The sequence below is a fragment of the Triplophysa rosa genome, linkage group LG15, assembly GCF_024868665.1.
Source record: "Triplophysa rosa linkage group LG15, Trosa_1v2, whole genome shotgun sequence".
NCBI lineage: Eukaryota > Metazoa > Chordata > Actinopteri > Cypriniformes > Nemacheilidae > Triplophysa > Triplophysa rosa.
In genome coordinates this window covers 4,426,968-4,499,056 of record NC_079904.1, presented here as the reverse complement: position 1 = coordinate 4,499,056, position 72,089 = coordinate 4,426,968, and the positions used below count along the sequence as shown (strand labels likewise).

At 37.9% G+C, this 72,089-nt stretch overlaps 1 protein-coding gene across 1 annotated transcript; it reads left to right on the top strand.

Annotated features, from left to right (window-relative positions):
- The first annotated feature begins 28,499 nt into the window (after positions 1–28,499).
- On the top strand, positions 28,500–51,144 carry LOC130566446 (uncharacterized). The gene is made up of 4 exons (XM_057353917.1): positions 28,500–28,904; positions 29,198–29,391; positions 40,323–41,193; positions 50,569–51,144. The coding sequence occupies exons 2-3, from the start codon at positions 29,328–29,330 to the stop codon at positions 40,976–40,978; spliced, it is 720 nt and encodes a 239-aa protein (XP_057209900.1). The 5' UTR covers positions 28,500–28,904; positions 29,198–29,327; the 3' UTR covers positions 40,979–41,193; positions 50,569–51,144.
- The last annotated feature ends 20,945 nt before the right edge of the window (positions 51,145–72,089 follow it).

The following is a 72,089-nucleotide window of genomic DNA, read 5'->3' as shown; positions in this document are numbered from 1 at the left end:
TTAGCGGGCTGTGCGTCAGTAATAACAGTCCGTGGGGAAACGCAGTGCTCCGTGTGTACTGTAGTTAAATGGATTAAACGAGGCTTCGAGGCAACAAAAATTGCCTCGATGATTTTTTGTATTCGAATAACTCGAGTTACTCGAGGAATCGTTTCAGCCCTAATGCTGTCCAAAACCCGCAAATGACTCTTTTTCTGTGGAAAACAAAAGAATATATTTTGAGATGTTTCGGGGGTTTTTTGTTCATAAAAGTCATTGGGGGCCAAGGTATTTTAGTTACCAACGTTCTTCTTTTGTGTTCTGCTGAAGGAAGAAAGTCATGGTTTGGAATGACTTGATGGTGAGTAAATGATGAAAGACTAAAAATGATGATTTTTTTATGTTTATGTGGGTTGAACTGGTGGAACATGTCTTTCACCCGCAAAGTTTAGCTGGTAAATCTGGTTAACCATGACCTTTCTGGTAAAGAGGCTTGGTTAAACACGTACACCTGCATTGGTCTGTTTAGCTGAAATTAGATTCCCTCCAAGCTTTGAATCAGCGCCCCTCTTATAATGATGACTTATAACAGAAAAATAACAGATACTGCCGATGATTTAGAGATTTAATATCACCATTGAACGAACGTCTGTAAGACTCAGAGGATGTTATTCACTCTCCATTCTTTAATCCAATGTAAGTGGGAAATGCTATAGTTTGTGATGAACTCATTGTAAGCAATGGCTTTCATCAGTCCTGTTGCATTTCAGCTTGGTTGAATCAAAAGCACAGGGTTTGCCAGATGGCACAGAAACCTGGGTCTGTTCTGCAGTTGTGATTTCACATAAATGACTTTGATATTGTGGGATCTGAACTCAAGCTTGTGAATTACAACCTGTTTCTATGTGCATGTTGAAGCTTAGAAAAATTATTAATGCGCTTAAAAGTAATGGTGAACTCTAGACATCCTTTGGAGGTCAAGGTGAGTCGCAATACCTGTAGAGTGTTGTTGATGATAGATATGGTCTTGTCTGTAGTAAGATGGCTGGCCCTGGTTGAGAAACAAAATCCCCTTTTCATTGTAAATCTACTCTTATTTTATTTCCCGCCAAGCAAAAAATGCTTTATGCTTTTGTCACGTTGAAAGTATATGCCGTAATACAAACTACACAGATATCATAACACGTATGTGTTAAAGAAAGTTGAGGATCGCTGTGTCGTGTTTATCTACCATGTGATCCCAGTGGAATTTTAATGCTTCATCCACGGTGTTCCCGGCACCACATTTAAGACACATCCAATGCAACATGTGGTTATGCCTCCGTACGGGATTCTCAAAGAGGAACACAAAATGTGTAAAAAGAGGAAGTGCCTGGATCTGCAAACTACAAGTAATTGCACGTTCCTGGCAAAATGTGCCACCATGTGCCTGTTTAGTTTTGTGTGTGGTAGGAAAGTGGTTTGCTTGTTTTATACCGACCAGCAGATATGCACACAAGCTTTTAACTTGTGCGCACTTATCAAATTGTAAACACCGGCAGGCAGGCCTGTATTTTCATGTGGCCGGACTGTGGGGAGAGCCGACATGGGAATACAAACTGTCCAACTCGAGATTTCTGTATTGGGATGCGATAATGTTTTGGCATATAGACACTTTAACCAAATTGTGCTTTTGTCTTCGACAATCTTCGACAGTCACAGCTTTGATTATATTTGTAAACATTGCTGTTTTTATAAACATATCTTGTCTTTATTTGGTCACTTGTTTCTTTTAGATATCAGTGAGAATAGATCGATCAGTTAGAGTTGTCCATGTCTGTTCACCCACGGTTAATCTTAAGAGCACTTTAAGGTGCAACTTGTATTTTGAAGTCTTCTTCTGTCTTCATCGGTTTTGTTGCGTCTTCACTACGTTGAATGTGAGACTGCTGCTGAGTTTTGTCTATTTCTTAATAGCCGGTTCCTCTTCGCCAGATCTCCCTGATATGAGCCTTGACTTTCAAAGGGATTTTTTTATTAGTAGTCCAGCAGCGACATAATCACCGGCTCCCAGGGAAAACCACCGAGTTAAATAATCAACTGTAAACAGCCTGGGAATGTTAATTATGCATTTGGCTGCATCTTGAGAGGACAGAGAGGATTTAACTAGTCATTTCGAGCGGCGGAGAACCCCCACACATGGTTGTGTGGGATCACGCTTAATTCCACGTTTGCATTGCATCCCAGTGACATGCTGACCTCCAGACTGTAGCGTCTGTTGAGAAGCGTGTAATTTTAGTGCGACGTCAGACAGAGACCATTGTCTGTTTGTGCAATTAAGATCACGGCTGGTAATCAGAGAAGTTTTGTTGAAATACAGTCACAACTAAGACAGTATTTGTCTTAAATGGTCCATGTTTCTACCCGTCGCGTAAGAAGAATGAGATCTCTTTGAAGGAATACTTCACCGGAAAATGAAAATTCTTTCTTCATTTATGAACCCTCATATAGTATGTCATTTCAAACCTGTATGACTTTATTTTTTCTGCAGAACACAAAAGAAGATATTTTGAAAAACATTGATATCCAAACAACATTGGACCCCATTGACTTCCATTGTATGGACACAAAACCACAGAGACATTTCTCAAAATATCTTCTTTCACGTTCCATAGATAAAAAGAGTGATATAAAGGTTTTAAATGACATGAGCGTGAATAAAAGATGACAGAATTTGTATTTTTTGATGAACTATGCATTTAATATCTCCTTTAATATCTTGTGTTTCTTAAAGGGATCTAAAATCCGCAATCACATTAGACATTTCAATATGAACTCAAATATTTCTTATCAGATTCTTCCAAGACCAGCTGATCTGAGTTATTATCTTATCCAAAATAATTTCTATAGCCCTGTAATCCTTATGTATGTCAACAAAATGTTTGGCAAAAAACATTTTTGTTTTGCCTGTTTGACTTTACTAAGAACACCTGAGAACAAATAGTTAAATGACACATTACTGAGATCTCAGTAAAATCTCCAAAGCTGGCCCTGAAACTGTGGGCTCTCACACGTCGCTTAAATTATCCACAATGCTGACAAAAGCGAAATAGCTTGTATATGGAACCAAAGAGAAAACAACTCTTCAGATTAATGAAACATCAAACAATGCTGTTATAAGATTGCTTCGAATGTCACTCAGAGACGCAGACATCTGGCTTTTGGAGCGTTTGGAGGATCTTGAACGATTTCAGCAGTAAAACATCACCCTTTGATAGCCAGAGGGACAGATGGGGCCTAAAATAGCACGTTCGAGGGGAACACGCAGGTTGTGTTAATATTACGATGCTACAAAACAGCAACGTGATCATAATTCTATCATATCATCTGCTCGCAAATTGAACTAAGCTGTTACTGGAATGTCACTTCGCCCATTTTGTTTCCAAAACGTGTTGTTCGCATACATAACTTTTTGATCGCATATGAGAGCAGTTATGTGAGATTCTGCAAAGACGCGAGATCGCAAAAACATCACGATAGAAACGATCACCTGGTTTCCATTTCTGACATATAATACAGTGTTCTTTATATGAAATGATCCACGAATCGAGCTTTGTGTTCTGAAACAAGCCTGTTTTCTTTCCTTGTTCTGAAGACTGACATGAAGAGGACAAAACTGTGAAACTTCCAGTAGAGGTCCTTCTATTATCAGTTTAATAGTGACAGCTCACCGTGTGTTAGGACAAACCGCTCAAATGTGGTGGAGCGAGTTAGAGGGCGCAACACATGTTTTACCCATCTGCCTTTTATAAGATCTTTGTGCGTTTGAGTGTGTATGTGTTTGTTTCAGATGCACTGCTAATGGAAGACACAAACGCAGAATTCCCATCATGCAACAGTGGCACATGCTTGAGGATGTTGGACTGTGATATTTGTGGTTAATGTTTAGGACTATTAGCCCAACTATTAATTGCTTGCTAATACTTGACATTATCACATCGACCAATATCATTTCAAAACAAGATGGGTATTTATTTTGCACAAAGTTTTCTGGGTGTTTCTTCAGCTATGTTCACTTTTGACCTTGTGTGTTTTTAAACTCCCTTTCAAAATATTTACTTCAGGTGAAATTTATCTTGATATTTCTTTTATCACATGTTGTCTTTACCAACTGTTTATTTTAATAACAATCCACCCCTGGGACATAAAACTGCCCAAAGTTAAAAAAGCCCCACCAGTATATTGTTACCTTTTGTCTCATAATACATCCCACTCTTTTTTCAATATTCAATGCTTAGCAGTGGCGGAATGTCAGGAAAACAATCTTGGAAGGTAAACTCATCAGTGGATGATCCATTCTGATATTCTTCCATGAAGTTGCGACGTACCACAAAATTCTTGACCGCTAGATTCCTGTGGGTACCTGTTTTTTAATTTCCTGTCATGACCTTGCATGGATTCCTTATAAATTCAATAAGAGCAAAATAACCTTGGATGATAAACATCTAAGCTGCCACATTTAAGAAGGAAAGAACACAAGATGAAACCAGAGGGCAGGTTCGCATGGCATTTTTTTCTTGTAATGGATGTTTATAAGTAAATGTATTATTGACTTCCACTGTTGGCAAAGGTTGCGCGGCCCATATGGCGTCATGGAAAGTTCTTTTATATGCATTTATGTGCATTTGCTTTTCTTAAATTTTTGTGCGGATGAACCGAGCGTGTGCTTGTAGGACTAGATCGTGGTCACAGTAGGGTTTTTATATTCCAGATCTCTGCAGTAAAACTGTAACTGTTCGCAAAACAAAAGGTAACAATTGATGATCCCCATTATTTTCCTTCCTCAACAGATTACATTGGAACATGGACCATACAATCAAGTGTAACCTCGTGTATTACACACTAGGTGTCCTGTTGACTGTATCTATCTATTTGATTTCATGTTATAAAGTGAAAAACAGATCAGTCAGATCTTTCGGGTCTGCATGGGTACGTTTTTCTACAGTCCCCTGGCAGGATTTCAACTTCATTAGAGTGGCTTTTTGTCTCAGGTTATATAACGCAAAATCAGTAAATAATGTTTGGACATCTCTAGCACCTTGTGTTCCACATGTTTAATTCATGAAAAGATTCTTGCTGGTAGAATTTTGCAGAGGACAAAGCTGTTGCTAAGCTCAGGCCTTCGTCGGCACAGAAATGCGCTAGCTGTTTTTCGGCCCTCCACTGGAGTCTCTCAACATGCAAGAGAGTATCTCTGGTCTGCCCAACACTATTTTGCCTGTTGCTAGAAACCCATCATGGCGTGTTTTGATGACCAAAGCCTCTGTGGACCGTAGATAAAGAAGCAGAAAGGGGGAGCTGGGTCCAAACTTAAGGAATAAACCCTAATGTTTTGACCCTCTCTTCAATCAAGGTGGTCTGAGTTGGCACAGATGGTCCAGTGTGTCATAGAGACAAAGAGTGCATTCACGCAAACCTTTGTTGTGCACTGTGCCATGTGATGTTCAATGTGAGCGTGCTTGGGTAGAAGTGATGCTAACATGTGATGTAAGCAGAAGTGTCTTGAATCGTATCAGTATGATCATATTATGAAATAAGTGCACATGAATGCAGTAGGATTTAAAAAAGTGTTCAAAGGAAACAGTGAGCCACGTTGTGTATTTTAAAATATTTTGAAAGTAATGTGCCTCACCTGATCACTTTTGGACAAAATGTTTTCTTGCATTTAAAGGGATAGGTCACTCAAAAATAAAAATGTTGTCATCATTTATTCATCCTCATGTCGTTCAAAACATGTATCCCTTTCTTGGTTTCTGTAGAACACAAAAGATGTTTTGAGAAATGTCTCCATACAGTGGTTTTGTGTCCATTCAGTGGAAGTCAGTGGGTACCAATGTTGTTTGGTTCCCAACGTTCTTAAAAATATCTTCTTTTGTGTTTTGCAGAAGAAAGATATATATACAGGTCTGAAATGACATTGTGGTGAGTAAATGATAGATGAATTTTCATTTTTGGTGACCTATCCTTTGAACCTTCTTGTAAAAGTTGGGTAAAACATGTTTTTTTCTATTACAAAGGCTTATTTATTTATCGTTCTTACATGAACCATTGACACAATGAGCTTCTGCTGCATTTCTGATCAGTGTGTGCAAGTGTTGTAAAAAGGTCTGGTGAAAATTCTAGAACCGGTAACATTGTTTACAGAACCTTTAATTCACCAATGATGGGATGTTTTATGTTTTGAATTATTTTAAATCATTACCTGTTTTTCTACAGCATGCATTTATCCCAAAACTAAATTGGGCTTGAGATTTTTGCCTGCAAAGTTTGTCAACAACAGAATTAAAGCGGCCCTAACACACGCGGTTTCTGCCAATCTCATATTAATCTTGAGTACCTATAGAGTAGTATTGCATGCTTCATATCTTCGAAGAGTATTTAGTTTGATCACATTTATAAAAGATAGATACAGCTGTAAGATTTTTTCCGAAAGCATACAGCGAGCGGGGGGAGGAGTAGGCTGAACTAAAGCACGTGCGCACCCATTGCCAACAAAACACAGATATCAGTTTCACTCACCGCATGCGGTTCATGTCCGACATCTCTTAGCGCTGGGACGGCTCCATATGTCAGTTTCAAACGATCTCCAAATCCAGCGTTATATCCACCGTTTATATAACATTCATCACCCAAATGCAGTGAACAAACAAACACCTGAACTTCACAAACGTATGCTCTCTCTCTCTCTCTTGCACACAAGTGTAAGTGACGTCTGCGCATGCTCCTTCTCCTGCTCTCCTTGCTGCCACGTGGGCGTGCTTTTCCGGGAGAATTGTCCAATAAGGGACTAAGAAAAATTGTTACGAAACGTTTTAAATGTTCGAAAAAAACTTTCCAAAACCTGTACGATCGCTGGGAGAGTGTATCGAGCACAGAAATACTACGTAATACGCCCAACTCATTTTTTGACAAGTTGACCATGTTAAGCATGAGAAGACGGCACGTTTAACATTGTAAAGAAGTCAGAATGCATGACACACCGTTGCAGCACCCCTTTAAGTGAAACTGCTGTTGGACTGGTGGGTGTACAGGGACAGCGGGAGTCGGGACAACGTCTTTAAGAAGCTTTTTTTAAAGTTATTTATTTTTGTCTTGTGAATTTGTGAAGCAAGATATTCAGTTACTGTGGTGAAAATCTGACAACAACAATCCTTATGAAGTCAGGCCAAGGGTCTCTGCATTTCCCAACAGTTGGCAAAAACACCCAAGCTTTGGCAGTTGTGGACTGAATGCATTGCCTTTCGGATAAATGATTATTTGATAGAAATAGGTATACGTATGAATCCTTGTTTTGAAGCAAAATCAGATAAGAAACAGACTTGTGACAATACGTTAAGATTCCCAGTCTAGACTGACTAGAATATAAATATTTTTCTGTAGTGGCGCACCTGGTGAATTGTGGGAAGTTATTGCAGAAATCCTTGTTTCCCCCCTTCAATGAGCTAAACCTCACCGATCAGATATCGTGGCCTTGTTTCATAACCAGCAAAATGTAGCGTGTAAGGGCATATAACTCATTCCTTTGATCTGTGTTTTCAAATTGTTTTTTAGCCTTCTGAGATGATGGACAGCGATGATGTGTAATAGCCTTAGACATGTTCGAGTTAAACAAATGGCTTCCAGGGATTTTGATATCCAATGCAGACAGAAGTCTCACGCTAAACTTTACAACAGTGAAACAAGAAACCAGAACAGTAGATGTACGATATGACCTAGGATAATTCTGGTTTAAATTGCCTCATATTTTCCAGACAATCTGTGTGAATTGTATATGTACTCATGTGTTTATCAATTCCATACGGAAGAAAAATCATGACAGATCTCTTTAGTTTCTTCATTATCTCCTAAGCAGCAGTAATATACACGTATTGTCAATAACCGATATTAAAAACCATGATTAGTTTGATAGATAGTGTTAATATAGGGCTGTGCAATTAATTGTAATTGTCTATTCCAGCGATTACACAATAAAATAATCGATGTGAAACGATTATTGTGTGGCATTCTATTTTGGAAAGGATCGACAGTTGTGCACCTTCATAACCGAGTAGCCCTACTACACATATGATAATATTATAAATAACTCAGTAGCCGTTTAAAAATTTTGCCTTAAGAGCTACAAAGGTTACGAACTTTCTCTCAACACAGGTTTCAAACTTTCAACACTCATATTTTGAGTATGATCTTTTGGCCAAAAAATTGAAGATGAATTTGACTGATACACGTAGCATCAGGCATTTTATTTGTAAATAACATTTCATTAGATATTGCGATATATTGTTATCGTGACAGCCTTAACTATCAACTATTGCATCTAATTCTAGAGTTTCATGAGTTTTAGACTTAGTCTCAAACTCTGGAAGAAAAAGTACGAAGTCAAACATTTCTCATGATATTCTAGCCATGTAAAGTAGACATTGCTATACCTTTTGAAGAAGCTCATCTGTGTTTTTCTGTGAAATCACGAAATATATAGCCTAATTACTGTAAATATGCCACGTAACTCGGCTCAAGCTTAGACTTGATCCTAGAATAACTCCCGGCTAGCCACTTAAGTCCTGTAACTCCTTATTCTTGCAGTGAAGTTTGTATACATTTATCTTCTTTGTCTCTATTATATTTCTTCTTAGGAATTTTAAAAGAAACATCTGTGACAAAATTGGTTCCCAAACAAAACATAACTCACAACTCAATAAAATCTCCCGAACTATGAAAGAGCAACCTGTTTGAGTTTCTTCTGGGACGCTCAGCCACATGTTATCCCCTAATGGCAGTTTGTTACTATGAACTTTCATGTTAATGCAGCGGGGAGGCAGGAAACTGCAGCAGAATGCCTCCCTCAAACTGACGCATTGACTCATGGGAAGGTTTATCTCTATTTATTGAGGGTATCATTGGAATTGTATCAGGCCACACAAACAGAACCCTTATACAGGCCCTAGCAAACATCAGGCATGTATTACTGTGGATTCCAAACGATTAACATGGCAGTACTGAGGAGATGGTCTGGGTTTAGTTGGTAACAGGCATCAATCCGCCCCCTGAGAGCGGCCATTTGCCTTCTCCGCCCCAAAGGCATCGCAACAGGTGGTTCGCATTTTATACAGCATATAATTGAATAATAATAATAACACAAATTCTGTATGAAATGGAAAATTCATCCTGGGAACACAAAGCAAAGTTTCCGACACAATTCCATCCTCGACTGAACCTCATGACATTGTGTACATCAGGTGAGCGCTGGAATGAAAGGCCTCGTGGTATCTTCACACTGTTTTATTGCTGATGTGGAATTGTGCTTTTAGTACCCGAGCACTTAAAATGTTCTACTGTTTTTCATATTGTCATTTCTTTACAGTTTAAAGTTTAAAGAAAGTTTAAAGAAAACTAGAAAGACTAGGTAACTTTTTTGCATTTACGTTATTGCTTTAATGTTAAGTTATTAACATTTAAAGACATTCTTACCCTATCAAGTTTCCTTTGTTTTCTTCTGGTAATGTTGTAATGCATGGGGGTCTAAGAAAAGCACGGTTTTACTGGTTCCCATTGCCCGCATGAAATTCTTATATGAAATTATGTATCGCTCAGAGTGCAAACCCGGTATTTTTGGCCTTACATAAAATAAGCAAGGGCTTAATAAAAGAACCCGGTGTTCTCTTGTAAAATTGTGAATAGCTCAATAATTAATCATTGAATCAACTTTATTATACCCTCTGCATTTTACAGCTCAAGAGTCTGGTTATATTTGCGCTTACTGGAATCAAACTTTTACTGCGGAGCCAACATACGGTTCCGGTTCTTTCAAAGAAACACCATAGGACCTTGTAGGCATATACAATAACAGATTAAGAGCAATAGGGAGACAATTACAGGCCCACTTTTTCTTTTTTTAAGAATAGCAATAGAATATCTTCCAGTGAACAACAGCTTTGTTGTTGAAAGCTTCACTAAATAAAGTCAGACTTGGTAAGACCATTCGAGTGAGGAATATGATTTACTAAAGTTATGCCGGGTTTAGGTTTAACAAGTATATATTTTATGCCAGCGGACTGAGAATGATGTGATACAGTACATTCCTTTTTATCTTTTCTGAAAAACTATCTAAAAATGCTGGGTTATTTTTATTTTTGCCCCAGTGTTGAATCCCAGTGTCAAATCCAAGTTTTTTTGAGCCAATCAACCCAGTAAATGCTTTGTATTTGACCCAACAGTGGGTCAAACTTAACTTAAACTTTTTGGGTGGATCCAAATCCAGCATAGTATAATTTTAATAACTTTATAAAATTTCTTTGCAGAATCTGCCATTTGTCTAGAGCTAGTGTTGGAAGCTAGTGTGGAAGTGCACACATAGCATTTGTTAAACCTTTTACAGTTTTTCCTCTTTTACAGCATCAATTTTTTTTATAAATTATAAAAACTTTATAAGTTTCCCTCTTTCATTTCTCAAGCAACAAAGCTCGGAACTCACTTTTCGCTTTGATTTAAATAAGCGTTTAATTTGAGAGGCCCTCTGTGGTTTGGCCGCCCGCTGCTGTTTGTGCAGGGTAGTGGAGATGCTTTACGATGATAGGGCATGAAAAAGCTCGAGTACACTGCATCACCAAATGACTGGTGTTCTGGAGTCAGCCAAGAAATACTATAAAATCGATGCGGTCACCGGTGAAGCTTTGCCGGAGTGCTGAAGGTTTGGCGCTTCACTTAGAGGCGGGCGTAAATAAAAATCCTCAGTGATTCAGTGTGGCTTGTTGTCCAAATGGAAGCGTCAACTCTGCGACCTCTGTAAAACTGCACTGCATGTGCTGCTCGCATCCGACCTTCGCAGCAGGCGGCTGTTCTGTCCCCAGGGCCGTGCACAGAACTTTTGAGGGGCATGTGCTGAAACTGAAAAAGGGCACCCCCCTCCTTTAATGGTCACATCTTAATGACATTAATGACAAAAAAGCTTTAGATTTATTCACTATTAGTAACAGGTATGAAATATACAGAAATTGAATGAAGTTCTCAAACACTTTACAGTCTTTACTGCTAAATTCTAAATTAAATACAGAAGAATACTCAAAACACATTCATTTCTTCTTTTCTTCTGTTCTTAAGATTAACATTAGCGACAGGAGTCACAGCAGCAGGTTTAAGAATGCGGCCCCTTTAAGAACTGACGCGCTGCGCAGATCTGATGTGTTCCCCATTTTGCTTTGTGCTTGCTTACGAAAATAAAAAAAAAGTGCTTTAAGGCATAATCTTGTGTGTTTTTGTTCATTCAAGCACGAAAGAGAACTTAATACTGGTGTGCTGTCTGACACATTCTGACAGAGATTCAGTGACGCAGCTTTAGCCCGTGTACACACCAGACGGGAATTTTTTACGTATTAACGTTACCGGTTTTGATGTCGTATGAAAGCCTTTCCAAATCCAAGTTTTTACAGCATGAACATTAATTAACCATGCGACCATTCAATACGATTGATTCATAAATTAAGTGTATCATCAATTATAAATTAAAAAAGAAATTTCTTAGATGTATTTTACCTAGGTGACGAGGATCACTCAGTCACTTTGTGTCAAACTCACATGCTGTTGAATGACCAGAGAATGTGTGCATTTTGTCCTTCATCATTAAAACGGCGACATCACCGTTTTAATCAACAGGTTACAACGTTGTTGTAGCTATGAGTGCTGTTTTCCTGGTGTAAAATACATTTGGCCAAAATCTAATTTATAAGAGATGAAATGCTACTGTGTGGATATGCTAATAAGTGCAGGCAAATGCTAGCCCTCTCTCCGGTCCCAAATGTCTCAGACCTCAAATACATAAAAATGAACATTTTAGACATAATGTTTCTCGCGTGAAGAAAACGTTGACTTGTTCAAACAACAAGATCTTTATTTAAAGCTAGTTTGTAAAAACCGCCGCTAGAGGGCGCACGATCAAAACAACAACAATGCAGTAGCTTGATGATGCTGTGAAGGAGCGTGGAATGATGGGATCTGTTGTCTTCAACTCCACCTCTGATGGGCATCAATCAGACGGGAACGAGAAATCATGTTAGCGGATGAGGTAAAGTTTTATAAATGTTGCGAATAATTGTGCATAAATAAGTGACTGCTCGAAACAAGCTAGTGGCTTGCTAGACGCTAGACACCACTTCCACGACACTGTTGTCATGCGGTTTCTACGTCAGTAAAGGCAGTAACAAAGGGTAACGCGGATATGACGCCATTGACAGGCGGACTGCACAGCCCCGTGTCACTGTTTAGAATGGCGATTTTCCAACGATTTACAAGTTGTTCGAAACATTTGAGATATTGTAAGTACTAAGCTGAACAAAATGTATAAAGCACTAGCCTAGTGGTTTTCGGATTTTTTTACTGCAAAATTGTTACAAACTGCACCTTTAACGACAACTTTACCATTGAAAGACATTCAGCTGCTGTGTGTGTGGAATGAACTTCAGTAACAGTTCAGTCAAGATAGAAGGGGGTGGAGCCACAAGATTTAGTCACAAGCTCTTTTTAACCTTTCATTGGGTAAATATTTGTTCAACAGGCAGACAGACGTAAAGAGTGACCAATAGCATTGATTTAATGAAGAAGAAGAAAAAACACCACCATAAAAGGGCACTTCAGAGTGTAAGGGCAAAAAGGGCATGTGCTCTGCACAGGTTGAGCCCTATCTGTGCACGTGCCTGCCCGGCCCATTCATATATCAAAGGGCTCGTTGGAGTCGAATAAGGATGGTCAAGCTTTTCCTTACCCTGATTTACAACAGTAAGCTGGTCAAATTTGTAACCCGTGTAAAGATTGTAAAGTGTATTATAAATAATCTGTGATTTTATTTTTCAGGGATGGTAAGAGGCAAAAGTTACGGATTGCAGCTTTAAAAGGTATGTTTTTTTTTTAAGTCTTTGTATTTTCCCTACAATTTTTAGCAAATAAAAATGCCAAATGGTGTAAAATTACTAGACTTCCTAATACACTTTTCTAGTAGTTTTTATAATGTTAGTTACAGTATGTTGTAAAACAGCTGCTTTTCACGAAATCATAAATAAGGATTATGCCAAACTACTTCCATTGCTATAAACTCAGTTTTAAGATTAGTTTTTTCTCTAGACAGTTTTGACATTTTGCACTTAATGCCCCACAAAAATATCACAATTTTAATTCAGAAAACATATTTCTACAGAATGGCTGCAGTCAGGTTAATCTCTTTATGAACTGCATTACTGAAGTATATTTCACAAATTTCATAGGCCCAATGAGAAAAATGGCTGTCACATCACTGACCCTCATCCATTAAAGACCGAAATGGGAACTTTAAAAACTGTGCTGGTGGAACTTTTTCATTTTATAAGGAACTTGTGAATCTGACCCCGAACCAGAACTAACTATAAGAGCGCAATAAAAAATGCTCCATTTTGGCCATATGAAAATCATTCAAGGAACTCGAAATCCTTGAAACGCAAGGAGAAAAAAAATACTAAAACATTTTCCATGACAGAGGATAGAAACTTTCTGCCACACATGCACACAGTTAATCTGGTTTTGAAAAGAGAGAGATGTGGTTTTGGTTATCTTTAAGCTTTGTTGCACATGATGTGTCTGTGTGGACAATTCAACAGCGTTTACCTATTTTAGGGAAATCGGCTTTGGATTCTTTTCACACCTGTGTATTGTTACAAGACAATTGGTGGGTTTGAAATTGCAGGGATAAAAATAAAACTGGGCTAAGGATCACATGGACAAAATAGTTTTGTTCAGACTTTGTTTTTTTAGGCCAATTTAATAATCTTTGAATCTAATCTGTTTATCTTTTTTGTAGTCTGAACAGTAAAACCACATGAAACCAATGTTTACACTATGAAGTTGTTTGGAACGTGGTGCATATGAAATATCACACAAATCTATTGTCTTAAGCTGTGTCTAATTTTTGCTCTCATATATATATATATATATATACAGTATACACACACACACACACACACACATGCAAAAACTGTGATAAAAATCAAGGTTTTCACATGAAAAATAGTTTTAGAAGAGAGCATCTTTTCTGTTATTTTGACCTGCAAATGAATGCAAATGGAAACAATATTTTTATTTGACATTTGGGAAAAAAATGTTAGTAGTTCACAGAAATAAACAAAATTGATAATTTTGCCTAAACACGTACCTATAAATTGTAAATTCAGAAAAACAAATGGTGCTTTGAAATGGTCTTTTAATTTATATGTGTCATATAGTCAGTATGAGTGAATGAGTGCTTTGGGACGCATATGCATGAATGTGTAAAATGCCTCCGTCACTTATTTCTCATGCCCTCTGTAACTTCAGTTTCATCATCACATGGATGGTGGATTGTCAGAGGTGCATGTCTGCGGGTTAAACATTTTAAGCTCTCTCATGTGGGTCAGAAGATAAATGTGGGCGTGACAAGGTCTCTGGAAAGTGTAAACTAGGGTAAATTAGTATTTGGTCTAAAGTAGAAGTTACAGTAGGTGGCATGGCAGCGCTCTTACTGAATGAGTGTTTCTTGTCTTCTGAACCTTCTGGGATGTAAGAGGCCTGTTGACAGTACTGAGATGTAGAACAAAACATTTGTTAAAGGGACAGTTCACCAAAAAATTAAAATAAATTTGTCATCATTTATTTACCCTCATGTCATTCAAAACTTGTATATGACTCTTTCTTAAATGGAACATAAGAGAAGATATTTTGTCAAATGTCTCTGAGGTTTTGTGTCCATACAGTCAATAGGGTCCAGTGTTCTTTGGTTACCAATGTTCTTCAAAAAAGTTTTACAGGATTGGAATAACATGAGGATGAGTAAATGATGAAATAATTTTAGTTTTTGGATGAATTACCCCTTGAAAAGCTCGAGAGATTTTTTTAAAGCCCCACTGCAATGCCTTGGAACGCGCAGCATTATTTGATGTGTTGACGTAATTTCAACTGAAAAATGCTGAGAGCGTGAGACATATCGCGTGGCCCCTCCCCCTTTTAAAATAACCAATAGCGTTTCGTTTTCTGCACAGTTAGCACAGAGCTGCATTTAACAGCGTGATAGCCACAGTGACTGTGGTGTAAGATATATTGAAAAGAATTGGCAGATCAGTAATACCAGTGATGTGTCATTTGAAGCTTCTCATTTATGTCGGCGAGTGACACTTGCGTTTGTCTTCTCCTTAGCTCACCAAGGCTGTGATGTCTGATCTCTTCCATAGAGCCTTAACATTCAATATTCTGTGTAGACTTGAAACGGGTTAGGTGCGTTTTGTTTTCTCAGCGGATTTGCGCGTATGATCGCGCATATGATCAGCTCTGTGCTATGTCTCTTAACCGGGGCACACTCACGTGCAACCGTTCGCGTGACTCTAACGCGAAATTAAGACTTTAATGTAAATGTTTACACTGTCTGGATCATCCCCTAGCTCACATCTAGTGCATTATGCGTCATTCACCATGTAGGACATAAGAAATGTGCGAACAAGTGGCTGATATGAGGCGTTACTTCTGCAGCTCTGCTAGTGAAGGGGGCGGTACTCTTTGGATTCTAAAGCGGATTTGATTGAACAAGAACTTTGATGAGAGGCTGAAGTGTAGCGTGATGTCATGGAATTGTTTGAGCGCACGTGCCAGACTGTCAGTTTTGAACGGTTATATCTGCTAAATGCGAATTTAGTCAGCGCTTAATAGCATATCAATTTATTGACGTCCTTAAGGCTTACTCATTTTTAATAAAAGGAAAAAACTTTCATTTTGATTTCACTGGGTCTTTAAAACGTGTACCTTTAAAATGCTAAAACGTTTTTCTTACTGCTTTGGCTGATTCTTTCACTTGTTTTATATTTAAAATAGTTTTGCTAAAGAAGACAAATTGCATTCAGAATGATTAAAAACAAGATTTTTTGAAGATTCGTCATGTAAATTTGCTCATGGTATTGGAGTTGCTCTGACCACTTTCCCAGGATTTGCTAATGTGTTTTGACTGGTTTCTAGGGTGTTACAAGGGTGTTCTGGTTGGCCCATTGAATGTTATAAGTTGCTAAAGTGTTCCAACTGGTTTTTGGTATTTTTTTGTCAATTTATCCAAGTACACATTTTTAGAAATGTTAACAAGTCAAGTCTATAAATGGCTGATTTATCTGTCTAACTAATTTCATCACACTGAACTGGGATTTTAATTTTCATACTCTTTCACTCCTAAATATTTGGCATGCACCTGCTCCTAAATGTTAGTTTTATACCATTTAAATGCTGTAAAGGTCGTAATATGATTCTGATAAGATCTAATGTGGCACTTCAAATAAAACACGTCAGACAGTCTTGCTTCTAGCATCGTCAGTCTCAATTTTTTTAAACGGACCTCGTCAACGCTGCAGAGGAAGAGAGGAAGTCGACATTGTCAGTCCAGACATGTTTTGTTTCACACGTCCGATTCAATAAACCTCTCTTTCCAAACCAGCCAATAGAACCCTAGCAACAGCAGGATAGCTGCAAACACAGGCTCCGTGCATACAAATGACCTTCTTTCTGATGAGCTGAGGAACAGCTTGTGAGCTCCTCAATGTTCTAACATCAAGGCTAATATTTGGTCCCCACGCAAGTATTTGAGGACAGTGCTGTTTTCGAGCTCTCTGTGGTTCCGACTGACTCTAATTCCTCCCAGACGGCTGAGCCTGTGGACCATGTGTCCTTGCTCCATTTCTCCTTTAATCAGATAATTTGGTCCTTCCTTTTTAATATGGAGCCTGTGTGCACAAACGCAGGCCTCACCGCGTCCCATGTCTCGCTTTTGTTCAGCATCCTCATATGATGGTTTAGTCTTAGTAGAGGGATTCAACCCCAGACGCCACTTATTAATTTTAAAGCACATCCCTTCGCCTGTTACACGGAGGTTTGCTTTAGTGGATAATTGAATGGTGAAGGAATCTGTAATGCTCTGTCTTTCACCAGACCTCTCTGCTTTTTGCATTTTTAGACCTTTTTGACTAACCTTGGGTCTGCTTTACATTATAAGGGTATGACAGAGTATGACATGCTTTGTCAACCCTCACAAATATGTTAAAGGTTACTGTAAGATAAAAAAGTATAAATATAAAATTTATAAATATTCATGTGGCACTTTGAAAGTAGTATGTTTTATCAGTATGCATGTTATCTAAAAGCAAATGCTCACTCCAGACCTGCCTGAAACGCCTCGTGTAGCCACACCCCCACAAATCTACGTCAGTTCGTGGTATGATTGGACTAAGAACGCCCAAATGTATACGCAAGGCAGGTGGGTGTACCTGTCAGTACAATTGCTTTGGAACCTGATGTTCCAAATATGGTAAGAGGCGTTACATTTCCATCACATGCTTGCAGTATTCGACCAATCACTACGCACTGGTTAACTAGCCAATCATAGCACACCTCGCTTTTCAGAGCCATGAGCTTTGTAAAAAATCTACGCGTCTCAGAGAGGCGGGGCAAAGAGGAGATACATGCACGGTATGTGGCAAATACAGCGTTTATGAACCTTAAATTGTGTATACACATTGCATTACCACATTTCAGTCGTGTCATATCACCCCTTTAATTTACTCATGTCATTTCAAACCTGTTTGTTCTTTAAAACACGAAAGAAAATATTTTGAAGAATGTTGGTCACCAAACAGCATTGGCCCTCCATTGACTTCCATTGTATGGACACAAAACCACTGAGACATATCTTCTTTTGTGTTCCACAGAAGAAAGAGTCATATACAGGTTTTGAACGTTGAATTTTTATTTTAGGGTGAACCATCCCTTTGCATTTGAAACGGATAAAACTTACATTAAAGCACAAAGTACTTGCAACAACACTCATGCACATATTTTGGGTGGTGCTATTTAAAGTTGTAATGGCTTAAATGCGTAAAATATGAGTTAAAATATTTTTTGTTTGGTTAAACAAGTGATTTGTAGTTCTTTTAATTTCCCCGATGCATAAACGCATAGTAATAGTGTGAAGCACATTCCTTCAGTCTCGCCTTCTTCGTTGCACACAACCGCGCATCGCACCAAGCATCTTTCACCATGGTGCTAAGCATAGCTGGGCTAAGTTTAGATTCTGTATATGACAATCAGATCTGACTGACTGAAAATCTCACCTTCAAAAGCTGTCTTTGGCTATTTGTAAGCGGAGAGTCCTGGTTAAAGTTAACAAAAAGGGCAGGTAATGCACTTTGCAACCCCTCCAGACTGCGAAATATTCTGGGAATTGCACCTTGCTCTTTTTTCTCGTCCAGGACAAATTTTAGGAGTGTGTTTTCTCTCGCCTTTTAAAAGAGGCGGTCTTGTCAGAGGTGTTGAAATACCTCGCATTGTCATGTGCGCTACAGATGTTGGAGGAAAGCAGACAGAACTCGCAGCCGACAGGTATTTATCTCTTCTGCGGGGCCGAGACCGTTTCAGCTCAAACAATACAGCTGATATCCGTAAGGTTTTTTTTTCCCGGGTCGATGTCCATCTGTAATCACTTCACACAACACATTGCTTTTATTGATGATGTGGACCGAATTAGTTTGCGTTAGCAAATTGCACAGTTTACATATTCTCACACGCACCTTTGCTTTGTTCCGGTTCTTTCCTGTGTGTTTCCAATGATGTGCGTAGGCTTCCAGCCATGAAATTCGAAATTGTTCAAAACAAAAGGGGATAAGATGCTTGCCAGAGGAACGCGGCGCTGACAAGAATTTTCAGAATAGATTCAAATAGAACGCTTCGCTATGGTTGACCGGGCACAGCCTGTACAAAATGGAGTTCACCACGAAGGCAACGCTACAAATCAACACCAGAGTCGAGGTGAAATGTTCTGCAGAGGCCAATCGACTTGTTTATTTCCTAAGCCATGTTTTTTAACAGACAGATATGTAAATGTTTAGACTCGTAATTTTGCTATAGGGGCGGGGCAGACGACCGGGTTTGGAACTCCTCCTTGGAGCTTTGGAGCTCCTCCACTTGCTTCTCAACCCGGGTGGGTGCCCTCTGCACGGATGGCGTACCGTGAACTCAAGGCCCTCGCCGACTGGCTCCGAGAACAGATGTTCCTGTTGCATGAGAGGAAAAGATCGGTTCATTTGTCATTTTCTTAATCATTGTTACTCCCTTAGATTTCGTCCCCGGAGAGGGGTCACACATCACCATGGAGCACACACAAACAGTCTCGATCTCTAACGTGTTGACATGTCTTTTAGCTTCAGACTTGAGGTGTGCCAAACACTCTTTATTGTTGGGGCAAATAATGGGTTTCGACTGAGCGATGACAAGTTCATGTTTAGGGCTATTCAATGAAAACTGCCCACGGCTTCTCGCTTTTCACATCTGTCCGTATGAAACACACGTCTGGGAGACTGCAATACTGTAGCTCGAGCAGGGAGGGAAGCGGAATGGATGTAAACACTAACCGCAAATGCCCTGTTGTCCTTCTCAGGCGAAAATTAGTCCACTGAAAGATTGATTGATTAATGTTTTGTTTGTTAAAAGGGGAAAAAGCACAGGTCGGAGCTGCGTGACACAAGCAGGGGCGGAATGACAGATTGTTGGAGGACCGTCCCGTTCGCAACATGTGTTTTTTAATAACGCCATTGTCCAGATGAGTAAGCGCTCATATTTTTATGGATCTCATCTCACGGCAGGGCGATTCAGATCATGTGTGAACGCAATCAGTTCCATCCAACACTGTTTCTTTACACAAATGTGCCTTTCATTTGATCTTTTTCTTTATTTTAGCCGAGGCAGAAGTTCTGAATAATCTCTTGTTTTCATATTTTATGTGTTAAAATGAAAGCCATACGTGGTTTTGTGTCCATACAATGGAAGTCAATAGGGGCCAAGTCAAGTGTTGTTTGGTTACCAACGTTCTTTATCTTTTGTGTTCTACAGAAGAAAGTCATACAGGTTTCAAATGACAAAAGGGTAAGTAAATGATAACGGAATTGTTATTTTTGGATGAACTGTCCCTTTAAGATGGTTATGAATCACACTGCATTAACGTTACATTAACAGCTTTTATTTCAAACAGAATTGACATAATAATAAATAAAGAAACATTACATCTACGCCCTGACAGTAGGAAGAGGTGTTTGTAAGGGTACGCAGCTGCATCCGTACTTTTTGTCAAACACATCAGATAATTATGAAAACATTTAAAAACGGGCAATAACAAAGTCAGCCTTCGAAGTCCCATGTCAATATTATTTCACCTGCTTTGAGTTCGACAAGGTCACACAAGCGCTGGTGAGTTTTATGGTTTACATTTTTGCATGTATTCTATAGAAATTATGGCAACCTTATCAAACATATTGCGTTTAGTTTGGATACAGAAGTAAAAAAATGGCTAAAATGTAATTATTTTATCAACATAGATTTTTAGTTCATCTTTTAAGAAACCTGAACCTCAATTAATTCTTTGAAGTTATGGCTAGATTTATTGTGTTTTTTATTGTCTTGTGTATATGTAACATTTTGATCCAGATGTGTTGACTCACTTTGAATAAAGGTAAACCACACATTTTGTGAGGAAAAAGAAGCAGGACATTTCAGACAAACCCAGGTGACCCAGGTATCTAGTTAGATTATAAAAAATATATGGGCATGAAATATTGATGCAAGGTAGAATGACTTTATTTTGTCATTATTTTACTGTAAGAAACATTAAAGTAGAACATTGTCATATATCTTTGTCATTACACATACATGTCTACATTCAAAGTTATGCATTTGGCTAATTCTTTTATCCCAAGCAACTTGTTTAGTGCTTACACAATTTGGAGGAATACATTTTATGTGTGTCCTCTTGGGAACGAACGCATGACCCATGGCTGCTAACGCAATGCTCTACCAGATAAGCTACAGGAACAATTTTGACTACAAAATACTACAACCGTTGCAACAATTAACCACTGTTTTATTGGAATCAATATAGTGTTGCTAATAAAGCGTAGCTTTTTGCTGTTATACAATTTTTACAATCTATTCTACATATTATTACAAATATTACGGTTAAACTATGGTTAATGTAGCAAAGCCATGGTTAATTGGTGGTTACCGTGGTAACCATGTCGCTTTTAATAATCAAAAATAACCATTCAGAATGAAGTGTTCCAAAGAGCCGTGTAATGTATTCTGTTGCGTATTTTCCTCTCTTTGTTATCATGTTCAAGCATGCAGCATTAGCATTGCATGCAAACCGAACAAGCCATGTCGGCAGCAAGTTCCCCCAAACAATTTAGCTAATAGAGGTCTATTAGCAGTGGGTCCCAGCAAAGTCAATGAGTGTGGAACAGGAAGTGTTAACATCTGGGCAGCTGGCTTATGGCGTGGCAGTGAACGAACTCGCTGTCCTCATCTCATGTCGAGTGAAAACAAACAAAACTTCCATGTTTTCGCCTGGTCTATCAGAGGTCTGCCGGGCCGAGATAGAACACGCTTCACCTCTCTGACGTCTGCGCTTTCACAGCGTGGTTATTGGGGGTCAGGAATGTGCGCTGTTTGTTTGATTTGCATCTCTCTGTATACCCCGACATGAAACGGAGGCTAATGTGCCGTTGAATTGTCATGCAATGTGACTTGACTGTAAATTGGTCCAGGCTGACCTAGACGCGGATACAACGGATCCTCATAAAAAGGATTATTATGTTGATGAACAGATTTGTCTTGGGTAAATCAAGCGTGACCGTTGTTTCCATTGGTGTAATTTGATTGATAGTAGCATGTAAAATAAGCGCAAGTCTAGACTGCTTGGTTAAAATACATTTGTTTGTACAATTGTAGTTAGTTTAGTCAACAGTACATCTGATTTGGAATCTGATGTTTTGCAGCTGATGTCAGCGCTGGTAGTCAGGGGGTCATGGTTTGGGTAGATTGGGCCCATTTATCCACTGCTGGTAAATGCTGGAACAACACAGTTTTGCTGCCAGATGATATCTGTCTCCATTGACAACCATTCAAATGGAGACATTTACTCGGACTCATTTTTTTACAGACAATGCATAAAGTAAATTACTTTTTCCAAAACCAACATATCGCTGCTGTCCTTCTGAAACCTTGTATCTCCATATTTCCATATTTTTATTTTTGCCATAAATCATTATTATTAGTCAACCTTGACTAATGTTTGTGACTGGGTTTTGCAAATATCTAACCAATAAAAAGTATGCAATCAAACAGATCTCATCTCCCATTTACCGCCATAGTATGGGAAATAAATACTATGGGAGTCAATGTGAGACGGGATCGGTTTGGTTACTGACTTTCTTCCGAATATCTTCCTTTGTGTTCAGCAGAACAAAGAAGTTTATACAGGTTTGGAACAGTCTGAGGGTTAGTAAATGATGACAGAGTTTTCATTTTTGGGTGAAATATTCCTTTAATGTATACATTACCTAATGTAACAAATACAACCTTATTGTAGTGTTATCAATATTTCTTTATTGTTTATTTATTTTTCTTTAGTTTATATATTAAATGCATAAATCTGAATGTTTTTTCCTGTTTTCCAGGTATTATAGACCTCTTAGTATTGTATGGCTTTAACTGTAGATTTCTGCATTAAACATAGACTAAACTCAATGTTAAGGCCGTTTTTATCATAATAGGTGGGGCTGTGTGTTGTCAACTTTCTCACAATATGATAGACTTTATGATATGTGACCACTAAACTGTCATAAGGGTCAATTTTTTTAAATGGAGATTCATACGTCATCTGAAATTCTGAATACAGAAGCCTTCCATTGATGTATGGTTTGTTAGGATAGGACAACATTTGGCCGTTTTAACGCTCTCTATTGCCTTACCGCTGTAATGACGTTGTGAAGAGTAGATGAACCTGAAAACTGAAATTCTAAGCTTTGCATGGATACCGAACTTGAGTGGGTAAAATTCCCAAGGAGCGGGCATCAGCGAGAGATGTTTGTAGGCTACCGGCCATTTTTGTTCGCCATTTTGCCGCATCCACTCTCAAAAATAAAGTTTTATATATTTACAGTAGAAAATTTACAAAATATCTTCATGGAACATGATCGTTACTTAATAAACTAGTGATTTTGGCATTAAAAATCGATAATTCTGACCCATACAATGTGTTATTGAAGGCTATTGAATGCACTGTGCTTATGACATTATTATGACAGTGCATTTAGATGTCAATTGGTTTGCATTTAAAACTGCACCAAGCACATGCTCTGGTTTTCAGGACACGGTTTACAAAGTGGACCAAGCACAGCTGTTTGTGTAGCTACATTTTGGTGATGGTTCGAGCATAGATTGTGGCATTTTAGCCATAGCTTTGTAGAGTCTCTGCTGTAGTTTTGACGCAGAAGTATGGTATAAATCAGTCTTATTGCTGCTTCGTAACTGCAAATTCATCATTGGTATCTGAAACTATTCGATGTTAAGAGAAACTTAACTGGACAAGATTCCATAACAAAGAAATGGCCCTTTAATAATTCAATTTATTGTGGTCAACCGCAATGTTTCTCTTAGAGAAATGTTTTCTAGATGCCTTCATTCCCAAACATCTCGGTGTCGTTTGGTCTCAGGCTCGTGTTCTTTAAATGCACGATCAACAAAGATGTTTATAATGAAACTACTTCTCCTGTGTACTTTTACATTCAGTTTACTTAAGTTTCAGACGGTATGAGTATCATTTTTAGCTTCAAAATAAAGTTGAGACATTCACGGTTCATTTTCTTTATGCGAGGGATTCTCATTCGGTTAAAAATGGGATTCATGTCTGTTGTTATAGGACAGGAAGGGAAATGCTAAATGCTGTTAACCATACAATCATGCATTTTGAATAGCAAAACAAACTTTTGAACGAAAGGAAAAAACATGTCAGATATTTGTTGGTCACAACATGACGTCAAAGTCTACCGTATTATTTCATCACTATTAAGAAGTGTTGTTGTTGTTTATTTTGACCTAAAAAAAGTATTTTGAATGTGATGTAAATGCTTGAGTTGCTTAGCACCCCCCCACACCAAAAAAAATGCTATCATAGTACGCAATCAGTGTAACCACCTACAAACTTTAGATCTCAACTAAGATTTAGAAAGAGAGACTTCAAACTCAATTCCTCTAAATGATCCTTCCCAGTTTAATAATTTGTGTTACGAGGGTGGGACGTCTGCGTCTAAGCTCTCCGAGCAAATAACAAAAGCATGACACTGATTTGATGCCATTACTCTTGTTGTAGTGTCAGTGGCAACCGTATCATTTGTTTAGCCGTGTGTGTAACACCAGTCTCGTGTGCACGTAAATTCAGTTAAGTCATTAGAAAAAGATGATGAAATGATTACATTACAACCACCCCTGAGTTTGCTATTCGATACAACGATGACATCTCCAAAAAATTGGAAGAGAACGTGCGGTGACAGGAAATCGCTGCCAAAGGTTAGAAGGTTGATAAATATTTATGTATATCTGGTCACATGGGTGCTAATAACTGTAACACGATTTATGAGCTGTGTGATCACCGTCATGGGCTCAGCTTGTCCTCACAGACACCCTCTGATCTGCAGCGAGTGATCAGAACGACATGGACGAAATTAAAGATGTTATTGAGCCCACGTGCATTTAAACAATATAGTTAACCCTGTGCAGTTATCTCACATTAGCCAAAAACTACAGCAGTGGCTGTTTCATTTTGGACTTATTTTAATAAGCACAAGAATGCCCGCCTGAAGGTTACCTGTTTGTTTGTATACAAATTAGCAGTGCACGAGTAAACACTTGACATTATTTAGTTTAAAGGAATAGTTTACCCCAAAATAAAAATACTGTCATGATTTATTTACTCTCATGTCGTTTATGACTTTATTCTGCGGAACACAAAAAGATATTGTGAGAAACGTCCCAGTGGTTTGTGTCCATACTCCATACAGTAGAAGTGAATGGCGGCCAGTGTTGTTTGGTTACCAACATTCTTCAAAATATCTTCTTTTGTGTTCAACAGACGAAAGTAAGTCATATAGGTTCGGAATGACATAAGGGTGATTAAACAATGAAATCATTTTCATTTTTGGGTGATCTATACCTTTAACATTTATATTTTTATCATAAGTTGCTTACATTTCTTTAAAATTCATTTTGATGTTGAACCTCTTTAATAGTAAAAGCGCATACTGTAGGACCCTGATGACTGCCTCCGATTTCTCAAGACTTCGCTACACGATCCTTTAAAGGCCAGTAGAGGGCAGTGTGATGTGGGACAGTCGTTCATATTCAGCTAATGAAAACCTACACATGCATTGAACATCTAATTTGAATAGGTAAGTAGAGACAAGTAAGATTTCTTTGGTTATTTTGGATATACAAAGTATTATCTGAGTTGTTAACCTGCTCGTGAAAACTAGTACAGGCATTCTTGCATTTCCCCGATGGCATTGCAGGAAAACAGTGGATATGAAGTGTCACACAGGGATTGCCTTGGTGAACAATCCTTGCCTACAGTACTGAATGCATTTAGGCTGTTGCAACTTAAGCACCATTTCCATGCATATATTGAATGCAAAAATCTTCATTAAAACAGGTGGAATTGAGAATTTGCCATTTACACATTCATTGTTTACTTGGCAAGCATACTCTATTCTAATCCATTAGATACATACACAAGTAATTTAGTTATGCCATGAAGTGATTAAATGGATTTCGCATTCCAAACAGCTGAGCAAAAAGTCCCAGAACTGAGCAGTATGTGCACCTTGTGTTTTGAAATTTGATAAGGTCTTGATAAGTATGTCGGTTCATTATGAAGCACAGCAGCAGCGGATTGTTTTTCATGGCAGAAAACATTATATTACAGCGCTTGGGAGGCATCATGATGTTAATATTTGTCTTAATGTGTGGTTTTTCTAAACTGCATCTTGCATCCCAATACGCAAAAAGCCACAATTTAACCTGAGCCCCTTAACACACTTAATATCTGTCCTAAATAGTATTTGAAAATAGAATTAGTATGTCCCAAATCGTAGTATGTTGAAAAGAGTATTCCAAAGATTCCCGGATGGTCTACTACTTCTGGTAGAAATTCGAAGTGCAAAAGGATGCAGCTAATATTACCCACAACTCTCCACGAGTAGGCGGAGTTTAGTGACGCTCCACGGCATTAATAAAATTAAATAATTGATGTGTCACTAAATTAAGAAATATAACTATAGAGTTAACATAACATATGAAACAATGAATGAATAAATACTTAAATGGAAAGAAGAGCTGGGTTTTGATGTGTGTGACAGTTAAGGATCACAGTGTCGTCTAGGCAACAACGGCCACTTCCGTTTCCTGTTCGTATGTCCCAGTGTGTGCATGTTGTTTTGCTACACTCTAAAATGTACTATATACTCTTACATAACAAAAACAGTACATACTTTTAGTGCATGGTATAAGTAGGAGAATTGGGACGCAGCATATATTTAAAGAAAAAAGTTGGTCACACTTTAGAATAGGGACCAATTCTCACTATTAACTATGACTTTTGCCTCAATAAACTCCCAATTACTGCTTATAAGATTTATTTATTGGGTAGGATTAAGGGATGTAAAATAGGGCAATGCAGAATAAGGCATTAATATGTGCTTTATACAATATACTAATATACAACCAATATGCATGTTAATAAGCAAGCAGTTAATGATGAATTTGTGCACCTTAATATAAAGTGTAAGCAAAAAGTTATTCGGCAAGCACATGCAAAATTAATGTTCAAAACTTACCTTGAATCCGATTGAAAAGCTTATAATGATTTAGAAGTTGAATTGTAAGATACAGGCTAGTTTGAGGTCATTTGAGTTCAAAGGTAAACAACATATATGTATCAAACAGAGATGGCGATAGAGAGGCAAAAGTTCTAGATCGCAACTTTTAAATTGTTTTAGGTCATTTCAGTCTTAGCTGTGTAGCATCTATGAATTTTAAACATTTTGTTTTTATTAAATATAAGAATAATGTTTGAAATCATTGACTGAGAATTCTTTTGACTCATATTCAAGCATTAGCCTAAAACGTTTTCTGCCTTGCTCTGGTGTTTCCTATTTCCTGTCACTCCAGTTTAATTGTACAATTATAGTGTATTTCATTATGAAATAATTTGCATTTGCTCCACAGGAGCCTTGGAGTCACTATGTGATTCCGGCAAGCCGCTATCAAACATCAGCGATGAACAATTTCTTCCTCTCTGGATCATTTCCTCTGATTCTTCAACCGCATTTAGACGGCAGGGCGAGTGTGCACAACCTGAGTGAGAATGAGTGGACTGCTCCCTGGTGACTTAAGACTGGTAAGTGAAGGGAAGGGAGGGGTCTTTAATCAGAGGAAGACGCCCCCCTTATGTTGTCTGGGATAGTCAGTCGCTCTTCCTGTTCCGAAGATGAGAGAGAGAGTGGTACAAGACTGACACATTCTTTTACGTAGACCTTTACCCTAAATATAATGTGACAACCGAGCAAAGGTGAACGGTTTAAACCTATGCGATTCTACAGCTGCCCTCCAAAAGGATTTTGACACCACTGACACACTCAGTTCATATGACCTTTGACCCAAATATAATGTGTGAGACCAGTGAAGTTCTCGCAGAGGTTAATGTAGAAGGATCGTGGTACCCTGCGGCGTCCAGATGTCACATGATGGCTCTAACCAAGCGAAGTCAACAGCCTGAGGGAGTCTTTCTTCAAATTGCTGACCAGGTATTTCAGGCTAATAGAAAAACAAGCTGACAGGATATCCACAATTATCTCTCCATATGGAGCCAAAACAGAGAGATGATATACAACTTTATCTGATGTTTGGTTAACTTAAGATTGCTGTTTTTGTTTGAAGTTTGTTAAGGTTAATCAGTGGTTTTCAACTTTCCAATGGAACGCAAAAGAAGATATTTTGAGTAAATGTCTCAGTAGTTTTGTGTCCAGACAATGGAAGTCAATGGAGTCCATGGTGTTTGGTTACCAACGTTCTTCAAAATATCTTCTTTTGCGTTCTGCATAAGAAAGAAAGTCATACAGGTTAAGAATGACATGAGCATACATATATTCAAAATTTCATTTTTGGTTGAACTTTTCCTTTAACACTTTATTTTTTGTATTAAGGTTTTTTTTATCAACAAGTAGCAGAGCATCTGGAGTCCTTCAAAGCACACGAGAAGCTCCGCTCCATTACAAACAGGTATTTAAGACTTTAAATGAATGCCCACTTCTGGTTATTGTTTGTGGAATCTCTTCCTGTTCCTGCCCACTCATTCTCATCCCGTTCATCATAGAAAAAACAGACCACGCTTGTTTTCATAAGTTTTTCGATTCACTGGTCAGGCAAGCGTATTCCCTGCCAACTGCCCTCCGCATGTGATTTGGTAACTGTCCATAACCCTGGCATTACAATATCACATCATCTCCGTAACATGAAAAGAAAATCACCTGTTAAGATCCAATCTACCAGGTAGTGAAAGCACGCTAAACGTGAACAGCCCGGGGTTGCCTTGGTACGTTGCCCCGCTAAGGTCTGCAGGCAATTAGGAGATGTTCTTTGGAGATTATAGCGTTGCTGTTGCCTCCCAGCTCAGGGAACTGATGACAGATTAATTTAACATGAGCGTGAGGGACGGCCCCAGCTCTGTTCACCGACTTCCAGACCCAGACGGCTGGAAATGGCCGCATGGGAGTATGGCAATATGCACGGATTTCCTGCCATGCTCTTGCCTCATGGAGAACGTTGTCTCCGGGGACGAATGAAAAGCAAACCAGGTTGAGTGCTTCCTCTGTGAGTGGCCGCAGCTGCCTGACCTGAGTCTTTATTTTCTTCTATAAGTGCTTTGTCAGCACGTTGGAGTCGCCGAGCGCTGCGGAGGAGTTTGCAGTGACAATAGAACTTGCACACAGGTCAGACATTGGATTGCACTTGAGCGTTCCCTACATGCACAATGCTAACATGCCCCAGACCGAAGAGCTTGTATAGCCACCAAACTACAAATAAGCAATACATTATACAAATAATTAAGAGACCATTTTAAAGCACAATTTCAATTTTTCTGAATTTACTATTCATATGTATGTTTTGGTAAAATTTTTGTTTCATTCTGTGAACTAGTACTACTAAAATATTTGCATTTATTTGCAAAAAATGAAAACTGGAGAAACAAGTTACAATAAAAGAAAAGATGCTCTGTTTTTAGACCTCATGCAAATACTGCAAAGAAAACAACTTCATATTCACTTTTAAAGCCACAATATGGAATATTTGGAACACTTTCGAAACAACAACAAAAGGCAAAGCTAAATGACATTATGTAGGAGAGTGGAATTATGGGACATGTCGTTTTCACCATCCAGAGGCGTATGGAGATCGCCCATCATGTTCACAGACGAGGTAATGAATTAATTTTATTTTATGTCATCGTAATGAATTAGCTTGCTAGAAACGTGGAATGTAATGCTACGTTAGCCCGCGACTGATATTGGACTTTGTCAATTGATTTGGTAGCGTAATGCTACACAGTTTTACCTGTTTCAAACAGTCATACAGTCGTCGTTTAAAAAGTAAATTTGAACGAACCCACAGCATTTACAAGTAACGTTATTGGCTACATATTTTTGTGCGACATATGCTGTATTTCATAGGCTAACTGCATTCATAACTATTCAAATGATCTGTGCATGAGTATTTCGAGTACAATAAAAAAAAGTGCTTACCTGTCTATTAAAACACATGCGAGAGCGGAGTCTCTGTCGAGTCCAAGTTGGTGGCGAAGCTCTCTTCATTTAGAAAACGCCACGCCGATATTAATCCTTGTTTTATTTCTTCGTTTGTCCATAAGCCTGCTTGCCTCATTTGGCCTACGTTTATGCTTTTTTTGGGTTTCTTTTACTCGCCAAAGAGTAATCGTGATCCATAATAACAGAACAACAGATGCTGCGTCCTAGATGCTGTATAACCACTTCCACATTTGCGTGTTGCCGTAGTTTCTATAACCGGAAACTGTAGTGCGGAGCAGCGGATATTAAGTCACTGATATGCGACAAATACAAGGGAGACAAGGGACGGGCCATTTTTTAAACAGGAATTTCTCTGGATTTGCACATTCTTGGGAACATTTGGGATAAGATAAGTTAACAATTGCATGAAATATAGCACACTGTGCAAGTGATTTTTGGATTTTTCATAACAAAATTCTTCCATATTGTGTCTTTAAGCAATACAACAGTAATATTTATATATATACTGTAAATATTTACATTAGAGTCATTCTACAATTAGGGGTACATGTCATGTCCATGGACTCTATTATCCATTTTACTTTAATCTGCTGTTTTTGTGCTGTCCGATTTGGTCAATGTGAGGTTTTGCTCTTCAGATCAGCTCTAGAATACATGTTTCTGTATATATTTCTTACAAGGTGTTTTAAAAAGTATTTTGCTCATGCATCTACATTCAATCATCCATTTACTTACTGTATGTCCGAGAAATTAATGTCAACCCTGTTACTCCCCATATAACCCCCTATAAATCAGCAATGGTTTGTTACAAAGTCACATGTCAAATATCACATGATGTCATTTCCTTTTTTGGAGGAAAATTTGAAGACCGTGTGGTAAGTCATAACTTATCCTCTTCAATATTTTATCCATATTATTGTCTGCACATAGAGTAGATTAATTGACCGTCAACTGTGTTATCAACATGTTCTGTTGAACTTGCGTCACATGTTATATTTATAAATATGTAGAGAAAGAATATAAAAACACAAGTTAATCAAGGTCATGTACTAACTAGTCCAAGGTCAGCAGTTTGCACAAGGCCCTAAAGTGGCTGAAATGTCAACTGTGTTACCTGTCAACCGTGTTACCATCAACGGTTGACAAAGTTGGCAATTCAGTGTTAATTTATTATAAAAAGATTAGAGCATAAGCTTGCTATATAATTTATTTTGCACATTAAGGGGATATATTATTCAACCACCTAGTTTATTTATCAAAAAAAAAAAGAATACTGATTTCCTGACTTTTTGGACCTGAAATGTACCCCTAAATACAGAATCACTCATTAATGCTTTTTGCAGACACTTTTATCCAAAGTGACTTACATTGCACTATACTATGCATTTGTTTTCTAAGTATGTGCAATCCCTGGGATCGAACCCATGACCTTGGCATGGCTAGCGCCATGCTTTAACCACTGAGCTAGGACAGCTGTTATAGATGTATTTAAGTTCAAAAATGATTTATTTATGTGATAACAGTTTTCATGTGTCTTGTCATGCTGTCAGTCTTTCACATTGCTGTTGGATGACTTTGTCACTCCTGAGGTTTGATTTTGTTGAAATTCAACAGACACTGGACTGAAACGGACACAATACATCTAGAAATGCTGATTTGAAATGAATATTTGTAATGGTCTCTTAATTTTTTCTGTGGCTGTAAGTGCTGGATGAATAGAGTTTATTGTTTCACACAAACTTGTGAAAATCAGTTTAAAAAGTTAACTATATGAACTACAGTATAAGGATGCCATGTAGGCTTTTGCGTATTCGCATTTGCTGAAGTACAAAAATATTCAGCTGTAGTCTTTAATTTTGCATGTGGTCTTAGGTTTGATTGTTGTGTCCTTTGCGTTGTGGTTTGATAGTATTGCTTACATCTTAAAGGGACAGTTCACCCAAAAGTAAAAATTCTGTCATCATTTACTCACCCTAGAGTTGTTCCAAATCTGTATAAATTTCTTTGTTTTGATGAAAACAGAGAAAGATATTTCGACAAATGCTTATAACCAAACAGTTCTTGGCCACCATTGCCTTTCATTGTAGGAAAAATTACAATGATAGTCAAAAGTGCTCCAGAACTGTTTGCTTTTCTACATATATTTTCTTTTGTGTTGAACAGAACAAAGCATTTTTTTAATCAATTTTTCTTACTACTGTATGGTAGTCAATGTTGCATGGCCAAGAACTGTCTGGTTACAAGAATTCTTCCAAATATCTTTCTATCAGAACAAAGAAATTTATACAGATTTAGAACTTGAGGGTGAGTAAATGAAGACAGAATTTTAATTTGTAGGCGAACTGTTCCTTTAGTAAACGAGACAAACTACACCTGCTTTAAGTAATGAGCCAATGGAGGTTTTAGAGATTCTAGTGTTTACTGTGCCGCTAACCGCGGCATTTATTCACAAATCACAAACAACCACAAATAACAAATAAATCGGCATCATCTGGACACATGCATGACTGTTCATTTTACCACATTTGATCTAAAATGATGCCCTTAATTTAGTGCAGAATTTATTTTCTTACGCAGGCCAATAAGATGGTTTATGTAAGGGATAATGAACAGGCAGCCAGAAATAAGAGCGGGGCTTATTTCGCAATAACAGCTGGCTGCTTGTACATTATCCCGCTTATTACACGGCTACTTGCTACATGAGAAAAAAACTGGACATGAAATGTGAATTTGAAATATTTTATTAGCTCATTTTTACCGAATGCAGACCTTCCGGGAGGAAAAGCCGTTTACTTTCCGTTTTAAGGTAAGAAACGACGTTCAAATGTCACGAACAAGCAATTTGGTTGAATCATTTGTAAATATAATGTCATATATGTTATTAAAAGACATATTTATATTTAATTTGTCAAAAAAAATCTGTCAAAATTATTTGCTGCATCCGGGTTAGTTTTGAGCGGATGTTATCTGGGAATAACGAACCTGCAAATGTCGTGACTGGCCAATCAGAATCAAGCATTCCAACGAGCCGTGTAATAATTAGTCTGAAGTTGTTGTCTTTAATGAGGTAAACTTATGTAAGTTATCAAATTGAGCTGATGTCAGCACCCGCTCTCATACATAGAAAATCTACTTTTAATGGGCTCTCATGGGAAATTCAGAACAGTTTTACTACATGAAGTAGTTCTGTAATAGCGTTTAGCATGTTGTGGTTTAGTGCGATGTTCTGGTCTCCCCAACAGATAGTTCACCTAAAAATGAAAGTTATGTAATTCCAAACTGTTACGACTTTTCTTTCTTATGCAGGACACAAAAGAAGATATTTTGAAGAATGTTGGTAATCGAACAACATCGGCACCGATTGACTTCCATTGTGTGGACACAAAACCACAACAAGACATTTCTCAAAATTTCTTCTGTTGTGTTCTACAGAAGAAAGTAAGTCATGCAGGTTTGAAATGACATGGAATTAATGATGCAAGAATTAAAAGCATTTCTAAACTGGTCTTTTCAGTAGTGCCGACTCAGCAATTTAGTTTGCATGTACAGTTAAAGATTTCCAACCCTATGTGGACCATTCATATCACATCAGAACGGGTGACATGATTGGAACAACAACAGGCCATTTTTGGATGACTATGTCATCAACACGTTGAGAACACCAACATGGTGCTTTCACAGAAATTTTCTCCAACTGCGCCAGGAGTGCTGATTTTAACATTTATGAACCCAACAACCTCGAACAGGAAATACTTTTATTCCACACCTATAAAACAGGTTCCCATGTGCCATATGCTAGAATGAATGGGCCAAAATAACTATTACAGCTCCCCTGCACCTTCAGCCTGGATGCACTGAGGGATATTTTGGAGGTGGAATGATTTTAAAAGGGTCATATGACACGGCTAAAACGAGTATTATCGTTTGTTATAGATGTAATGTAATGTGTATACACGATTTAAAGTTCAAAAATGCTGTATTTTCCACATACCGTGCATGTTTCTGTCTCCTCGTTGCCCCGCCTCTCTGAAACGTGGATTTTTTACAAAGCTCATCGCTCTGAAAAGCGAGGTGTGCTATGATTGGCCAGTTAACCAGTGCGTAGTGATTGGTTGAATACTGCAAGCGTGTGACGGAAATGTAATGCTTCTTACCATATTTGGAACATCAGGTTCCAGAGCAATTGTACTGACAGGTACGCCCACCTTACTTGCGTATACATTTGGGCGGTCTTAGTCAAGTCATACCACGAACTGACGTAGATTTGTGGGGGTGTGGTTACACGAGGCGTTTCAGGCAGGTCTGGGGGAGCATTTGCTTTTAGATAGAATGCATCTTTTGTTCCGACACTTTCATTTTTGCAATTTTACGTGTCTAATACATGCATGGGCAACTTATAACACACCAAAGACACAGAAAAACACGTATTCCCGCCATATGACCCCTTAAACATTGAACAGATTACAAGTAAAGCAAGCAATATAAATAGACACAAGTTACAGAGACAATTGCCGAAATAGATTATACAGGTTAAACAGATTATAGACATTATTATTGATCATTTAGAAATCTCAGAATTTTAATTGTAGAGTGGTGGTCTGAGTACAGTGACATTGTTGAGATCTCTTCTGAAACTTCTTTTCTGCATAAAATCAGAAGCCAAGTCTCGGTTTGCTCTTTATTTAATCTCATTGCTGTCTTAGTTATGCATTAAAGATTTTGTAATTATATAGGTATCATTTGTAATTTTTCTTTTTTTATAAGCCCGTTTGCAACTGCTTCAAGTAAATCAAGCCCCTTTAAAACCGTCTGCTGCGAGCACTTAAAAAGATAAATCTTTTCCCCAAAAAATACTGGCGAAATTTGCTCACAAACGATTGTCAATTTATAAACTCCATCATTGCAAAACATGCAAAAAGGTAAGTGAGGATTTGAGATGGGGGGACGCCATACATGCATGACACAGCAGTGCTCAAAAGTTCACGGAAGGCCCTTTAGGGCAAAAACAAAGATTATTTTTATATGGTATCATTATTCCACAGGCACCAGGGAGATTGTTTTAATAGCATTCGTAACACGCGCTGCATTGCCGGAACGAAGCGTAATCGCTATTTTTGGCGACTCCCATCAAACTGAACTGAACTGGTGTCATTTTTTAGTTTGGATAGGCAAAAGGTGCAACGTGCTGGCAGACGTCAGAGGCATTTAAGAGCACCAAATAATCAGACTGTTAAATGAAATGGGATTCTGGCAAATGCGATCTGCATTCAGTCCTTCTCCCTGTCACATACAATAGACTTTATTGGCATAAAGCAAGGTAGGGGAATTCACTGAGGTTCTATTTATTAAAATGCTAAATTGGGCCTAAAGAACGAATTTACTGCATACCTAACACAATGCTATTCTCAAGCTGTTAACGTATTACCGTGTGCTGTGGGACTCTTGGAGGGGGCTGAAATCTAGGAACCAGAGAACGGTGCTGTTTTCAATTAGCATGCCAGTCTTAATGGTATGTCCGGCTGACAGGGCTTTACAAGCGGCTAAACCTATGAGAGTCGTGCATGCCAGCCTCTATCCTCGCCCCCACAACCTGCCCTCGTTCTGTGAGGGAAAGAGAGATGCCCGCCCCAGGGCCCGAAACGGTGAGGCTCCGCCCACTGGGCCCTGCCGCCTCTGGAAAATGGAAGATGCATAATAAGATGAATAACAAGATACTTTTGTCCAAAACAACTTACGGTGCATTCAAAGTATACATTTGATCAGTTTGGTGTTCTTTAGGAACTTTGTCATTTGGATGCAATAATTTTTCAATGGACATTTTAACTTTAGATTCACTTTTAGTTGGTGTTAAGCGATATGGCAAGAGGTTAGATGCATTAAGGTTAGGCGTTAGGCGTCACAGACCCAACTAATAAAAATGTGTTAAATTCCTTGCATTTATTCATGTCCAAAGCACCCCTTTGGGAATTTACCTACCAGCACATTAGCCTGGTTAATAACTTTAACCATCATCCCAGGAGCCAAACTCGTATTGAAGCATAATGCCTTTTCATAAAGCGAAATACTTTGATTTGCCAGACTTTAAAGGGGCTCTGAGGACAGAAGGGGCCCTCCGTTGTTGTTTGTGAGAGGCAGAATGAGTCTTTATTCAGGTTTTTTTGGCAGTCATGCCAGCAACAGAGGCCCCCAAAAGAGTCCGTTTAGAAGCCCAAGTCCTCAGTATGCTCTTCACATTTTCCCAGGCGAAAAATCCTGTCCTACTTTTGTTTCAGTGGTTTGCAAAACCGGATGACCACGCTTCTGTCTGGAAACTGTGTTCGGTGGTAATGACAGAACGCACATTATTGACTGTAATGGTCCAGATTATTGAAACAACTGATATGTGGCCAAATGTGTTGATCAAATGTGCTTCTTGTTTACAGGTCAAGAATCCTGGCAACAAGTTAGTTAGTTGTTTTCATTCTTCCAACGGGCACAAAGGTCCAGGAACTGGTTTGTTCAGGTTTATTTTGTTTTAAACAAACAGCCAGGGACAAGAATGTATTTTTGCTAATCTCTAACCCCGCTGGTTAGTTGGCCGATGTTGGATGTTAATCGTCCAGTGTTGTTTTTCTTGTCCAGTTTTTCTAAATTTACACCGTGTGTTGAAGCATGGTGTTAACTGCATACGTATTTTATTAGTTGTACTGTGTATGCAGTATGTGATTCATTGTGGAATTGAGTCCATTTTAGTAGGCCAGGGTGAAATACATTTACATGAATGCATTTTTGGCAGATGCTTTTATCCAAAGTGACATACAGTGTATTTAGTCTACGCATAATTTAGGTTGTGTGTTCCCTGGGATCGAACCCACGACTTTTGCATTGCTAGCGCAATGCTTTACCAACTGAGCAAATTATAGTATTTATGTTAGTATTCATTTTCTGAAAACCAAATCATCCTCAGATTACAGAATGTCTATTACAACAATTCAATATTCTCAATATTCCATAATCTTATATCTCAAGATTCAAGATTTGATTTGTCATAAAACACACAGTTATAGGAGTACAACATGTAGTGAAATGCAAATGTAGTCAGCTTTGTAAACTGTGCAAGGTATTAACGGGATAGTTCACCCCAAAATGAACATTTTGCCACTCATTTCAAACCAGTATGAGTTAAAAGAAGATATTTTGAAGAATGTTGTCAACCTGCACCCATTCACTTGCATTTGTTTTGTGTCCATACAATAGAAGTGAATGAGTGCCGGCTGTTCGGTTACCAACTTTCTTTAAAATGTTTCTTTTGTGTTCTACATAAGAAAGAAAGTCATAAAGGTTTGAAATGACAAGAGGGTACGTGAATGATGACAGAATTTTCATCTTTGGTTGAACTATCACTTTAAAGATGAAAACTAAAATCTAGAATATAAGGGAAAAGTATCAAATAAAGCTCAAGTATTGCTAAAACTAAAATATAAAACAAAAATGTTGTAATTTAAGACTATACAATAAATTTACAACAAGAATTAAGTGAAACTGCAATATTTGAAAGTATTCACAAGACATAATACAAGAAATAATAAAACAACATTTTCAGCCCAGGGGCGTTTGAAGGTACAGTAAGAATACTAAGTAGCTCTTCCCGAAATCCCATAAATGTTGTTAAAACAGACATCCAGCTGTTCTTTGTCAGTCCTGTCACAAAACGAATCAATGTTGAGTGACGTGGAATCACCTTCATTTTATTTCCGTTTCTCGTTAATCATTTTTTGTCACAAGTTTATAGTTGAATACAGAGCTCTTACTGGAACTCATTCCCCATGACGGGACCATCAGGTCACCTGACGGGTCAACTTAAAAGTCTTTAGCGTTAGTTTGGGCCTTTCATGTTCTGCTTGATCATGTCTACCCGAGGACAGCAGTAAATCTGACACTTGTTCAAGTTGTTAAAGAAATTACTTAATCTGCAGGCAGGGGTGACTCAGTCATCTATGAAAGGGTAGCGTGGCGCACAAATCAAAAGGCTTGGGCCGGATTAAGCTGTCAGTGTCTCATGCTATGGAGCTGGGTGTCGCTCCCGGTGTAGAGGTTTCCAACATCAGCAGGGATAAGAGTGCCAGACTAATGACCTGAAACTGGGACTCGCAGGAGAACTCTTCCCCTAACCCGGGCGAGCGGCCAGAGCTAACCCGCCTCAATTAGACAAAGGCCTCCTCTTGGGAGTCTTACAGGATGGAGTTTACCATAACAGTTACTTCCTTCTAAGTTGCCATCGTTTTTTGTACGATTTGTTTACAGAGATGATTGTTGTGTCATGATATTATCGCATTTAAGCGTATCATAGGATGCAGCATACTGTCATGACCAGAGTTGATTTTTAAATCACATGACAAAGCATCGAAAGAAATGCAAAAACTAGTGTCGATTCATGGTGGTGTGCTGCAAACTCAGCCTAGCATTTGGTCATATTTTTGGTTGGGTCTACAATTTAAATTTCCGACCAACAAACAATTCAGTTATCAGGCCAGCGAACAGAATAGTGATATTGTGCATGTCAGTGGAAAAGTTGTGGGCAGAAATGGGAGCATTGTGGAATATCGGTCAGTACTTGGATGGTCCCTATTAAAAAGGACTCTGGTGTGATTGCATGACATGAAAGAAAGTTTGGTTTCACCTCAAAACCACATTCAACTAATACATTCTTGCTTGTATAGGTATTGGTAACAGATGAAGAACGAGAGAAAAAGTTGCAATTACAAAATCGGTCAGTCTGGGTTTTTGTCTCTGTTTCTATCCAAAGGTACTGCAATTGTTTGATATAATATTTTGTGATCCAGAAGTTTCGAATTCATTATTGTCATTTCTGAGTGAAATGGAATATTGAATGTAAAAAATCGTGGGTGTGACTTCACAAAGAACTGCCATTCCGGAGCGGAAGTAGGCTACATTTTTTCAAGATTATGGGGAAAAAATGTGGATTGACTTGCAAAGATGAATTGTTAACAACAAAACTAGTAACATGTGCTAACAACTTTGATTTTGATGTGGTCTTTAAACTTACTATCATTACAAATCACACATACCTCATTGCGACATGTCTTTCAGAAACCTCCATATTTTGTGATTTTTGTAAATAAATAATTTTTATTAGTCACCCTTTATGTTTGTCACTGGGTTTTGCACATATCTAAACAATAAAAAAGTATTAAAAAGTACTTGTCAACTTTATTAAAACAGTACAGTGTTTTTTCCATTTCCTGGAATATATAGGAAATGGAATGGACAGCATCGATATATATGGGTATTTGAAAAATAAACCATACAATGTGTCCTTGGTGTGACGGCAAAAAAACAAGCTTTTAATAATATACTAATTTGTATTATTAATATAATGTTTTTTAATATAAAATATCATGAGAGATTTATCATAATTGTTTGTTTTTTCTAAATGAATGCTGTCACATCGCAGGACGCACGTACGGTATATTTGTCAACTACCCAAATATTCTTCAAAATATCAAAGATCAAAATATGCTTTGTCCATATAGCCAAAGGAAAATGTGAAATAGAGACAATTCACCCAGAACAGGATCTTGTACACAATTCAAGTAAATCAAAACCATGCCGTGCTACAGTGGAGAGCTACTTTAATTAAAATTTATAGAAAGTTAACAACAATGAATCACGGGTAATTTTTTATCATGGTATGCCGAAACCACAATGTAGAACCTCTTGTGGAGTTCTGGGTGACTGCCCTGACATGAAAGAAGGCCGGGGTGGTCTAGATTCATGTTCCTCTGTGCGCGAATGAAAAACTCGCACTGACCCTATATTTTCACAGAATGATCAATAGGTAAAGAATGACCAACACTGTCACCACTGAAGTTACGCTGCATTATTAATGATATTGGGAATATTGTTGGGTTTTATGGACTACTGTGCATGTATTGCATGTTTTGAGTTTGCATTGTAAACTGTGTTTAGAGTATGTTTGAAGTAATTGCCAGATGGATTTGCGATGAAGACTATTAAAAAGGAATATAAAAAGCCAAACATTTGTGCAGTAAAACAAAGTCAAGAGAGGACGACCAGATGTACAGCAGAGACTCGTGGTGGTGAAGTGTTTATAAATGAGAGCAATTTCTTTAGGGTCTTACAACTAATTATCATCCCAACGTGAGTTTCACATCTGCAAGCACCTCTTTATACTGTATAGTATGTTTAAATGCACTATTCTCACACTATATGGACAAAAGTATTGGGATGACGTCACCTGTTGGATTACATCACTTCCTGTTTGCTGAGAGCGCGTGGTTTGAGCCGGAGCTCTTTTAAACTTATTCTAAATACATTGTTTATTCTTGTTATATCTTAAGACTTGTGTTTTAAATTGTTAATCATCGAGGGTAAAACTTATCCTTAAGTATATCCCATACCAAAATCGTCCTTAAACGCACTGATAAATTATTTTTATCGGATCACTCGCTATTAGCCCTCAGGCTGTTAGCATTACCAGCCTGCTTACTGCTTAACACACTGCTCTCATTATTACATCACTAATGGCTAATGTTTCAGACGTGTTTGTACCTCTGAGTACAGATGAGGAAACGTTTGCACTTCAGTCGGAACTGGAGGCTGTGGAGAAGCAGATCCAGGATCTACTAGAGAAGCAGACATGGCTGCGAGAACGTAAAACGGCGCTGGAAACATCCCGAGCTGACGCTCGCAAATCCGCGGTAAGTTTTCATCGCGATTGTAATACTCCTTCCACTTCTACTCCGCGTGTTTCTCTGCACAGAGCCCAGGCTTCGAGAACACGGTCAGCCCAAATGAACTTCACTCCTGCACCGGCACACCCACGGCGAAAGGCGCGAGCCAGGACTGGAGCGATGACCCAACCGCCACCACCGGTCTTCGAGATCCCGACCAGGAACCGCTTTGCCGCCCTCTGTGAGACGGAATGCAATGCTGTGGTCATCGGAGACTCAATCGTCCGGAAAGTAAAAAGTAAAGGTAAGGTGCGCACTCATTGTTTTCCTGGCGCCCGTGTTCTTGATGTCTCTGCGCAGGTACCTGCGATCCTGAAGGACGACGCTAACGTCGGAGCTGTCGTGCTGCACGCGGGGGTGAATGACGTCAGGATGCGGCAGTCGGAGATCCTGAAGAGGGACTTTAGGAGTCTGATCGAGACGGTACGCAACGCATCGCCCACGGCGAGGATCATCGTATCAGGGCCGCTTCCTACCTACCGATGAGGGAATGAAAAGTTCAGTAGACTATTTGCACTAAATAAATGGTTGATGTCATGTGTATTGAACAGAAGCTGCTCTTTGTTAATAATTTTGATCTGTTCTGGGAGCGACCTAGGCTCTTCCGCCCTGACGGCCTGCACCCCAGCAGAATCGGAGCGGTTCTTCTGTCTGACAACATCTCAAAGACGCTACGCACCGTTTGACTACGTCTCCCACCGGTAAGTCAAAACTTTAACCATAGTCTGTGTTCCTCCCACTCAACTGTTATAAATGTTACTGCTTCCAAATGCATAGAGACCGTATCTGTCCCCCGAATAATACTACGAAATAATAATTTAGGCAAAACCCAGAGAAAAAATCTGATCGTGATTAAACCTGAAGACAATGTAATAAACGACCAAAACCAACTCTTAAAGTTCGGCCTACTTAATATTAGATCACTAAATTCAAAAGCAGTTATTGTAAATGAAATGATCACAGACAACAGTTTTGATATACTTTGCCTTACCGAAACCTGGCTTAAACCAAATGATTATTACGGTCTAAATGAGTGTACCCCACCAAGCTACTGTTATATGCATGAGCCACTTCCGGTTGGTCGAGGTGGTGGTGTCGCAACAATCTTTAGAGACTTTCTTACTGTAACTCAGAGAACAGAGCATAGATTTAAATCATTTGAAGTGCTTGCGTTGAACATAATTGTTCCAAACGTAAAAAGTAAAAAATCATTGCTTTCTTTTACGTTGGCTACTGTGTAGACCAACGTAGACCCCCTGGTCCCTACACTGATTTTCTGAAAGAGTTCGCAGACTTCTTATCGAACCTATTGGTTAACGTTGATAAAGTACTAATTGTCGGAGATTTTAATATCCACGTAGATAGTGCTAACGATGCATTAGCAGTGTCGTTTACAGAGTTACTACACTCTTTTGGAGTAACACAACACATCAATGGACCCACTCATCGATTTAATCATACACTAGACTTGATTATATATTACGGTGCCGATCTAACCAATATAGATATTATACCCCAAAGTGACGATGTCACCGATCACTATCTTATAACATGTACACTGCGCACTGCAGAAATCAGCCGTTTAACTCGTTATCGACAGGGTAGAACAATTACCTCGACTACTAAAGATAGTTTCTCAAAGAGTTTGCCAGATCTGACTCCTTTAATAACCATACCAATAAATACAGAATCGCTCGATGACATGACCAGCAAATTGGGTACTATTTTTTCTAATACATTAGAAGCTGTCGCACCTATGAAGTCAAAAAAGATTAATGAGAAAAACGTAGCACCATGGTACAATAGCACCACTCGCGCCCTTAAAAGAGAAACACGTAAACTGGAGCGCAAAAGGAAACAAACCCAATTAGAGGTCTTTAAAATTATGTGGAAAGAGAGTGCAAACTGTTATAAAAAGGCACTAAAAGCAGCAAAAGCTGAGCACCTCCGCAACCTCATAGAAACTAACAAAAACAATCCAAGGTTTTTATTTAGTACAGTTGCTAAATTAACAAATAAACAGACATCACCTGACCTGGTTATTCCGCCGCACCTTGGTAGCAATGAATTCATGAATTTTTTTACAGAGAAAATTGAAAACATACGAGACAAAATAGTAAAAACTCAACCTTCAAGTCTGTCCTATGAATTAGTACCAACCATGGCCCCAAAAGAAAGGCTACAGTGTTTTTCACCTATAAAGCAGGAAGATTTAATTAAACTTATTGCAACATCTAAACCTACAACTTGCTTATTAGACCCCATACCAACTAAGTTATTAAAAGAGTTATTACCCGTTGCAATTGAGCCCATTTATAACATTATCAACTCGTCAATTAATCTAGGCCATGTCCCAGGACCCTTTAAGCTGGCCGTCATTAAGCCTCTTATCAAGAAACCAAACTTAGACCCCAATGAACTAGGAAACTATAGACCGATTTCAAATCTCCCTTACCTGTCTAAAATACTCAAAAAAGTAGTGTCCACTCAGTTGTGCTCTTTCTTACAAAATAATGACATACATGAAAAATTTCAGTCAGGCTTTAGACCGCATCATAGTACTGAAACTGCGCTCGTTAAAATTACAAACGACCTGCTTATAGCATCAGATAAAGGTAACATCTCACTCCTAGTCCTGCACGACCTTAGTGTTGCGTTCGATACTGTAGACCATAAAATACTTCTAGATCGTTTACACAATTATACCAGTATTCAGGGACAGGCACTACAATGGTTCAGATCTTACTTATCAGACAGACATCAATTTGTTCACTTAAATGGGGAATCATCAAATCTAACGCAAGTAAATTATGGATTACCTCAGGGATCGGTTTTAGGACCCTTGCTATTCTCCATATACATGCTGCCCCTTGGAAACATTATTAGAAAACATGGAATTAGTTTCCACTGTTATGCAGATGATACTCAGCTATATATCTCATCAAGACCAGATGATTCCTTCCATCTATCCAAATTGGCAGAGTGCATCGAAGATATAAAGATTGGATGACTTGTAATTTCCTTCTTTTAAATTCTAATAAAACAGAAATATTACTTATCGGACCAAAGACACGTGAGCAGAATATTTCGGATTATAACCTGAAAATTGAAGGCTGCACTGTTACTCTAACAAATACAGTTAAAGACCTAGGCGTTATATTAGACAGCAACCTGTCATTTAAAATCACATCTCAAATGTCACAAAAACAGTCTTCTTCCACCTTAGAAATGTTGCCAAATTACGAAATATTTTATTTGTTGCTGACGCAGAGAATCTTATTCATGCATTTGTGACCTCAAGGCTTGACCACTGTAATGCACTACTTAGTGGTTGTCCTGCATCATCAATAAACAAACTACAGTTAGTTCAGAATGCAGCTGCCAGAGTTCTAACCAGGTCCAGAAAATACCATCACATATCCCCAATGTTATCATCCCTTCACTGGTTACCCATTAAGTATCGTATTGACTTTAAAGTTCTTTTAATCACTTATAAAGCCTTAAACGGTTTAACCCCTACCTACATAACAGAGCTTCTACCACACTACAACCCATCACGCTCTCTAAGATCTCAAAACTCTGTACTTTTGATAACACCTAGAATAACTAAATCCACCAAAGGGGGCGGAGCTTTCTCATACGTAGCACCTAAACTCTGGAATAGCCTTCCTGATACTATTCGAGGGTCAGACACACTCTCCCTATTTAAATCTAGATTAAAGACACATCTTTTCAGACTGCTCCGGGTGTACGTGTGTTCACGACTTGCTGTGCGTGTGTTCACCACTCTCTGGATGGGTTAAATGCAGAGGTCACATTTCGGGTATGGGTCACCATATCTGACTAATAGGTCACTTTCACTTCACTTCACTTCAAAGCATTCACTTAATGCATAATATGCTAAATAAACCACCGGGAGACTGCATTTATTAGATATTATTTACTAGAATGATCTTGATTGTTCTAACACCATGCACTGTGCTGTGTTTTACCTTTTTTGTGTTTTTCTTATTTTCTCCTGTAAAGATGCTTTGGAACAATGCACATTGTGAAAAGCGCTATATAAATAAAATTTAATTTAATTGAATGCTTCCTTCTAATGTACAGGTTTGACTACTTTAGTCATTTTTGTGAGCACAAATCTTAATGTTTTAGCATATAATGATTACAACTTTTTTCTTCTAATTTTATAGCAACAGTAGCAACCCAGTTGAACACCTTTGAGCCAAACTCTCAATGACTCAAACTCAAGCCCATCAATGACTTGTCCACAGGTGTACAATTATTTCAGAACAGAAAAAAAAACTCAAATTCTTTAATATGGTTGTATGAGATAGCATTCATATTTGTTTTGTTTGGAATTAGATTGGAATAGATAAACATGTTTATGAGAAGGGGGCTTCCCGATACTTTTTTGTCCATATCTACATGCATGTAATACATTATTTGAAATTGCAGATGTCAGCTTAACCTTTGCTTTATAAGATGAGCACGATCTTTTCAAAAACATGTTAGAAAAATTAGGCATTCTAAGTGTCAAATCAATTTCTAGATAGCAAATAAACAAACTCTATACATTTATAAGATTTAGATTTCACATTAAAGGGGTCATATGGCGCGAATACGTGTTTTTCTGTGTCTTTGGTGTGTTATAAGTTGCCCATGCATGTATTAGACACGTAAAATTGCAAAAATTAAAGAGAATGCATCTTTTGTTGCGACAATCTAAAAGCGAATGCTCACCCAGACCTGCCTGAAACGCCTCGTGTAACCACACCCCCACAAATCTATGTCAGTTTGTGGTATGATTTGACTAAGACCGCCCAAATGTATACACAAGTAAGGTGGGCGTACCTGTCAGTACAATTGCTCTGGAACCTGATGTTCCAATTATTGTAAGAGGCGTTACATTTCCGTCACATGCTTGCAGTATTCGACCAATCACTACGCACTGGTTAACTGGCCAATCTGGCCAGAGAGGCGGGGCAAAGAGGAGATACAAACATGCACGGTATGTGAAAAAAACAGCGTTTTTGTAAACGCCTTAAATCGTGTATACACATAGCATTACATATAAAACAAACTATAATATTTGTTTTACCCGTGTCATATGACCCCTTTAATGAATTATTGTCAGTATAGAATTTAAAGGTGCTGTGTGTCATTTTTTAGAGGATCTATTCACAGAAATGCAATATAATATACACAACTATGTCTTCAGAGGTACTGTATATAAAGACCTTACATTTTGAAGCGTTATGTTTTTATTCCCTTAGAATGAGCTATTTCTATCTACATAAACCACGGGTCACCTTCAATCAATTCACCATGTTGTTTCTACAGTAGCCCTAAACAGACAAACAGAGTTATCTCCTTCGGCAAAGAAGTAAAAATGTGATGCCATAGTGCTTTGAAAGGGAGGGATGGAGTGAGCCGTTGGTTGCAATTCTCAACCTCACCGCTACATGTCACTAAAATCTCCACATTGCTCCTTTAAAGACGTTTAAAAAAGAGAGTTTAAAATAGTGTTGTAGTCTAACGTACCATTCTTACTATTCTCACATACATATATGTGATATATATGTATGCGTATGCATAGACATTTGCCAAAACGTTCTGTATTTAACAGAAACTGTACAGAATAGTTTATCCCACAATGCAATCCAACAAAAAACAGTCTAGTTTCTAGAATGAACTATGAAAATGTAATACTAGACTATTGCTTCTCTCTTTTGTATTGTCACTTTTAGGTCCTCAAGAAAGTGTGTAAACATCTCTGCTTCTCTCTGGTAATAACGTCTTCCATTAGAGGAAAATATTTATTAATGTTCCATCCTCTGCGTCACCTTTTCTCACCTCTTCTCGCCCAGAGCGTCTAGTGTCACTGAATGACATAAAACACATGACAGGAGAACAGAGAAACTGGGCCAATGGAGATTTTTGTCAAATATTATTGGCCACATTGCTCGTGTGTTTCACAAAACGGTTTTGTAAAACAGGCTGTTAATATTTTCTGTACTATAGTATATGCAAGAAATAAAAGTTTCATAACCACCATACTTAGTTATACAGAAAATGTGGTTTCATGTAATGCACTGCTGCATTCTGGGTAACACTACTGAAACTGAATGATGGCATCTGTGACGAGACATTATGCTCTACATTTGCTCTGTGTTTCACCGACTGCCAGCTCTGTAAACATTTGCTCATGCTATTAACACAGGCCACTGAATTCAGCACTGTCTGACCACATATTACATAGCAGCTATAGTTAGAATATAATGTCTGACTGCTGGGAAACATTGTAACATACACAACCCATTCATGACTCACATTATACGGCTTTCACAGAAACAAATACAAGCTCTGTTTAAATATTCCAAAACTGAAAACACAATCCCATTTTAATATATGCTGGATGCGTTCAGGAGAAGAGAAGTATTCAAGAGGTAATTGCAGGAATCTATAACAGAATAATGGCACAGCTTTGGAACTTCGTGGTTTGATTCGATGTCTAAATTAAGATGTGATGATTCAGAGAGACGGGCAGTGAAGACCTCTTAACACGGTGGCCTCAAATATTATGTGGGCACTTACTGTAAACCACATTTAAAATATCTGAATGTTATTGCATTCGGTAACAGAATATCAAACCGAGAGGCATTAATTTCAAAGACTAGTGCGTTAGGAGGAGAACGTTTTAAATGATATAACAAGTGTGTGTCCAGCTGGACACTACTGAATTTCAGAATAAATAAACACTCATGGTTACACCTGTGTCAACTTGAGGACTAACTTTGTTCATACATCTACTGAATTTAAGGACGAGTTGGTTAAAAGTAATTGCAAAAATAGCTAAAAATAGAGATTTTAAGAAAAAAAATGTGCAGATGTCGCTTAGTTTGATATTTTGACTGATTTCTTTCTTTTTAGAAGAGACCCCCTAATTACTTTCATTTCATAGGAGTGATCAAGATATTCTTCACAAAATAACTTTTTTTGTCTCTTGAATGAAAAAATGACAAAGTCACTCAGCTTTGGAGCAACATTGTAACATTTAAAAATAATAATCTTAGTTTAACCCCATAAGTATCTAAATACTTTTTTGCTTTCATTTTTTATTTTATGAAACGTTTTTATTTTGTGATCTTTTGCTGCTAAAGTCAGTGTGCAGAGACGAAATGATGAAACGACTTCCCGACTGAGTTTCAAAGCTGAGAACATTAAAGTTTTAATATGAAGAAGTTAAAGTGGTGTATACAGATGAGTATCATACATATTTATTTTTGATATTTTTGTGATGTCTAAATCTATGTGACAAGAAATGAATCAGACTGCAGGCGGATGGGTTTTATCGATGTGATAATATCAGATATTGTTTCTTTGAAGTAAGTCTTCAGCTCTGGATTGTCTTAAAAGGGAAGGAACAACAGAACGAATACAGCTCTGTATAATCTACGGATTTCTATATTTGGTGGTGAACCTTTTTTATTGAAAAGCTAATCAGAAAGATGTGCAAATATTCCTTAAGGCTTTAAACTCAGCTGTGATCAGGTCTGATGTCTTGTGGTGGGAATAAAACAATAAAATTAATTACATGTCGAATTTTCTATATGTGCACAACTTGATGCAAGAGTGACCTATGCTTTGCTGTTGCTAAGGTGTTCTGAATTATTGCTATTGTATGTCTATTTGTTTTTTTAGAGTGTTTTATGCAGTTGCTAAGGTGTTCTAAATTATGTTTAATGTATGGTCATCATTAATATACGGCTATGTGGTTGTTTCTACAGTGTTGCTATGCAGTTGCTAGAGTATTTTAGTGGTAATTAATATATGGCTGTGGTTGTAAGCTTGTCATAGGTGTTTCTAGAGTGTTGCTATGCAGTTGCTAAGGTGATTTAGACGGTCATTAATGTACTTCTTTGCTGTCGTAAGGTTGTCATGGGTGTTTCTGGTATGTTGTTTTGCAGTTTCAAAGGTGTTTTAAATGGTAATTAATGTACCGTATGGCTATGTGATTGTAAGATTGTCATAGGTGTTTCTAGAGTGTTGCTATGCATTTGCTAAGGTGTTTTAAATTGTCATTAATGTATGGCTGTGGGGTTGTGAGGTTGTCATAGGTGTTTCTAGAGTGTTGCTATGCAGTTGCTAAGGTGTTTTAAATTGTCATTAATGTATGGCTGTGGGGTTGTGAGGTTGTCATAGGTGTTTCAAAAGTGTTGCTATGCAGTTGCTAAGGTGTTTTAAATTGTCATTAATGTATGGCTGTGTGATTGTAAAGTTGTTATAGACGTTTCTAGAGTGTTGCTATGCAGTTGCTAAGGTGATTTAAATGGTATTTATGTACTGCTTTGTGGTCGTAAGGTTGTCATGGGGGTTTCCAGAGTGTTGCTGTGCAGTTGCTAAGGTGATTTAGATGGTCATTAATGTACTGCTTTGTGGTCGTAAGGTTGTCATGGGGGTTTCCAGAGTGTTGCTATGCAGTTGCTAAGGTGTTTTAAATTGTCATTAATGTATGGCTGTGTGGTTGTGAGGTTGTCATAGGTGTTTCCAGAGTGTAACTGCAGTTGTTAAGGTGTTTTAAATAGTCATTAATTTATGGCTGTGTGATTGTAAAGTTGTTATAGACGTTTCTAGAGTGTTGCTATGCAGTTGCTAAGGTGATTTAAATGGTTATTTATGTATTGCTATGTGGTTGTAAGGTTGTCATAGGTGTTTCCAGAGTGTTGCTATGCAGTTGCTAAGGTGTTCTAGATGATTTTTAATGTATGCTATGCTATGCAATTTCTATGATGATTTTAATGATCATAAGTGTATGGTTGTTTAAATCCCAAACTCGAAGTATACACAACACTAACAGTAATACTTACCTTTGCAACCAGCACTAATTACCGAAACGCCCAGCTCATGCTTGCACAAAAGCGTCAAACACGTATGGAGGGGGGAGCAAAAATAGCGAGCACATGTCACTAGTGGCACGATGAGTTCTGAGAAATGAGTTAATTTGTGAAAAATGCATCATGGGTAACCTGCTCAACGGGTGGTAGAGGGGAATCCTTTCTACTCTCTGTACCCCTGCCCTCCTTTTTTATTAGGAGATGAGAAGCACATATTAGTTCACTAGCTAGTGTCATTTCTCCATAGATGGCAGTAGACTTCATGTTCATTTGGTTTTGGAGGCTGTGCTGATTCACCTGTGGTTGCTGAAAAGCATTTCACAAAATGTTCTGCAAGCAATTCAAACAGTGCCGGATAATTTGGTCACTTGGTTTATAAGGCGCTGTATTCTTTGGATGGATTTGTAGCGTAAAAAGCAGTATACAAATACATTTTGAGACAGGTTTTGAAATTAGCATTCACAAGTAATAATGATTTAGTCAACCATGCCATCATGAGAAACAAACAAATTAGAACACAATGTGTTATGACATGAATCCTATGACTCATGACATGATGTTCCTGTACCTCAGTTGGTGGAGCATTGCATCATGGGCACGCTAATGGGTTTGAAGCCCTTGGGAACACACATGAACATTAAAAAAAGTATAGATTGAAATGGATGCAGTATAGATAAAAGCAGAATGCACAAAAGACTCTTTCTTTCTCATTGGATGACATATTTATTGCCACATCTGAGATGTATTAAAACACTCCTATTCTCCCTTTGTCGCTGCTTTAGGGCATTCCTTTGCTAAATATGCTTTAAATTGAGCACTCATGATTATCTTAATAATAAAACTCTTAATATTTACAGGAGGGACATTTGAATCCACCAAAGCGTCCTGTACCAGACTGTGGACTTAAGGGCCATACATTTGTTTCTGATGTAAAAAAAGCTAGCAGTTGATGAAAACGATTGGCTTGAATCAAATCATTGAGAGAAATGTCTTTTACCAGTGCATTTGTGGATTTCCAGGAGACAGATTAGATCTCCTAATCAGATTCAGGCGGGATTCGGGAGACTAATTCTCTCCGTGACGTGAACAGATATTTAGGAATGTCTTGCAATTTAGTATTTTGACAAATTTGTTTAAATCTAAGTGATAACAGATATTTTGCAATCTGTGTGTGGGCAGGTGGTTCAGACGGGTTAACAATGAGCACGTGTGTTTGTTTACTGCTGGGAAATGAAAAGAGGGTCAAAGCAGGAAAGCTGAGGACTTTGAAACTGCAGCGTCATCCGGACCGGCTCTCTGTTGAGAAACAATGTGCTTGGAGCTCAGCCCCAGGAAGACTTGACTCTTAAGATCCCGTCAGATGGCTTTCTGCCTAGTCATATTCCACAGCAAGTGACCACAACGTTATAAACATGTTTCATCATATTTATTGCGCAAAAACAAAAAGGGCCTATAATTTACTTTTGCCTTTTTCTTAAATAGGGCACAAAAGAGGCTCTGATCATCACAATTTCTTAACTACTCACTTTTCATGCTTAATTTTAAGTTAAAACTGCAGTCTGAAAATCAGCTATTCCCAACTCTGTTTGAAACAGGTTACTTGTCTTTTCTCATCTGTGTGTTAAGTGAAATGACATCACACTGACATTTCCGGTGAAACGGTAGCCATTATTATTATAACCTAGCTGTTGTAAATCAAGGTACAATTTAGGAGACATTTATAAAGGTCTAATTTTTTTGGAGGATCTTTTGACAGAAATGCAATAAAATATACATAACGATGTCTTCAGAGGTGTATAAATACATTACTTAATGAAGCATTATGTTTTTATTACCTTAGAATGCTCCTTGCATGGAATTCGTCATGTTGTTTCTACAGTAGCCCTAAATGGACAAACTGCTCTACAGAATGCATTTTGTAAATGCGTTATCTCATTTGGGAAAGAACCAAAAATGTGACGACATCTTAGTCCTCTTTCAGCGTCCGTAGTGCTTCGAAAGGGAGGGGTTGCAATTCTCAACCTCACCACTAGATGCCACTAAAATGACACAATGCTCCTTTAAACTTGAAAAATGGCACTTTTAATTATTATTAAAAAGCCTAATTCACACCATAATGAACCTTAATTATTATAAAGTAAATGCCTTTATTTTGCATATTGACACATGCCAATGTTAGTGCTATGGATGTGACATTTACAGTCAAAACTGAAAACATGAAGAATGTATTTATTACCAATATACTGAACCATCTCTTTACTAAAGCCCTGGTGATAGAGTCCAGACATCAGAAAAATATCTGACTATGCACACGTTTTCTGTTTTAAAAAGGGATGTGACAAAAAAGAATGCGTGTTTTTGAGAGACAACATACTTTGTGGGATTTCTGTGAATTAAAATTTGCAAACCAGAAGCAATTATACCCAAACAAATTTTGTTGGGTGTTATTGCTTCTCCTCTTATTATAGAATATAAAATAGTTACTATATTCTAATTTTCATGTGATATGGACCGTTTTGGATTTGGCCATGAGAAAACTATTTAAAAAACACAAGAAAATGCTTTAAAAACGTTGAGACTTCCCATGGGTATTATTGACATCTCACCTGTCAGTGTGCTAAAAACCTTTGCTAACAACTTGATTTTTTTCACCGTAAGGTTGACATTTGCATGGAATTACCTATTTGAAGAGTCTGCTTTAGAGTTTTTATTTATTGTCATTTAGAATTTTAAATATAGCTTACCTTAATGTTGTATTTAAGGACACTGTCTGGATCAGTTGTGCAGTTTCTGGTTCTCAGAGGTACACAGAGCCGAGTTCTGGGTGGCAAAACACACGGTCTCACAGTGATTAACAGCTGTGTTTATGAATCTGAACAAACACTTCACAAGCAACTCACCATCAACGCCTCATAACCCAAGATGAGTTCTCTTCAAAGAATCTACAGCATGGCCACATCTTCTAAATATTCATGTTTGTACTTTGGCAATATTCAACTATTTGTTTTGATACAGCTGACAAACCCATTGATATAATCTTTTAAGCACTAACAAAACGTGTACCCAAAGAAAACATGTTTTCTGTCTTCTAGCTTTGTAACAAACACCCAGTTTACCACTGTGGCGGCCTATTGGAAGCCTTAAACAGAAAAATATCTTTATCTTAATGCTACTGTAGCGCTGGATAAATCTGAGGTCTCGATTAGCTTTGCAGATGTCTTTGTGGATATAGTGCAGTGTGTTAACCCAAATCCAGCTCGCAGGTGTTTGGCCAAGATTTAAAATCCTTCCCAAATGGAACTGAAAGTCTAAAAACGTCAGGCACTGTTTTCATTTCGCACGAGTTGTAAAAGCAGGATAGAGACCAAACCCAGCAAGCTCTGAATTTGACCTCATGTCTGGTGCTCTCTTAAAGTTCTTAAACTAAACTTCTGTGCCACGTAGCAGGCAAACCTGTCTTTTCACTGCAACAAAATGAATTTCTTACTAAGCATTTGTGTTTTAGTAAATCTTGATGTAAGAATTTGTAGATATTTATACTAGTAAACAAAACAAAAATGCTTAGGAATTCGTTTTTATGAATTTGTATGAAGGTAAGGATGTAAACATTGTGAAAAGCACTGCTCATGTCCAAAGTTTCAAAACTGTACTGATAAAAAATGTATCTACAGAGTAATTAAAAGAACCTGTTAAGCCCCTGTATGGTTCTTCAGCGGTTCTATATAGTACCTCAGTTATCCCAAAGAACCGCTGAAGAACCATTGAAGCACCCAAATTTGGTTCTATATAGCAGTAAAGGTGATTACGATCCAAGGAGCACTTTTAGTGCTATATTGCACTATTGTGTGTGTATACAGCATATACAGTAAGGTAAAACTAGCGGGAAAAATACAAATAAATAGAAAAAACTCAGTGTAATGAATATTAAGGAACTCGTATGAAATTATGAAAGTAATTGACAATAAAGTACAATTACATTTTTTACAATATTTCTTTATTGTATGTCATTTTGTAATTTGTTAAAATCATTTAATTTTTTTCCTAGGTAACAATGAAGAAAATGTAAGCCTCTGGACCCCGGGTTATGCAATACTCAGATTTTATGTAATAGTACTTTTTAACTTCTAACAGTTTAAATAAGCTTGGGGCAAAATCACATTACTTTGTTAAACTACATACACATCAATACATCAAATTTACAGGCATATTGTGTTGTATATGTAATTACGACGTAAATGTTGTCATATCAAATCAGTCAACAGTCTAAAACAGTTTGACAGTTGAAGACCACAACTGTTCCCATCTCTGTTATGGCGCCAGGCTCTTAAAACCAAAGCTTTTGATTGATCTCAAGCCTGCGTTGACCCACATATGTGGATGTCATGTGAATGTAAATAAGGCTTGCAGGTCCAGGGTCAGTAAATTGTCTCACTTTTCCCCAATGATAAGTCATAAAATCCTCTTTAAGCCTAACAGGCAATGCCCAAAGCAGTGGCGCAGGAGTTTGGAGGGCTGTGCTAGGGGCCGGCCTCTGCGATCTCTCCAGCAACCTGACAACCCTGCTCCACTCTCTCTAATACGTGCTAATTGCATTCTCTCTTACTCACCAAGTGGGAAGAATGCCCGTTATTTCTGCACCAGGGCCCATCAGCAGATTCCAGCTTTAAAAGTGAATAGACCACCGGGAGTCAGACGTGTTGGGAATGGGACAAATATCGAAGCATATACTGTACTATGTACTGTTTCATGATGCTGTTTTGAGCCTGATAATGCGATTTTACATTCATTTTGGTGATGAATTAAAATGATCAAATAGATTTTTAGGAACAGGTTTTTGGAATCATCCCTTTAAGTAAGACTGTCCAGACAGGTCTTGCACTTCAAAGTTTGGTCTCACCACTAACAATATTGCATGTAGGATACTCCATAATGAGTGCTTCTGCAAAAGTTAGACCAGTTTTGCTTGCTTTTGTCCTTTTGCTTTTAAACTACTTTTAAACTGGTGTTTATACACTATAATTTTGTATTTCTTTTTTTTACAAAATTCACATTTTCTGTTACACACTAATCCGTCACAAGACTAATAGTTTGGGGTCTCCATGAGAACGTGTTTTCATGGACTTTCACATACAGGGATTTTCCATCTCTCCAACACATGTGGTTACCTGTGTTTTTTTCAGATACTGGATTTACAGTAAAAGGTTAAAAGATCAAATTTAGATTACGGGGTAATTACCTCAAATCACGCCTTTGTTGAAGGCAGGCTTATCTGCAGAAGGAAAGTCTAAACACAGACTTTTGTGATGTTGAGGTTTGCCGTGTACCATGTTATCATGGCTCCACAGAGGGATAACGCTCAGCTGTTTTTTGAAAAGGGGAAACATTTATTTTCAAGGCATTTGTCATTAGAGAGAATCCCACTGGAGCACCTGGGCTTTTACTGTAGTACGTTCAGAATGAGCTCAGGCGGTCTCCACTATAACTCTGTTCTCAGGTATTCAACAACAGAGATGTGAACTCAAGACTTGGACAGAAGTCAGACTCTAACTTATACAGTAGCTTAGCAAACACTATAATACTTCAGATTTGACCTATTGAAGTTAACTTTCTTCATTGGAATCTTGAGATTGTTGCTTCTTGTGCAGTATTCAGTGATTTGTGTATAAATGAGGGAACACATTTTTTTAAATATAAGCTAAAATATGCATTGCATTGCAAAATAATACTCACATATTTAACAATTATTATTACAAGTATTATTTATTATTTGGTTAATGTCTCTGGTTTTAGGGGCTAGAGAATTATTAAATGTATATTGCTTTACATATTTTATTACTCAAAAGCATTCAGAAAATAAAAAAATCGTTCTTTTTGCTAGGGCTGTCAAATGATAATCGTGATTAATCGCATCCAGAATAAAAGTTTGTGTTTACATAATATACATATTTTTACTGTGCATATTAATTTTGTATTTATAAAAACATACACATAGCCTACATGTATATTAAAAAATATATAAAAATGAATAAACATTAAGCAGTATATATATCATTTAAATGATTGGTAAATATAAATAAATGTAAATATTTCCTAAATACGTATACATGTATGTGTTTATAAATAATAAGCACAGTACACAGACATAAACTATGTAAACACAAACATTTATTCTGGATACGATTGATCCCTATCAATCGTTTGACTGCCCTATTTTTTGTCCTCAAAAACTATGGCAGTCATTTTTTGGTGGTTTTAGGTCAAACAAATTCATAAGATGAACTCAATGACCTTCACATGGTTAGTGGCTTGGACTTCTGCTTCAAATCAGTCGACTGTGTTCCTAAAGAAAGAGATTTGTAGACACATATAGGCTTTAAATGGACAATGGAACAAAGATTGTAAAACACTGTTTAAATGTCTTGTGTTGTACTAAAGAATGTCATAAGCGTTGAAATGACATGACGGAGTATTTATTTTTTAATAGCCTATATACATAATCACAATATTTCAGATGTTACAATCAACCTCACGCATACAGATTTAGCAGCAAACAATCTATGCAGTCATGTAAAGGAAATGTTTAAAAAGCGCCTGTTGATGTCTTTGTGATTCAGAGCTTCAGAATTTAGGACAACAGATGCTCAACCAAATTTGGAAGATCCGTTGTTAGGTTTCGTGTGACTGGTGAAAATGTGTGTTGATGGAATCTTTCGGATCTGGACTTTTCTCGTTAAGCCAAAAATTCATAACACCGACAGCATCCCAAACACAAGATGAAGATTTTTACTGCCGTACAAAAGTTTGTGCAGAAAAAAATGTAACCGCAGAGAAATTGTTTGTCAGGAGTCAATGGAAAAAATGTGTAACCAGAGTAAAACAGGGGTTTATCTTAGAAAGCACAAACTCTTTTGTGTAGCAGGTGTAGATCTAAAGTAACTGTCAAATAATCATAATCTGTCTCATTCATCTAAAAATCCTCATTTTTAGCCTTTCTAGTCTGACGTTTTTCATCAACTTTTGTTCACTTAATGCTTAAGAAGTGCAGGTAATGCCTTCTTTTGGGATGGCAGATTTTGCTGGAATTTGTGTTCTGAGAAATGACATCTTTGTTCTTTTTCCTTTATTTAAAAAAGTCACGATGAGCATTTTGTCATGTTCTTGGGGGTGGGGTTTAAAGAGAAGGCGGGGTTTTAGGGAGAGGGCGTGGTGTTGTGAGTGAGGTGGTGAAATTAAAGAATAGAGAAAGTTGAAGTTAAACAGACATTTGACTTGTATGTAAATGCATGGTGCTGGTTAATCCAACTCTCCTCAACAGCAATTTGTCCAAATTTTATTTTGAGCGTATCCTGCTAAAGTACAGACTGGTCACTGGTGCCGAACACCAAAATGATACGTTTGGTGTGGTTGGTGCTTTGGGTCAAACCTGTGTGGAAGTTCAGCTCCGTATATCTAATCTCTGATCTCTTTCTCTAATAATGTGTCTAAGCGAGTGATTTCTACACAAGCCGGTTCATCTTCCCATGAAAATGTGTACTGAGCCATTGCTAATCTTCATATCGGGGTGAATGAGGCTTATTTAAAACAACTTCGAGGAACGTATTCACGGGTATATTTTGTGTGGATGATTTGTTCTTTATAACAACAGAACATGAAGATCTATCGTGCTCATAAAATGAAATTGCAGCAATTTGATTAGAAATTCATGTTTGTTTTGTATACATATCTTTCCTAAACTTAAAATCAAAACTAAAACATTACCAGAATGCCTGCTCAAATACCCATGAATGCTGAGTACATTGTTTTCATAGCATGGATTTGTAGGAATCACAGAGCTGAACCTGTTCTTAGAGGAGCGGATTATAAGAAAAATGTGATGGCATTCCAGAGGTGTTGCCGTGGAAACCGAGGTGCCAGCCAATGTAATGGGTCAGTGGCTTTTGGACAGGTGAAAAGCACACCTAGTTCATACAATAGAGCTAAAATTCATGCTTTTACCAGAAGACATTTTTTGTGTCTTCCCCCCTGGAGAGAAGGATTCACATCACAGTGAATAATGCAAAGGCTCGTTTGATTTGACGGTTTTACCTCCTACTGTTTTCTATAGTGAGTGTTTAGCTATGGGCAATTTGATGTCCTGCGGTTGAATTTGATTAAAACTAGTAGATTTCCACTGTTTGATGTTTTAGTAAAACCTTTGTTGTTTATTTGTAATGATTTTTAGATGCCTAGTATTGATTTTACTGTTTTACTCTAAAAAACATCAATCTGTATACATTTATTTGTTCCGTTGAACACAATGAAAGATATTTCTGGGACATCATTGACTACCAAAGTAGGAAAAATGTTGAGTTTGAGTTCTGTTTGAGTTCCTAAAGTCTTATGTAAATATCTAAATATATTCTTTTGTGTTCAACAGAACAAAAAAATTATACAGTAATTTTTCCTGTGGTAGTAAATGGCCAAGAACTGGTTGGTTACAAGCATTCTCCCAAATGGCTTTCTAAGAAATGGATATTTTGTAACAATTTGAGGGTGAGTAAATGAAGACAGAATTGTATTTTTTTTGGCGAAGTATATTTAAGGTTATAATCTAAAATAATCCTGAAATAAATATGTTTTATACCATTTAAAAAACGGTTATAATCTAATAATCTAATTCATTTATGAAAATTACTACATTTAAAGGGATAGTTGACCCAAAAAAGAAAATTCTGTCATCATTTATTCACCATCATTGGGTTCCAATCTGTATATGACTCTTCTTTTTGTGGAACACAAAAGAAGATATTTTGGGAAATGTCTCGGTGGTTTTGTGTCCATACAATACAATATAAAGTCAATGAGGATAAATGTAGTTTGGTTACCAACGTTCTTCAAAATATCTTCTTTTGTGTTCTGCAGAAAAAAGAAAGTTATACATGTTTAGAATAACGAATGAGAATTTCCATTTTCGGGTCAACTTTCCTTGAACACAAATTAAAGTAAGTGTACAGACTTTCAGACATTGTAGACAAATTGTAAGCTAGTTAAAGTGTAAAAAGTTTTATTGGACTTTATGGTCGTCCACAAGACTTAAAATGTCCATAGTTGAAGAAACCACCGACCCTTTCATGACAATTTTTTTCTGTCCGTCCTTGGAATTCAAATGGCTTGGTATTGTCCCCTCCAGAGCTGGAAGATTAAAAGTGTCCCAGTTATAAAGCTACTGCTCTGGAATCGACACAATCTCACACTCCGCAGCGTCAAAAAGTAGGAAAAAAAAGAGTGATTACACTTTTATGGGAATTCAACTCTTTAACCTTTTGTTCTCGCAATGAAACCGTGCCTCCTGTGTACCTGGGGTGAGAAAACAGAGGGAGGGAGGTATACTTGAGAAGAAAAAACAAATTGTATCTTGGCTTGAAAAACAATCATGGGAAGTCCAATGAGGTGGTCCCTGTCAGGGGTCTCTTTATTATTCTTCACTATACTAAAGAGAAGGAAATGTGACGGAGGAAGAAAATTTACTTTCGGATCCTTCCTAGTGACCGTTCCATTTATATTTATTTGACCCTTTAAACCGATTCAAAATTGTGAAGGCACTTGAAACAATACTGGAATTCACAGAAGGGTCGATAGCTTTCAGGAAACCATTGAGGACATCTCGACAGCCACTAGAGAGTTTTCAGGATTGATTCACCGTTCCCACGCGTTCTTGTTCTTTCCTAGGTAGAAACGTAGAAAGCGTGACTTTGTGTAGCCAGAGTACCTCAGCATTGTTGATGATGGCCGCTGGAATATTTCCCACGATTCATTTTGTGTTTCAGGGACAGTCAAGTAGATTGACTTCTAGATCAAAGGTAAATGGGTAAAAATTCACATGGTTGTCGTGAAAATCCTTCATGTCGCATGCCGGTATGTTGTGAATGTGTTGGTGACGTCCAGATCAGAGCTCAGGGGAGCACGGGTGCGGTCGGGTTCAAAAGCCTGCGTCACTGCGTGTGTTTAGCTTCCTCCTGAGGTGTCTTGATTGTGGACCCTTAAACGTGCTGACAAATAGTCTTGGACACTTTTAAGAATGCTTTGTAATATTTTATTATGAATAGATGAAAGACTTTTCTGTCAGGCAAAGAGAACACACAGATGAAACGGTGCAGTGTAGAAAAGAAATGAAAAAAAAAAGAAATGGAAAACGAAACATCTGCTAACATCTTCAAACCTTTTGTTACTTTGTGACATTATTAGGGGCCAAGCCCCGAAAGGCTATTGTTCTTGTCAGTATTATTATTATTCTTCCGTTTAACCAATGGTAGTCTATGGTAGCCCTATGAACCGTACGTAGGAAAATGGTGAAAATTGGCACACTTGTAGAGGTGGTACTCATTGGTCACTTGACCAAGTATGGGGTCTCTAGCGCTCAGCGCCACCAACAGTTCAAACAGGCTGTAATTTTTGAACCCATTGATGTACAAAAATTCTACTCGGCACACGTCATGCACTCGTCACGCTCATCGCATTCCATGCGTTACACTAAGACTCCGCGCATTACAGTAGCGGCCATCTCGAAAAGTACAGTATTGCGTTTTTCGCTACTAGTCCTAGAATTTGTGACCGATTGTGACGAAAATTGGCTCAGACTTTCTTTCTGTGGGTACACTAGGGGATGTTTGTCGGCATCTGGGAGAAGTGTGGGCACACTGGTAGAAGTGTAGGTACACTGGGGTAAGTGTGGGCATACTGGGGGAAGTGTGGGATGGGTGTGGGTACACTGGGAGAAGTGTGGGCATGCTGTGGGCATACTGGGGGAAGTGTGGGCTGTATGTAGGCATGATGTGGGTACACTGGGGGACGTGTGGTTATGCTTTGGGTACACTGGTTGAAGTGTGGGTACACTGGGGGAAGTGTGGGCTGGGTGTGGTGGGTACACTGGGGGAAGTGTGGGCTTGGCCCCGGTGGTGCTGCTTGCAGCTCTTGTTCACGTTGTTTTTATATGCTTTTTCATGATGGACATGGACATCACTGAATGTATTTCCTCATGAAAATGTATATAGAATAATGTATAGTAGCATCAGTTATATAGTGAAAGATTTTTACTTTAAAAAAGTTTTAGATTTAATTTCAGATTTGTTGAGAAGTAGGGGTGTGTGGCAATAACCGTGATATAAAATTTTTGAATATTGATATTGAATTTTCAATGCTGTGTTCATTAATAAAATAATCTCTCTCTGCCTTTCTGCACACTTTCTACTGTCATTCATTGGCCAAAAGAGAAATACAAAATAAACTATTTAAAGATAGAATTATTTATTTCATAAAAAAAGAAACAGATAGCATGATAATATCATCACCGCAAATTTATCGGCTGTGATAACCGTGAAGTGAAAATAATGATATCGCATTTTTTTGTACTTATCTATAAATCACAAATTATGTTCATGTTTTGTGTGTTTAAAGGAGCAATGTGGAGATTTTAGCGGCATGTTGTGGTGCCAACCAAGGGCTCATTTCACCCCTACCTTTCGAATCACTACGACAACTGACACAGGACAAACATGTCATCACGTTTTCGCTTCTTTGCTGAAGGAGATAACGTATTTACTAAACTCGCTTTGTAGAGCAGTTTGTCCGTTTAGGGCTACTGTAGAAACAACATGGCGAATTCCAAGTACGGGGACCCACGGTGTATGTATAGAAATTCATTCTACGGTAATAAAAACGTAAACGCCACATTATGTAAGGTTTATACACCTCTTAAGAGATAGTTATGTACATTATATTTCATTTCTGTCAAGAGATCCTCCAAACAATGGATCTTTAAGAGGAATTAACAAAGCTAATGCTTTTTTCCAATGTCAATTTAAAAACGTGTCATGCCATAAAGATGAGCTTTTAGGAGGTCATTCATAAATCATTCATATATTACATTTACATAATCTAATGGGAAAAGTTTTCCAGGGAAGAGACTTAATGTGTATCACAGAGGGCTACACCTAACATCTGAGGGGTCTTCTCCTGGTCTTTTGTTTTGCCAAGGTTAACTGCAGTGGCTGGTTTTCAGCAATGTCAAGCTTTTTTTAAGGGATTTACAGTGAACCGCAGGTGTCGTGGCCCTGTGGGCTGTAGGGTACCATTGTAAGAGGAATAATGGCATGGAAAGCTTGGGAACCGCTGTGTTGCTTTGTTCTCTGCTATTGTCTGTTCCCAGGATGTCCTTCAGGAAAATGACAAAGAAGGTCAAGCTGCTGACACACTACATTACCTTCATGAGATGCTGAAATGATTGGCAGAGGAAGAGAAAGAATAGACTTGATTCTTTAAATCGTACATTGTCAATATTCACGCGTTTGGCTTTAAGTTTTATATCTGTCATAAGTTTGGTATATATCATATGTTATTATGCCTGCGTGGAGACCTTTAAAAACAGAATTAAGGAAAATAAAATGTACAGTAGATTTTCACATTTGATGAAAAGGCGAGTGGTGATTTTACCAGTGCTTTGGGTGGTTGCTAGTGTGTTGCTATGTTGTTGGTGAACTATTCCGAATGTTGTTGTTTTTTGAGAATTTTCGGTAAAATGTTTGGTTTTAGGCCCGTAGCTTATGTATTCTGGGCCACCTCCTAGTTTCAAGGATATTAAGGTTTCTCAATACGGCTGCTTCCGTTTATGCGATCTGCAAAACCTACATGATTCAAGGTATCATTTAGTCCGTAACGCAAACGATGCAAGAGTCACATACTTCTGTTGAGGAGTTTGTTCAAAGCCCTAACTTTATGTATAAGCAATAGGAATAGCGATGCCTGCTATAGCAAGCACTATGAATAACAACATGTAACACTTGTCTGGATTGAGAAGTGCCTCTTGAAGGGTAGAAAATGTGTTCCTCCTTGTGTAAATTGTATATTCTAAACTCAAGAACCGAGACAGATTAAACCAGCACAGGTCTTGCTATGGGCATCATTGTAGAGATGGAGGATGTGACAGAACCAGCTAAAAATGACTTACAGCTACATTAGGGTCCTTGAGAAGTTATTTATATACTTTTTGGCACTTAGGCATGTCAAACAAAGGGCACAACTTTTCTTTCATGTTCTTATTTTGACCAGCTCTGGGCCAACTGGACTGACAGTTCATATTTTGACCCTGAATGGAACTACGGAGGAGTGTATTTCATACAGGCGAAATTCCTTGAAAACAATTCAATCCAATGATTCTCTTACCGCTTTTTATGATATATAGCCTACATATGGCGCACAGAATGTAGTCATTCCTCTATTTCCTAAATGATGCCTTTCACTCATCAGAGCTATTTATAATCAGGAGTCAGAGTGACTGATGCATGTTGGGAAGGCAATTACAACAGGATGTGACCCGTGTCAGCATTTACAGTTCTCAAGGCGAGGCGGAGAGAAGTCCCTCATGCGACAAATGATTCAAAACAATCCTCCCCAGTAACAAGTGTCTAATCACGCAGCTCCATCCTCCAGTACTATAGAAGAAGGATGGGAAAGGGGTCAGAGGTCAAATGCTATACTAAACAACTTTAAGAAGCTCATTATGAAAGAAATGCTGATACATGAACTTTTGATAACAACTGACAGCTGGTATTTCCCACCGTCACATTGTACAGACTGTGTTGTTGGTTAATGTTTGGTCTATACATTCATTTATACCAGGGGTATACAAGTTAAGTTCTCTTAAGTTAAGTTAAAGATCTTTTATCAGGCCATTTATTTTGTATGTTGATATCCACAGTATGTATGTATTGTAGGCTCTGTGGCTTTAAGGGAGGCCCTCTTAATAGAAGTCTGATAAATAATATTTGTAAATAAAAACTACTGACAACATACAAACACAAAATGTAATGTAACAATTAAAATGCTCTCATCATAAACAAAAAACAAAGTTACTTACTAAATTAGCCTTTCCATGCCATTCATACCAGAACTACTTCTATCTTTAAATAATTTCCCAATTAGAATGTTGTTCATCATAAAATGTGACCCTGCTTGTTAAAACCCAGCAAAAGTCTTTTTACCGTTTTCCACATAAAATCATCCTACAGAATATTCTGTGAAACCATAACAACAATATCTTCAATATTGACTGAATAATGTCATTGTATTGATTTTGTTGAGATTCAACAAACACTGGACGAATGGCCACAACGCATCTAAAATTTATTTCCGAATTTAGTTTTGGAAAATTGAGAAATCTGACTTTTTACTCTTTATATTGTTCTGCTCTGTGACATTGGGCATGAGTATTACTGTAGACCCAAAGATGGCTGTGGTTCCTCTGGCCTTAAATAATTCGAGCACCAGTCATAAAAGCGATGGTCAAAACAAACCAAAAAAGTTGTGGGCGACTGACCTTGCCAAACTTTTAGGGAGAGACAGATGGAACAGTATACACGTCATTTCAACAGAAGCCGAAAATGGCTGCCCGAGGAACCGGATGGCGGCGTGGAAGGCGAACCTTTATTAAACATGTCCTTGTGGTTTGTTTGTTTTTGTATATTAAGTAGCTTTAGTTATGCTTTTATTTGAAGAGACCACCGACACAACAAAAGCATCATTCCTGTGTAAAATTCTTGAAGGAAATGCATGGATACCCACCGTTTGTTTAAGCTCTTGTTCGTGCCTGGCTATCATCACTGTCATTACTGTGTTAACGTGGGTGGGGTTGACAGGAAGAGACTCGGCCCAATATACCCAAAACAAAGACTGGAGATCAGAGAGGTTAAAACAACTGAAAAAAAGGTACAGTATGTTGATTAACGGGGTTGTAGAAATGTTCAGTGTGACACTGAATTTTCTCCCGAGTATTTCCTGCTGCAATGAATTATTCAACAGGAATGAATATGCTCCTAAACCATCAAATGAATAGTGAGTTTCCCATATTATAAGATAAAATTATGGTAAGCCATTTTAGATGCTGGAAATAACTACAGGGAGAGTACCAAACTGCCGATAACTGCTCTTCCTTTGAACAGAGCTCATGGGATTAAATGAGAGACATTGGTTAGATCACAGAGCCAAACCCTCATACACACGAACAGATGCACAGCAAAGAGAAAAATAACTGAATTCAAGGGCCTGTTTTATAGCAAACCTAAAGGCATGTTCACACCAAGAATAATTGAACTATAAAGCTATTCAGATTAACATTCACACTAACAGACGATAATGTTACACTATGACAACCTTCAGGTATGAGCGATGTGTTTTAGCAATTGCCATTGGAGGAAAACAGACTGACCAATCAAAATCAAGTATTCCAGAGAGAAAAAATGTATTAAAGTTCACACCAGCCTGACTCAGCATCAGGAAGTTCATACTGGAATCACGGTCACATCCCAACAGTCCGATAGCCAATCATGTAGCATCTGTTAATACCTCTTCCTTTACTTGTTTGTCTGTATTTTTATTATGATACCGGGAGATAAAATTCCTGTACTGCGTGTTTACTCAAATAAAAGTGATCACTCTGTATCAACATGATAACATGTACTTCACCTCAGGGAGGAGTGAATCAACTCCATCGTCCACCTTGGCGACGTGCATTGATGCATCACAAACCATTAGTCATGCATTCACTTCCATTTGTCTTCATTAAACTAGTTTGGAAGTGAAACTGACGAAGTGGACGTCAAGATCGGCTTGACGATTTAGCACCATACTGGGAGAAAGCCATTTCAAATGTTGATAACAATACTCTGAAATGACTTTTGGCAAACTGGGCTGTGTTGGTTTGCTCCGAGTTGTTAAAGCAGCGTGTCATTGGTGGGGGCTGGCAGCTGACCTTACACGTTTGAGAACACGGCGAACCTCTTACAGTGATAATCACATTAGATCCAAATGGGACTGTTACTGACGACATGAACCACAAAACAACCAACACGAGGTTCTTATTTGTACCGCAGTGAAGATGTCATGTTATTGTGTAAAAAATAACAAATTGAAAAATAATTAAATTTTGATTTTATCAGGGCGAAAGAACTTGTCCAGCGTTGTCCAGTGTGATTTAGAAGGGATTCCTGCTTGTTTTATTTGAGTGTATTCATGCTGTGAAATATAAATAAATATCAGGATTTTTTTATTCTCCTATACCCAAAGGAAACTTATATTTATCGGGGGTTGCTCTTTTATAGCTCAGGAGAATTGGAGTTCATTCATTTACAGAAACAAATGGAAAACAACAAAGAGTATGAAAGTGTTAAATGAAGTATGTAGAGGTAAATTCATCTTGATGTGGGTAAATTAGATGAGAAATGTTTGAGATCTTCAATGATATTGACTTTTGATTGCAGACTTGACAAATGAATGAAATTTTAGCTTCATTCGTGAAATTTTGAGCTTCGTTTGTGACATTCATTCTTCTGAAACTAACGGAGACCTAAACACAAATGGAGACATTTAAAATAAAATAAGAATAAAATAAAAAAAGAAATGAAATGAAATGGGAAAAAAAGGCTTTTGGGGTAAAATTGCTGTATAATCCCAGTAAAATAGATTGCATTGTGTAACATCAACAGCTACATTTTTGTACATATTTATGTTGCTATGCATGTACATTTGTACATATTTATGTTGCTAACTGTCGTAGTTGTTCTAGTAGTTTTGACACCACACAAGCCTTGCAGCTACAAACAGTCAAACAGTGTCTATTTTCTGCTGTGAGACGGTGTTGACGTGTGTAACACCGGCGTGTGAAGGCCTGTGGCGTGAGCGCTGCCGTTCGACCAAGTGCGTTCGGCTCAGGGAAGGTAATGATGTGTCTGATTGGTGATTTGTGTGTGTACAGTCCAGCACGTTTAATGAACACAGTCCCAAGTGCATTCTTTTGCACAAGCAGTTCAACTTCCTGTGGCTGTTCCTCTGCGGAGACAAACATAAAGCTCCGCCACTGAAAGGCCATGAGAGATGTCGAGGTCATAGGCAGACCTTTGGGATTTGCAGGAAAAGTTTACGCTTTGACTTGCATCAAGGCCAAAGAATGAAAACTCGAAACATTTGAAATTGTTCTTCGCCCGTTCCCCAGTTCAAGTATTTTTTGGTCTTTTGGTGTTTTTAACAAGCCTTCGGAGGCGCCGTTAAAATATTTGTTTGGCCGCTTGCAATGTAATTTAAGATACCAGCGTTCTTGTAGTGGTATTTTTGCGTTGCTGAGTTTGGTGTTAAAACTAATTGTTACTAAGTAATTAGTTACTGTAATTTAATTACTTTTCCCTTGGAAAAAGTGAAGTAAGGGATTACTCTTATTTTTTCTGTAATTTAATTACAGTTACTTCTGATGTAATTAAACTAAATACTTTGTGTAATATATGTGTGTGCAGAAGAGGAATTTACACCAAAATTCAAAGTCTAACTTTAAAATCCGTGCTTTAATGTATAATTCTCACATTTGTAATTAATAATAATACTTTATGTGGTTTTATATTATTTATTTGAATGAATTAAAAGAGCCGTTTCATGCCTATCCTTGAATCACTTAACTCATCAAGGTTGATATAGAAAGTAATTAGTAATAAGTAATTAAATACTTTTTGAAGAGAGTAACTTGTACAGTAATCTAATTACATTATCGAATGTGTAATTAGTAACTAGTAATTAATTACTTTTTCAGAGTAACTTACCCAACACTGGTCTTGAATGCGTGTACAGTTTTGTTTAAATCTCACGAAATCGGTGCAGGATGTGTTGGGGTCTAGACTATTACTATTCTCATTTTCATTAACAACTTAGTTAAGATCATTATGAAAAATATATATATTTTTTGATTTTGGAGAGAAATGTAATTGTATTTTTCTTGATTCCTAGATTTGTTTATTTAGTGTCTTAGGACAGAACAAGATGAATTAAGTTGAATGACTTAGGCCCGGTTTCACAGACAAGGCTTAAGGCTAGTCCCAGACTAAAATGATTGTGTGACCTGTCTTAACTGAATATAATTTGGCCAGAAATATCTAAAAATATATCAGTGCCATTGTTTTGTCTCAAGATGCACACCAGTAATGTATTCTTCTAAGGTGTTTTTATAAAAGCGACATAAATATCTTAATTAAACTAAGGCATAATCCTGTCTTAAACTAAGCCGTGTCTGTGAAACCGGGCCATAAAGTACTGGGGCGAAAGCGTCAGACATGTGTTTAAGTATGAAACCAAGGACGACATCAACCGTAAATGTTGTCCCATGCCCTGTGACGTGGGAGGACAGCAAATAATTGTTGTTCGTGTCCTGTGAATTGAAGCAACAGCCATGGTAAACGGTCATTTCACAGTCCTGAACATCAATTCCCTGAAGCAATATTTACATAGACGGCCCCAAAAGAGATAATATTGAGGCTCCTTTCGGCCACCAGAAGATTGTGTCAAAGAATAAGTCTGTGCACATCCCTTCTTGAATATTGTTGACATAACGTTGTATTGACGCTGTCCATTCCAAAGGCTGTCAGGCAGGGATAAATCTGATCCCAGGTCAGGTGTTGAGGGGGGTTGTCAGCCGGGGGAATTTAACATGCTGAGGTTGAGAAGATCTTGGCAGGACGGAACAGCTCTTTCTGTGACAGGTCACTGCTATTGCGTTAGTTACAATAAACCTTCTGTTGTGCAAATTTTACACCCACTCTTTTATAGCTCAGGAGATGTTGTGTTCTCATTTAAGTATCAAATGTTCCTCCTAAGATTGCTTAGATGAAATAGACCAACACAGTCTCATGGGAATTCGTAGCTATGTTACAAAGTGGCTAACTCGAATTTGTACGAATGAATGAAAAAATGAATTTGTACGAGCTTATTTGTACGTTTTAGTACGGGATAGGGGAGGAGCGTCCGTTTTTATTTTTCTAATGTTGTACATTTTTGTATGATTATACGAATTAGCCACCTCGTAAAATAATTACGAATTCCACGTGAGATCAGGTTGAATAGACACAAATGAAACAATTGTCGAAATCCATTATGTGTGTGGAGCTATAAAATAATGTCGATTGTGTTGCTACGATAACCTGTTTTGGATAAATGTGATGGATAATGTGCATATCAAAACCTTCATGATTCACTTTGTGTGTCTTTTTTTATATCTGAAGTATGTGAGACTTTTTCCAGTTGCTCTCCATTTAATCTCATTGCTTTCTAGGAAAACTAATTCACATGTTAGAGATCTTATCTGTGTTTTTTTCTCTCTTACGGGTCCATCCACATGTCATTTACACTTAGTTAGGTGTTTACACACACGTTTCATGATCTGCCAATCGTAAAAAAGTGCAAATGCTCTCTCTGTGTCAATGCAGGTGTATTAACATTCCAGTTGCATTCTGGGACAGCGCCTTTAATAAGGGCCACTCATTAGTCCCGGAGGCAGGAGCCAAACTGTTGGCCAATCACAGCTCTCTCTCAGCTGTTGCCTGGCGACGGCGTCTCCCGAGTAGCGGAAGAGGATGTCATGTATGCGGGGGTCTAGTGTCGCACATGAGAGGGGGAACCGACTCTAATCCTCTTCCTGTTGATTCCTGTTAGGATTCCCGTTCTGCCTCTTCCCACGTTGACTCAAATACTTGGCCTCATGTGACATCCTGAGTGGAAGAAGCAAACAATACGGACAAGCACGTCAAAACCTGGGAACTACGCTGTGAGAAGTGTACCATCACACCTCAGTCACATCACATCAGGACAGGTCTGTTGTGTTTACACCCCGAGTGGGTCGCTAAGATGAATGCATTATGCAAGTTGCTTGAAATTTGTAGTTTGACAGATTTTTAATTAGTTACTGCAAACTACAATCAAATTGTCCTTTTAAAAAAGTATTGTAATAAATATTGGTACGATAATTTACTTTCAAATTGAATGCTGCATTTCATAACATTTGCTTCTCTATTGCCATCTTTTTGAAACATAACATTACAGGTTACGTTAAAAAAACACTCGCTACTTTACATTGTAGCAAAGTGTCATTTCTTCAGTGTTGTCACGTGAAAAGATATAATAAAATATTTACTAAAATGTGAGGGGTGTACTCACTTCTGTGAGATATATTGCAGTGCTGCTTGCTGGTAAGCTCATTAAAAAGTAAAAAGTAGCTCATTACTTTTAAACTACAGTACTGTTAAAAACAAATAAACTACTGTCACGCTACACAAAAATGTAGTTACTTTAGTATCTCTGCTGCTTTAGTTTGTGTGAACAAATAAGAAACATTTGAAATGTGGTGATGCAGAAAGTGTTAAAAGCCACAGACCTTAACTACCCCACAGTTGTTAGTGCATTGCTCAATCCTCTAAAAACGTGTTAAATAACAGTGCTAGAGCCAGAGTAGTTGTGTAGTAGATTTTCTCAAGAGCAATTAGCGTTCAATGCCACATCTGCCAAGATAAACAATCTAACACTTGATTTGTTTACGAGAACTTTGTTGCTCTCTATATATTTCATTGTTTTTTTCCTCACTTTCTCTTTTTCTGAGTTGTGTAGATGGAGAGGATATTTTGTTTTCTTATGACGCTCGTGCATCTTGTGAGTATGAATTCAACTTTGACCTCTGATGCCACACACAACAACATCGAAACTCATTTTGTCATAAGAAGGGTTCACTTAAAGGGACTGTTCACCCAAAAATTAAAATTCTGTCATTATTTGCTCACCCTCAAGTTGTTGCAAATCTGTATGAATTTCTTTGTTCTGTCTAAATTTCTAATATATGGTAGTCAGTGGTGGCCAATAATTGTTTGGTTACAAGCATTCTTCTTCATCAGAACAAAGCAATTTATACAGGTTTGGAACAACTCGAGGGCGAGTAAATGATGACAGAATTTACATTTTTGGGTAAGCTGTTCCTTTAAGTTAAAATATTAAAGCTTTGATTTGGTATCTTTAATTGGACACATTTCTTGAAGTATATTACTGTATTGTACATATTCCATCCAGTGGAATGGACACCAACTGAGTGGGAAGATTCAGCTCAAGTGGTCACCAGCAAACAGTAATTGTCAAAGGTCAGTGGTCCAGTGTGCATTGTGCTTGTTTAAAAGGCTTGACCTCTCAACCACAACAGACAAACCTCAACCACACCAGCTGTTCACCTCAAACGTCCCCTCATTCCAATATCCTCCGTTCTCATATCGGAGACGCACAGTACACAAGCACAGCCAACAATACAGCGCATTTTGAGGTAGCCAGATAATCTTTTTATCCAAAGTACGTTCTCTCTCCTTTTCCGAAAAGCCTATGAAAAAAGGTGAATAAGAAGTGAAAACAGGATTTGACCAAAGAGCTTTTAGGGTATTGCAGAATAACGCACACGCATGTTCCCCGCTCAGTTCTTTGTACCCTTGTCCTGTAAACATGGCAAAAAATAAGCCTTTGATTTTCAGTTCAAAGTGAGAGCAGGGCTAGACAAAGTTTCTCAGCATCAGACTTAAACCTCTATGGTCATGGCACTGACAAACCGTGATATGGTTGAAAATGACTAAAACTCTTTACACATTGTGTGATTTACAATATGACTATCTGGCTTTGCCTAAATCTGGTTAGGTAAAATCTAGTAGAACAAGTTTCAAGTTGGTTTACAGTGTTCCATGTTGATCTTCTAAAACAAAGCTGTTAGCTAAAGATGAATTGTCCAGCAGCGTTTGCTAAAGAAAAGCATTCCACATTCTCCAGAAAATGTCCCTTTGTCTGCTGCGGTGTCTCTCTCAAATGAACTCAAATTGCAGTGTCTCTCTTCATTTGTGGCGAAATCGACTTTTTCTTTTTTACGGAAAAAGCTGTTAATGATTTGCGAACATCTCATTGTGTCACGAAGAGAAGCTATTTAAAGAGCATAAGATTTAGTGTCAGAATTTATTTCTCAAGATTAAAGCACCTCCTTCTGTACTCCAACCCCCTTAAAAACGCTTTCAGGCTCAAATCCGCAGAAGTGTTTCTTTAAAGAAGAGGCTTCTGTGGAAAAAAACTAGCCAACTGAGCATTTATTGTTTCGAGTGAACTAGATCTAGTCAACTTTATTTTTAATAGAGAGACAATATGATACACATCATGGCACATCATGTGGTAATGGCTGACCTGTATAAATCTTTTTGTCCTTTGTTTTGTTAAATATCTAGAGAGATGACATCTAAACCTAAACCTAAAGAAAACCAATGTGCTTTTACACAAATATTCACTCGCATGTCACTCTGAAATCTCTTCTCCTTACATAACTTTAATTCTAACAAATTATTCATATACACTTATTTGTTATGAAAAGCAAAAATTTGCATACATTATCTTTATCATATTTAGAGACCAACAAGACCCAGACATTGCTGTGTATGGATGATTCAGCAGCAATAGTTTCATGAAGCTAACATGCCACGCCACAGGACGCCAACTCTACTCTCTCTCTCTCTCTCTCTCTTTTCCAGTTTGAACCGCAGCCTCCTGTTTTTAGTGACCAGTTACATTGAAGCCGGATCAACACACAGCTTGGCCCTGCATGTGAGGACACTGTGAACAAACAGCACTCTATGTGATAAATGATAAGAGCTCCTCTATTGGAGAATGCTTCTGAAGCATATGAGCAAAAAGCCGACGGTTGTTTAAAAGCCCACTTATGTCATCATCAAAAACCTTGAGGACTGTTTGAACTCATGAATGGGAAGCCCTCAGTTGTGGTTCAGTGAGTTGACGCTTTTTAGTTATGATGAAAAATTAGCTTATGTGAAAAGTTTTACTATTAAAATAGCCTA

Bases quoted from the DNA above. Each gene is read 5' to 3' on its own strand.
- LOC130566446 (XM_057353917.1), top strand. From the start codon at position 29,328: ATGGGACATGTCGTTTTCACCATCCAGAGGCGTATGGAGATCGCCCAT. The intron at 29,392-40,322 runs GTAATGAATTAA...CTCTGAGTACAG, and splicing joins CCATCATGTTCACAGACGAG to ATGAGGAAACGTTTGCACTT.